A 60,948-nucleotide genomic window follows, 5' to 3' on the forward strand; every position below is an offset into this window, starting at 1 on the left:
GTATGTTACAATCCCAAATCAGGACAAACGTCCCTGGCCTTTATATGGTGCCTTCACTTGTGCCACATAAGCAGCACACCAACCTCAAAACGTCAAGCTTCTCTTTTCCTTTCCCTAAACTGCTGGGAGAGGCTTCCCTGAGCAGCCCAGCGGCAGAGACCCCCATCGCAGCACGGACTCCAGGCACTCCTTGGTGCTCAGCCCCAAGCACAGGGTCACCACAGAGATTCATTTCCACAGTAACAATTGCACAGACTCTATATATTTATAGCCTCCCACAAATGTCCTGAAGAGGAAAAGATAACAGAAAAGCACCAACCAGAAAAGCAAACAGAGAGAAGAGCAGCGCTGTGTCCGTGTGGTTCCACTTGTTGCTCAGATGCCTTTTATTTTTGGTGCCTGTCCCAGCAGTTTCCAAGAAATCTCCCCCTATCCTGTTTCTATGGGGAGGTATAGTGTTACACTCCAACCCTTCAGGCACAAACATTTGAGGACAGAGTCAGGCCATGAGGTCAAGCCTGTATTTATAATACGAGACATGAGCAGGGCCAGGTCACTGGAGCAGGCTGCACTTTCCTAAAAAACTAAAAGATCCTCCAAGGGTCCCTGGGATGATCAGGAATTACCAGTACAGTCCTGCGGGGTTGGGTCTTGCTGGTCTGCACCACGGAGAAGATGCGGGGAGATGCATCACGTCGCTGCCAGGAGGCTCAGGGGAGGCTGTATCGGTCTCTACAACTATCTGAAAGGAGGTTGCAGAGAGGTGGGACTTGACCTGTTCTGTCAAGTAACAGGTGATAGAACTAGAGGAAACGGCTTCAAGTTGCGCTAACGGAAGTTTAGATTGGATATTAGGAAGAATTTCTTTACTGAAAGGGCCATCAGGCATTGGAACACATTATCCAGGGCAGTGGTGCATTCCCCATCCCTGGAGGTAGATACAGTGCTTAGGGACATGGTTTACTGGTGGACTTGTCAGTGTTAGGTTAATGATTGGACTCGATGATTTTACAGTTCATTTCCAATCTAGGAGATTCTGTGATTCTGCTGCCACCGGTGACACTTCACCCCTTCCCTGAGCAAGCCAGTGCCTCTCAGCAGGGCTCAACAGGGGATAGGCAAAACTGCCCAGCACCAAATTCAGGTCAAATCTTGAGTCTCTGCTGCTTCATCTGTTTTGAATTTTAGTGGAAATACCCTAATTCTACTACACTGGTAAAAGCGCGTCAGATAACATTCATCATTGTTACTTCTACAGGATCAAAACATAGGTACCTTTTGCCAATTTAGATTTTTTCCTTATATTAAAAGTCATATGGCTTATCCATTTCTCCTTGGCAATAAGATCCAAATCAAACAGAGGAAGACATTAGCAACACATAGCTGGAGCAAACTTACTCGGGAGCATTCCTTTGGGCAAAGCTTCACCTGAGCGCCTTTTTTTTTTTTAATAAACACGTCTTAGAGACATTTTAATGCGTGGAAAAAACCCACCTCCCAGCCTCTTAGGTTCCACTGGTCCTGTTCACTTCTCACATGGAGCCATAATCCTTTCCAGTGGTAACTCGTCGGGATGTCACAAACAAAGGATTATACCTTCAGGTGAGGCAGAGCTTCTTATGAGCTTACTGCTTAGCTATTATAGATCCTGTTCTCATGCAGAAATTACACACACATACGGATGTGTGCATTATTTAAGATGAAGCAGCAAGACTGCAGATGGATGGATCTCCCAGCTCAGGAAAGCAGGAATACTAATTATTGTTCTTCCTGTGTAGCCATCCAATGCTGGGGTGGGGAAAATGATGTATGGGGCATTATTTGGTCTTTCAGGTATGCTTTTAAAACCAGACTATTCATCAGGGGAGCAAAAGTTATTATCAAGATGTGTTTCTTATAGTCAAGTGACCAATGCTGGATTTGGGTTGATGTTGTCAACCCCACAGTCGGGTTATTCCATTTGGGTATTTCTGACCTTGTGCTAAAATTTCAAGAAGAAAGTGCACTTACATTTTTAATGCTCATTCTGCTGACATACCACCTTTCCCTGTGGGAGAAACAGTGCTTGAGGAGGGAAGAGTGAGAAAGAAGATAAGTAATTCCTCTCAGTTGAATAAACTCATTGATTTCATGTGCACAAGATTGAGAAAAAAAAAAAAAAGGAAGTCATCAGTGTATGGTGTTTATTATTTCAGTGTAGGGCAAAATGTCATTTCTAAAAATAATATTGACCTACCATGGGAAGCCACATAATTTTTACCAAGATAATTGATAAATCAGACCTCTATCTAATGTTTCTCTTCATAGAAAATTACATTCTTGGAGAAGAACACATTGCAGAGAAAATCAAAGTGAGCACTGAAGAGCTGACAGCCTTCGCTGGAGGAAGAGGTTGCTTTTCATGGATAATGCAACGTTTCACCAGTGGTAAGCTGATTTGGACCATATGACAGTCAAAGTAATGACATCTATGGAGCTTAATCTACTCTACAACCCGAACAGTTGCAAGAAGACTGCCCTTTAACTGCACTTATCATCAAAACATGTAATATATTTTAAAAACACAAACTTGGAGGAAGTCTCCCATGATCATGTGTTATCCATCACTTCTCCTCCGGGAGAAGAAGGATCTGCTGCTCTGACACCAGATGAAGCCATTCTTGGGACCTGTTTTCTAGCATCGCCTGGGCAGAGAGCCCGCTGCGACAGCAAGCACTTGGAGTGGCCGGTCCGCAACCGCTTCCGACAGCCTCGGTCATGGCTCCCATCTTCCATTTCCTCTTCTCCAAAAGGGAAGCCAGACAGATGTTTAAGCAGCTTTGGAAAAAAAAAAAAAAATCTTGTAAAGAATTTAAAAGGAGGAGGAGACAGTATGAGAGCGTATGTGTGTCTCCAGGTTTTGGCCCGTCTCCAGCTGGCTGACGGCGTGGCGCTGGGTTTCTTCTTTGTTTCCAAGCTGCAAAATAAGCATAAAAACAAAAACCTAAGTAAGGTATTAATGGCTTGCTTAATTTCACTTTTTCCATATATTCCGGTACTTGTGTGGCTCCAGAGATGTTTCACCGTGCAACTATGAATGAAGGGGGGGAGGGGGGAATGGCCCACCAGGCAGTCTCCAACTGTGGGAAAGAAGAGCTGGTGTGAGTTCACTGACGGTAAATAACACTCTGCTGTTTTACACCTATGTCTTGCAAAAAATAAAAAAAAAGGAGACGTTTCAGTTCAGAGAGAATTAAGTGCTCCCTGAAATTTTCCCTGAGTGCCTGAGAGCATTATAAAATGCAAACAAGCATTTCCAGGAATACCTAAGAAGATGGGTACACGCTGCCTTGGATTCCCAAGGAAACTCCTGTTCCTTCACGGCGCTGGATGCCAGTGGCAGAAGAGCTGGATTTGTACTGTTACTGCTGACCTCGAGACGGTCATCCTGAAGGCCAGGCTTGCCTTTTAGGATCTCTTTTCTTAATAAAGTAAGTCCCGAGAAAGGCAGCGGGGAATAATTTTTGGTTTGCTTCATTGCTTAGCTGAATTCTGGTTAGTATTTTAAAAAATCAACCCTGAATGACTCAAAATCAATCTTGCTATTCATATCTTCATAAGCCAGCACAAATATTGCATCTTACCCTTTACCTGTCACTTTGTAAATTCCCTGTAAATTTACATAAATTAAATTTAGTTGAGGTCTTAGCTCTGTATCCAGCAGAATACATACAAGCATGCACACACCCTTTCCATATCTGCGTTGCAAAATGCACACACCATTTTAAGTGACACAAGGAGCCACTAACACGATTATGGTAGACACTAGAGACATACATTTTAATGACACTTTTATTTCTTCCGCTTGCAAATGATCACTTCTCATGGCGCTTTCCTCAAACGTTACTCATTTTCTGTCACCAAGCTGCAAGAAATCATCTGTCTTCTTTCAGAAGTCAGCAAAGAAAGATAGACAATCTAAGTCCTGACTCTGGTCCTTCTACAGAGAGGGGCCGGGTTAAGGAAGTGAGGTTTGACATAGTCTGACATAAAGTCCAGCTGTACTTTATGCCCTGCTGGCTTTATTGGTCACGAAATGTCCATGCAAAGCCAAAGGACCCTCCTAAACACTTTATTTGCTTTGCTGTGAGTTCCTTATTCTGCAGAAGACCAAATTAAGAGCAGCACCAGATGAACTACCCAGTCTTTCCCAAGACATACCACTAGCGTTTTCGGCCTCAGAGTCCACAAGAGCAGCATGATATCCTTGCCTTTTAATTAGCTTAAGCCAGAGGGAGCAAAGATCTGAGCTTTTGGGCTGTACCGGAGAGAACAAGAGCTGAAGAGCTGCAGCAGGGCTGCTGCCACCCGCCACAACCCCCCCCTCGCCATCAAGTCCCCATCAGTGTGAAAATGAATGTGTTTACTTCCCATCAGTGGGTGAAATCAAAGTCCTCTTGAAATTTCTGTCAACAATTACTCGATCGCCCTATTTCTGTGCAGGTCTGATGATTGCGGTGGAGCGTCTCTGTCAGGGGCCGGGCGGGAAGCTGGAAGGCATCAACCTATTGCTTAAAAACAGAACGCGACAGCTAGGGGAAGCAGCATGCATTTTGCAGAGCTTTTTTATTCACGTGCTAAAATTGTTTGGTATTAAACAAGCTAGGCTAATAGAAGTGGCAAATTAAATGCTGGGTCAAGCCTGCCTTGGCCTGCTTGCTGCAGCTGTTAATCTGATTTTTGAAGCCACCAGCTTGCTGGGCAGTATGAACACAGTTTGCTGAATGCTCTCATGGCTGGTGGTGCAATGTAAGCACAACACTTGGAATACAATCCACCAGTGTCCCCACGCCAGATCCCATAACCTACTTCCTAGGCCTGCTGCCAGTGTTGTGCTATGAGTCACGAAGAGAAACAAACACAAGGAATGTCAAATTAAATAGGACGCAACGCTTTCACAGCATTTAAAAGCGGAGCAATTGTGCTGCAGCGTGCAAACCTCCCTGGACTCGTCTTGGACCGCTTCTCGTCTTGGTAATAAGAAACATCCCTTTAATTAGTTCCACCTAATGAAATTCATAAGCCAGGGAGTGGGAGTTTTGCTCCTGGGTAGAAACTGAAAACTTCTCTCCACTCGATCTACACATTTTCTGCAGCAGTCATTAGCAAATTTTATCAAATCTCTGTGTTACACAGTAACAACTATTGTTTGCCCAGAACACAAGTCCATTTATGAGCTGCAATACGACACATCTTGGAAACCCTAGACTGAAAGGCACTTCTAAAAAAAAAAAAAAACCAAAACGATTAGGACTGGCAAGAAAAAGTAGTTTCAAATTGTCAAGAATAAACAATAGAGAAACTTCTACCTGATCTTTCCGGCTGCTGAGATCAGAGAGGTTCCTTTACCTTTCTGGGTTTGGGCAAAATAATTTATGAAATTTATTCCATCTTTCTTTACAGTTAAGGGGCATCCATTACCTCTCCAGCTGAAGCTCTGGGTGCTTCATGTTCTTTGCATCAGGGACAAGTGAAGTAATTCTAAGAAGTCTCAAGATGTGCATTTGCTCCTATGGAAATATTGACCCACGAGGGTCTGTTTAAATCCATTTTGGTTATGTGCGTCTCAAGACAAAGTGATATCCATGGCAACAAACAATTTCGCTGCAGAAGAGAGAGCACATCTAGAAAGAGCGTGTAATCGCTCTGTTTATCAATGACTAAAAGCCGGAAAGCACAAAGTTTGAGCTCTCAGGCACAACACCAGCGCTCTGCAGAATACCAGACCCTTTTATCGGGACACTTTTGCAAAAGTCCATCATAGAGAACAGCGAGGGAAATCACAGCCTTGCCCGCTGTTTTCATTTCCCAACTCTTTTGCAAAGAGACATGGCTCACTGTGAGATTGCGGTTGCCCTTTGAGAAAGTAACAGAAGAGGGTGAGAAGGAGCAAGCTGATTCTCAGCTACATTTGGAGACACCAAAAGCACAAATGACCACTAAGACAAATCGTTAGGATGGTCAGGATTTGGGTACGAGTGGTTTTCAGCACCTACTGGGGCCCCTCGGTGCATTTGCATGGTTTCCTCAAACTGGCTGCTGACCGATACGTTCATCCTGTTATTCCACATCGGGTCCCATAATTACAGAGCCTGATTTACAGGGTTGGTTATAGCTGCTATTACGGGAAGCTACAACGCTGGATGCAGCTGCGGTGCTGATGGGGGAAGGAGGGAGGAAGATCGCACGCGGCAGCTCTTGCACGAACACTTGCCACACTGGGCAATGTTAACACAGGGAAAGGAGGAGGAGGCCACAGTCCCCCTAGGGTCTTCCCAAGGCTCCTTCCCACTTATAAATCCGTCTTTGATTTGGGCTGTGAGGTGTAATTTTCTAATTTAGCACTCAGGGATGAGTTTCTCAGAGCTTTCAGCAATAGCTCAAACCAGATCTGCTCTCAGGACCTGCTAGAGAAAGGTATTGGTACAGAGTACATCTTGCTGTGGTCCCACTAGAGCTAAAGGACTGCTTTACAGGTTCAGTTCATTTTAATCCAGCAGTGTCTTACCCTGACCTGAATCCCATTCCCCTCCAAACCCGGCTGCCCGCTAGCATTTGCTCTGCTCTCCAACCTATGTGCTCCAGTCTCCACTCTGTTGAAATAAAAAGCTCCCACCAGCATTGCTCAAGGCCTCCAAGACAATTTCCTGAACTGTTGGGATCCTTCTACCTGTAAACCAGACCCAGCACTCACTTTTAGCCTTGAAGATCTGCGGAAGGTGGGTACGGGGTTGCCAGCCAGACACTGCTGCAGAGGGACACAAGACAGACCCAAGGCTAAATCTGTAAAGCAGTGTTTTGGTGCCATAACCTGCCTAAGCGCTACACAGCCACTTACAAATGATGTGATTTATTACAAATTACGTCAACACCACTCCATCAGACCTTCTTGCTTCCAGTGGTGCTGACAGAGCATTCATCAGCTTCGTTTCTGAGAACCCATAAATGCAAGAGCTACAAGGTCGTCACCCTCGCAGGCAAAAGAAGGGACCCTTGTTTTGAAAGCCAAAGCAGCTCTATTGGGAATTTGAGGTCAAGGTCCTCAAAGGGGCATATACTCTCCCCTAAAGATGTATCCAGGGTGAACACACCTCCCACAGAAAAGACAAAGTGCGAGATGTTCACTTTGTCAAGGAGAAAGATCAGGGTAATGGTTTCTTTCAGGGGATTGGCTTCTTATACTGGGGCTTCTTGTCCCAAAGGGGAACAGGTCCTACTTATGGAGGCCAAAGCTTACCCATTGAGGAGAGCGAATTATCTGAAGATTAATACTGAGTTTAGCTTCTCTAGTTGAGATCAGGAGGTGTTTCCGGACATGGTTTTAGGGATTAGACTCACCTGAGGGAAAACAACAGAGGCACTGCCTCGTCTCCCCATGTAAGTGCCCACTTCCCGTATCCACCTCACCCCACCACCATCCATCTGAGAAACCCCACCTCCGTTACTGCAGGGGTTTCCATTTCAGCTGCAATAGAGGGTGGCCTCTCGCTCTGCAGCAGCAGTGATATATTACCCATCCGAGTACCAACCAGGGTCCTCGCATCAGCTTATCTGCCAAGGTCTACTCCCATGACCCTTCGTCCCCGTTAGCCTGCTGAATTTGTGCTCCTTTTCTGACGTATTGCTACATGAAGCTGAAGGCAATGCTGAAGTTTTTCCTGGTGGTGCAGTTAAAACCATTAAAAAAAAAAAAAAAGCAAAAAAGCCCATGAGCAAAACTGTCTCTCTTTAGCAAGATCAGGTGGGATGCAACCTTGCTCTCTCGTTTGGAACACGGCAAACATCAGTTGATCAAAATTACTTCAGGTATAGCATTTTTAATACAAATTTGAAAGAGCTGTAAGAAAACAGTAGTGCAGTCTCAGGGGGGGATGCTGGCCTGAATTTAAAAAGACCTTCAAGTGATTGGAGCTCAACTACACAGATCAGAATGAAAATCTCTACTTCAGTGATTCTCAGTGAAAAGACACAATGCCAAACCGGGTTTTTTTTATGGTTAACCCTTTTGATGCTTACTGCTGGAGTTATGGATTTAGATGCATATTTAGATACTGTCATCGGCTGCTGTTATAAACAGCATCTACTTGAGTCCAGAAAACGATGGCTGGTTGCCCATCTGCCTCTTGGGTCTTTTCTCCCAAGAAATTGCAGGTCATCACCTTCTCATTTGCTTGTCTTTAATAGGGCAATGCATTTTCAAAACCATTTATCAGAGCTGGGCTGGCTACGGAGACTGAACTCTCTGGCTCTCCTCCCTTCCCTCCTCTCCCACATCATTCCCCATAATGCCTCCCTTAATGGTGGCCAAGATCCTGCTGAAGCAGACCAAATTTCAGGCTACTCAGCAATCCCAGCTCCCAGGGGAGCACGAGACGCGGGCTGGAGAAGCCTTTTCTGTCATTACTCCCTGGAGCCTTTAACAGCCAAGAAGTGGTTTTGCCGGATCTCGGCTCCTCTCGGGTTACATCCCCACCACCCATGACCCTGAGCAGAAATCCCAGGCTTATAAAATTAAATGGGCCATTCCCACGGGCCACCCTGGGGTTCCATGCTTGGATGGGATCAGGGGAAAGAGTAGAGGCACGTCTGCTCCCGGAGTAGCGCAGGATAAGCCGAGTACAAATGCAGGCTCCGAGACTCCCTGGCCCCAGTTTTCTCATAGCTGCAAGTCAAAGCGGACATGGATGTAGCACAGTAACCTATTGAACCAGATCTCATTAGCTAACTACAGAGAAGCCTCTCAAATCATTAAAAAATAAGCTGAATATAGGCACGCATCACAAAACCAGTGATTCCAAAGCTCCGAGCCCAATTCATCAGGGAGCAGAATATCGTAACACACGGGATGTTCTTCAGATGATGCAACTGCAGCTTTAGTGAGCCGGAAAGCTTTAACCAGATCTCCCCAGAACCACAGGGAGGAATGCCGTGCCTCTGCTCCGCTGCCAAAAAACCCAGCCTCCTGCACGCCTGGTTATTTTCCACGCTCAGACACGCGCAAGCTCACACGGCAGCTCAGGGATGTGCTACCTCTTTCCAGCCTCCTGCAGCTCACTCCTGCTTTCAAGGCTCAATTGCTAGCCAAAAGGACAGCACAGGTACCTTGAGACCAGGGATGTCGGTTGCAATCAGCCCTGAGCAGGACTGGCAGCCAGGGACAGCTTTTAAACAGCCAACATCCTTCACCGGGACAACCTCCTGGTCCAACCCTGTAAAGCCACTGCCATCGCTGCTGCATCTGGCTCACACCTGGGCAGTAAGGACACCTGACTAACAGTGCTGGGTGTCAAGTGCCAAGAAAACATCTTTTAATTGAGAGACGGGTGTTGCACAGTGGTCTGAGCACAAGGCTTGGTGGCAGGAGCTATGGACCTCCCCACCTACGGTCTTCAGGTTTTACCAGGCTCTCATGGAGGGAGGATGGATGAAGCAGACCAATGAGAGGCCCTACCAGATATAAGACAGGACCTTCACAGTGGTCCCATGAGGTTAAATTAGTTTGTGTGAAGAGTTTGGAATCACAAGTTATCTTCTGGTTCAAACCTCCAACATTATATGAAACACAGTCCTTTGATAAGGGCTGAATTACTCCAACAAACTTCAAAGCCATCAAAGAATTTGTGCTCAGTGTCGTTTGTGTGCAGCGCTTTGAGTGAGTTTTCTCTGCTTTTCCTCACCACCGCGCAACAGTCAATTAAAAAGCGTTGCTCTCTTTGTAGCCTTCGCTGCAGTAAGAGGTTTATTGTCCTATTTATCACCGTTGAATTGCCTCGGGCTGAATTATTTATAGCGCTGGGAGAAGATGAATTAAGTGGTAAATTCAAAGTGGGTCAGAGGGATGTTGCCTTGGCCTTGCGACCCAGACGTGTCAGTGGGCTGATGTCTTGGCCTCCTCAGCTTAATGGGATGAAGCATCATCGTCCGCACTCGCACCGAAACTTCGAACTGCCTGTGCCCAGCCAGTGCTCCCTTCCCCTTGGGCCAGAGGCAGGTACTGGTACCCGGTGTTACCCTCCACTGGGGACTGGTTCCCACCTTTTCATAGGTGCATACTCTGGTTTTTCAATTAAGGAAGTCATTGCAGCACCCTCAGGAAGCAGCTCCACTATGGAGCAGCATTTCTATCACGTGGCACGGCACACCAGTATGTCACGCTGATGGTGGCACACCGCAGGACGAGCCAAAGCGCCCCAAAAACTCAGAAAGTGGCCCACCAGCCTGAGATATTTTGTTTTTAGCACAGGAACAAAGCAGCTACTTAAGCATGAGGTTTTTAAAAGGAAATCCTGCGTGTATTTCCGTCCCTAAATCCCAACTGAATCTCGTAATCCTCCACCGAGAACAGCCTGTGCTCCACACCACCTCTAACTTCGACGACAACGACAATGATTCGGTTGTTTCCAAAAAGAAGAGAATCACTTTTCACATTACTGCTTCTCTTACGCCATGCCTGACTGCGTAGCAGAGGCTCCAGCAAGATTTTTGTGCCGGGGGCTCCCCAGATACTTTCCACACCAGAAGGTGGGGAGCCCTCCCACAAGCAAAGGGGATGGGGTACCTGCCTGGCATGGCCCCGGAACCACCAACATGGGGTTATTAATCCCATAAATATTGGAGATTTACATTATTTTACAGATATCTATGTTCAACTATAATGTCCAAGCATTTTTTAAATCCACTTCAAAAATAAATACATATATGAAATGAAACGCTGCTCCCTCCACATCATCTTTGTTCCTTGGAAAGCACCAGGCATGTTGATTCTGGTCGTCCTGGGGCTTTCTCAGGGGGTGTCACAGGAGCTCAGTTACCAGTTATGAGCTCCCATGCATGGATGGAAGCCACGTGCTAACAGACATCAAGTTTTCAGAAAGGGTCATCTGAACCTGAGACGGAAAACATACCTCTGGCCATGAAACCAAAGAACAATAAAAAAAATCTTTTCCCTGTGTTATTGATGTTTTCTCTCCGTGGTGCAAGGGCAGACAAATTTCATTATCTCTTGTGAGAAAATCCATATCAACAGTATCACCTAATAGCGCAAAAGATAAGACAGGCACCAAAATTCAGAGTGAACTGGCTTTAACAGAAAGGTTGGGAAACGGCCTCCACTTTTGGAAAGCTGCAATAATATTTTGTCCCTGTATGATGCAATCACCTCCCCTCCAACATTGCCTAGTGCAATACTGACATCTTGCCCTCGAAAGTCAAAATCTCCCGGCTAAGAGACCAAATGAAAATAAAGAGAAGGGTTTAGATTTAAGTACAGCAGGATGAAGAGTTTGAGCAACAGCCAACTTGCTGAGAAAGGTGGTTTAAGTAATCCCACTGCTATTTTCAAATTCAGGTTGAATTTATTTAATAGCTCCAGCAAACGAGAGAGGGTGGACCAGACTCCCCAACCCAGGCAGAGGAGGAAGAGGAGGAAGCAGACAGCTTTAATTAGCAGGCGAGTCAGCAAAAGCCTTTGCTCAGGAGGGGATCATCCCGAGGATGCGAACCCCCACATCTCCCTGCCCAGGAATACTCCAAGCATCACTTTGCCTCCCTCCAGCATCCGCTGGCTTTTTTCTTTTCTTTTTTTTTTTTTTTTTTTTTTTTTTTTTAATTTCATTTTGCAGAGGTCCAGCTTCCCAGGTGACAGCTGCAGCCCCTCAGCAGAGCAGCCTGGTTCCTTCTCCACCAGCAGAGAAGCACTTTGGGCCATGTGGAGGCACGGGAAGGCAGGAGATAGGGCTGGCCAGTCCCGCACAGCCCAAGGGAACAGCTCGGAGCACCCTTCTCCTGGGAACCTGGGCATGGGGGTCAGCATCTCCCACACCGAGGAGGAGCTGCTCTGGCTTCCCTGTTTCTGTTAAAAACTGAACAGAAACAAAAATGCTTTTGTCCCAAGTGAAAATAAAGGTTTTGCCAATCTAAAACCGATGTTCCCAAAATGTTACACTCTGGTCAGACATCAGAAGGAAATCTCTGAAATTATTACACACTGGCATACTTTGGGATGTTTCAGGCCATCTCTGGAACTGGAAAAAAAAAAAAAAAAGTCCTGCTTGCCCAGATCCATCCATAAGTCAGTCCACTGGGAAATCTAGTTATTTCGCCCCAGCCGTTCTTCCGAGGAAGCAGAGTTTAAAAGTCACCCTGCTCTGAACAGAAGCCTACTGGTCACGAGAGCAGCAGATCAGCACAGACAAATACTGATGGTGGCAATTTTCTTTCAGCCTCCCCAAGGGCAAGGTTCCGCTTCCACTATTCATCCAGATCACCCTGTGTTTAGAAAGTGAAGTGGTAAGACTGGAGTGGGGGGAAGCAGGTTTAACGTACTCGGTACCTGGCTTGCTGTGACGAACAGAAAACAAATTTGCTGTTTTCCTCCACCTTCATGTTGCATTTGTTCCAATTTCTTCTCGTTTTCTGCAACAAGTACCCAGGTTGGTGCCTTCACAATGATGTTAGTTAACCTCAAGGAAGATGTTCAGCTGAAATCCATATCTGATTTCCCCTCATCCAAAACAACCACTGCTCCTGTGACCATTTCGGGGTTTCCATGTGTCCGATATCGCTCAACGCAAGCTTTATTTTACAGAGCTGGTATTGTTTTTATACAAAGCCCATGCCCATACAGAGTCTATACAGCTTCCTTTATGGATGCAGTAAAAAGATGGAAAAATTATACCACGCAAAGAAAGCTGTCTTACCAAACAAGAACTGCTGCCTGAAGGGTATATTTAGAAATTAGAGGACAATTTAGGAAAACAGTCACACAACATATGCCAGAAGAGTAATGAAAACTAGGGAGAGTGGGAGTTTCTTTCAGGTACTGAGCACTCCCAGACTGCATCAGTCCATACCCAGGCTGACACAACTCTTTTGCACCTCACCAAGTAACAGCAAAACCCAACACTTACGGAGCATTTTTCATTCATCAGTTTTGAATCGCATGGCAAGGAGAGTTAAAGTGGTACCTTTAGCATCCCTCTCCGCGAACTGATGCAGGGGGCTGAGGTCCGAGGTTGCACACAGGCAGACACTAGGGATAACTGCAGGCCACGGAGTCCTGTCCGTTGTCATGGATGCTGAGCTTGGACCCCGGGTGTACCTTCTCTTCAACCCTTGAAGCAGCCTGTCAGCCTTGTACAGGCAGGGTGGCCCATGCGGTTTGCCTGCTCTGTCATTTCAGTCCGGGCAGAGCTTCCAAGGCAGGTATCTTGCACCAAAAAGTAATTTCGAGCAGCGCATCCACTGCAGCTCATGGGCTCCCAGCGCTGCTGAGGCTGGTGGACACCCCTGGACATCACCCAGCCCAACCCCTCGCTCACAACAGGCTGCTCATGGCTGCACCCTGTCGGGTTTTGAATATCTCCAAGGATGAAGATACCACAACCTCACTGCGCAACCTGCGGCAGTGTTTGACCCCCCACTCACAGTATAAAGGTTTCTTCCTACATTTAAAATAAATTTCCTTTACTTTGGTTAGTGTCCCTTGCCTCGCATCCCGTCCCTGGGCACCACTGAGAATAGCCTGGCTCCGCCTTCTTTACTTCCCCCATCAGGTATCTACCCACACGGGTAAGATCCCCCTGAGCCCTGAGCCTTCTCTTCTCCAAGCTCTCTCAGCCTCTCCCCATACCAGATGCTCCAGTACCTTTATCTTTGTGGCCCTCCACTGGACTTGCTCCAGTATGTCCATGTCTGCCCTGTACTGGAGAGCGCAACACTGACACACTGCTCCAGATGCATCTCACTAGTGCTGAAAAGAAAGGACCACCTCCCTCAACCAATCACAACCCTTTGACCCTGGTACTTGAGCTAGTGTTTAATTGACTTCACCACCCACGTACCTAGCCCAAAATGCACCGAGGATTTTATGGGAGATAGTGTCAAAGGTTTTGCTAAAACTACATCTTAAGCAACTTCTTAAGCAAGTAATCTCCCTGGTTGACCATCCAAGTGATGAAGCATTTCTCCTTCATAAACCCAAGCTGACTAAACCCAAACACCTTCTTGTCCTTACTATACCTGGAAATGGTTTCCAGGCTCATCTGCTCCACCACCTTCCCTGGGGTCAAGGTGAAGCTGCTTTTTACTTTCCTTCCAGTCCTCAGGAGCTTTGTCCAATTGTCTAGTGCTTTTAAAGATAACTCAAAAGTGGCCTCACAATGATATCAGTCCATAGTATACCAGAATGTCACATTTAGATAGCTTGGGAAATGCCATATTCCAGCCCAGACTTCTGCCTTTGACAGAATGATCTCCCCAAAGAGTTTCTCTTTGTTCCTCGACACTTTCTAAACATGTAAAAACTGCGAGGACTGTATGACTGTTATTCCTAAGTAACGACCACACTGCACGACTTGGATTAGCGGTTCCAGGAACAAGGGGAAGCAGAAGGACATCCCATCGTAAAGAGCTGATGCAGAAGATCAGAGCACTGACCGCAGGGACAGCATCTCCCTTCGGAGCAGGACTGATCAAACCACCCCATCTCCTGTGCTTTCAACACAAGGATTGCAACATCAACATCTAAAATTAATTGCAAAAACCCTCACTGACCAAGTAGTCATACCAGTTAGAAACATACACCACTTGTTTCCCTTACCATTGTCTCAAGAGCAGCTGTGCTGTAGTATAAGTGACTTTGTTCACAGCAAAGCTGAGATTGCCTAAACTGCACCATCACAACTGAGTGAAGTCTGATTTATTATTTTTTCCCCTCTCAACTGTTCTAGCTCAGTAGGTGAGATGGATTTAAAACAAACAAAAAACCACCAAAGCCCAAGGGTACTGAATTTAAACTAGCCACCCACAATTACATTTTCAGCAGCTAAGTTATAAAAGAAGAAAGATAAAAATAAAATTTCACAAGTGTGAAAGTTGTCACTGAAATATTTTTATCTAAAGTGAGTCACAAAGTAGGATTTTTTTTCCCCTAATAACATTGCAAAAAAAAAAAAATTAAAAAAAAAAAAAAACAAACCACAAAACCCAACACAAAACTACCACCCCACACCAAAACAATGGGAAAGTTAAAAGCTACACAAAGTTTAATCAAGACACTGGCTCCTGCAGCATGTCAGAATCAACTGGTTCTTACTATACAGACACAGAGAGACATCTTATGAGAAAGGGGTAAATAAACCCTCCCCTTCTTGCCCCGGAACAAGAAAGTTAAAGGGATTGGAGAAGCCGACAGGCGTTTGACAGTACCAGAAAAGGTCATTATGGTGGTTTTCTTATCCAAAGGCTGATCCAAAGTACTAAAAAAGCCCATTCTTGAATAGCAGGAAGGGGTACACGAAGTCTGAACATGGCCTGGAAGAACAGGAAAAGAAAAGTGTGGGAGAGGAAAGGACCAAGACCTTCTACTCATTGACCAAGACTGCAATTCAGGGTTGAACATCACCGCAGCGCATAATCTCCACGTCTGCTATATGAGTTGGCAGAAATGGTTCACTATGGGAACAATAGGAATTCTGCATGTATGCCACACTGGCCTTGTACAGATCTCCCCCAAAAGAAACCCACTCCTTCCCACATACATGAAATAGACTTTAAAATCATTTTCTTCTGACAAAACTTTTGGTTTTGTGTGAAAGTTTAATAGTCTTAAGTCCATAATGACAACAGTATAAAGAATCCAGATTAAAGTTTTTTGTTGGCATTGCTTTTGGTTTTTTTTTTTTTTTTTTTTTTTTTTTTTTTTTTTAAACACAAGGTCAGAGCATACAGTCAAAGAAAGTTCTGCCATCAACTCGATAGGGACAGAAGCATGTTAAGGGTTGATTAAAGTGCATTTTAATAGCAATCTTAAGACATCCATTTCTTTTTCTGCAGCTGTTACCCATGCTTTCAACAGCACTGGTACCACTCCACTCCAAAACCAGGTTCTGCCCAAGTGCCATATCTCCACGGCTTAGAATCCTTTGCTGGTATTTTCATCGCAGTAAAACTGCGAGAGCCATAAGCAAGTCAGTGAGATTGAGATGGCTCGTGAGACCATCATGGGAAGAATGAATCATCTGCCTTGGAAATATAAATGTTTATGATCACTGTTTCTATTCTGCACATACATTCTTGAGACACGCAACATTTAGAAGGGTGTTGATATTTATATAATTCCATAAATTTAGACAGTGCATTGCAAACACAATATGCAGTTGTAGCTATAAATAGCAGAGCAGTGGGACAGAATTTTCAACTATTTCTTGTTTTCTATGCACCAGAAATGAGACTTATGGCACAAGTTAAGGAACTAGAGGAAAGAAAATACAGCTGTCAGGCAACAAAAAAAAACCCAAAACATGTGAGTCTCTGTATTTTAGATGGTGGAATGGAAGGCTAGACTTCTACCAAAGAATGAAAAAATAAAGTCAGTCCCTGAGATTTAATGCCAATATTTAACCATGACTAAAAGACAAAGAGCAGAGAAATATTCTGGAGTTTTCGATAACAGATTCTTTTCATGGCATGTTTTCAGCGCCAGTGTGACAAACTAATACCTGCCCTTGACAAGAAGGATTCTGATAAACAAATGCAGGATGTAATCAAAACACTGAACTTGTTTCTAAACCTTGGCTGATGCTTTTTTAGGGCTCACAACACTATGGATGTACACGCAAATCTATGAAAAAAAAAATAAAAAAAAAAAATAATCACTGGGTGCTATAGGAGCATCAGAACGGTGTACCAAGGAAGACATTCTTCCAGAAGGCCAACTAATAAATTCTCAATGCATATTAAAATGGGACAAACCAGTAACCCTTGGTAAGCTTTCTAAACTTTGATAATATTCTTAATACTAAGAGTTTGCTTCAAGAGTTAGATTTGTCAGACAATGACTATAACAGCAGTTAAGGCCTAAGGCTTAATATTGGGTACCTGAGGTCAACCAGCAACTTAATACTGATGCAAGCAGTCTGCAGTTACTGTATCTTTATTTATTTGTTTAAAAAAAAGCGGCTTCTTGCATCAGTCTGCACCCTCATTTCCATTCCTCTGCTCAACTAACAAATTAGTTCTGAAAGGAGGGGATTTGTGGTGTAAGCAGTACTTTTAGAGCCAGGTCAGTTATATCTTCCATTTCATTTTTTCATTTTATGCTGGATATATTACGTTTATATTGGATATATTCTATCAAATAAGAGCTAGGGAAAAAATATGCACTGAATTACCATTTCAAAAGTACACTGAAATAATTCCGGACACTCGGATACACACCAAACCATGATTTCACACGAGAAAATGCACCCTACCACAACACTACTTGGCTCTGCTCATGGACTGACACACATTTCGTAATAAGGTAAAACATTCAGAGCTCTGAATCTCAAAAGTGGGGATCTGCACCTGCTCTAGGGAAGGTCACACTCTGTGCCACCGCAGCCTTTCTGCCATGGGGAAATGCAATTAACACACAGACGCTGTTTTCACAAAGAAATGGCCACCTCGGGCAGAACAGATCAGAAAAGTGGTTTTAACAGCTCTCAGTATGTACTTTAATGATTATTCTGTTACACTGATGCCTTTCAAAAAGCATCAGTCAGGTAGAAAACGTGAACCTTTGCTTTACTGTCCACAACAGACGTCCTCTACAGTGCTTCTTCACACTGAATTGATGGGGTTTCCCATGTGTCCTCATCTGCCAAGTGATCCATCTGTGAAGTCTGATCCACAGGTGCTTTCTCACCCGGGGCTATTAATAATGCATCATCTTCTCCTCCCGCTAACTGAAGGTTCGAGCTACAAGAACAATTAGATTCATCGACTTTGTCCGTCAAAGACTCTGCTGTAGTTGCAGAGGACTGTTCAGTCTCCGTTTCAGCTTGTGGTTCCATTTTAAAATGAAGTCCAAACACGTTATTTTGGATGAGGTATCGAACGCACTGCAAAATCACATTCCTTTCGTGTCGGATATCCTGGGCCAGTAACTGGAAAGAAAGAAAGAAGAGAAAGGTGAGGCACATTTCCCTCTATTGCTCTGTGGCTGATACAACCCTAGCAAGACGTACGGCTCTACTCAGTAACTTTTAACATCTCCAAATTTAAATAGTTGGCTCTCTCATAGGAGCCCTGGACACACGGAGCAGGAGACTGCCTTACCAGACAGCACAGCAAAGCCATGTATTCCCTTATTGGGTGCTTTCCCACCAACTGACTGGGGCTTTGGCAGAGCCAGCAAGCGTGTTTGACGGCACTACCGCACAGCTTGCTGGGCTGGGCGACCTAAGGGTCTGCTGTCCCCTCCCTCACACCAGCTCACGCTGATCAGACCCCTTCCTGCATCAGTTCAACTCACCAGCCATGAGAAAATGAACCTGACAATTAGCAGCAAGTAGCAGGGCGTTCTGGGTTTTTTTTTGCGGGAAGGTGTGGTGTCAAAAACTGACCATGGTCAGCAAAAAGCCTAGCATAGCAGAGAGGATGAGGTGGGACCAGGCATCCAGAGGAGGGAGCTGCCCTTCTGGGCAGTAGCAGACTGCCAGAGCAGTGCAGGTTGGTGGTCAAACATCACTTCTAGTGATAGAGGCTCATAATGGCCACAGTTCACTATGGTACTGGACAAGGGGGTAATGGATTCAAGCTGGAACACAAGAGGTTCCACTTAAATTTGAGAAGAAACTTCTTCTCAGTGAGGGTGACAGAGCACTGGAACAGGCTGCCCAGGGAGGTTGTGGAGTCTCCTTCTCTGGAGATATTCAAAACTCGCCTGGACGCCTTCCTGTGCAACCTCATCTAGGTGTTCCTGCTCCGACAGGGGGATTGGACTAGATGATCTTTTGAGGTCCCTTCCAATCCCTAGCATACTGTGATACTGGCACGTGGCTACCACTGAAAAGGCTGAAAAATACTCATGTGCCCAACATGCACATGTTTAAGCACCACTCAATTAGCACCATTAATGCACTAAGGCAGGTACAACAAGCTGAGAAATCTGATGGTACTGTTTGGATTAAGTTGTCAGTCAGAGTTCGCTCAGGTAGTAGAATGGAGGTCTATGGTGGTCATGGAATATACCTAAAAAACAGGATTTTTCCCCCCCAGTTATCTGACTGTAGACCCAGATGACGATGTTTTTATATCACGGACTATAATTAACACCTGAAACAAAGAACACGTTCCAGGCCACATATTCCAGTACATCAGGATAGGAAGTCTACTAGCATCTTTTACACTTTCTAGGTTACACTGTATCTGCAATTTAATATCCCATGCATTTTTTATTATAAAACTCCTATGAGTAAAAGACATTTATAAACACAAGTAAAAGGGCACATTTCATCAGGTACCAGACTATGGATTTAAATAACAATAACTGGTTTGGGGTATAATCCACCAACCTAAGTCTAATAGCTTAATCAAAGTGTTAGAGGCCTCCTTCATCTCTTTTAATCTTACTAAAGTTCATTTTGGTATTGGGGGAGGAGGGGGAGGAGTGGGGAGGAAATCAGCCAGAAGGCTGAAGGACCTTTTGTCATTGTGTCAGCTGAACCAGTACTCTGAACAAACAACAAGTTTAAAGCAAGTGGCTAAATCTGTAACTACCTAATCATTTGCAGGAGAACTGTACTACACATCCTAGCTAAATTTGGCTTGCAATGTCACAGAGAAGCATTTTTTGTTGTTGTTGTTACAAGTTTCAACAGTGGTTTAACCAGCCACATTAAAGTGTGCGCATGTTTCTATTTAGACTAGTTACTAAGAGGTGTTACAAGCAGCTGACACCTAAAATGAGCCTTCAGAAGTCTCCCATCTGAACTAAGAGATGCACATTGGGGCAGAGAAAGGACAGCATAGTGATGTTCTCTTTGCTGGACTGTGAGAAACTGCTGAATTCCAAAGAGGCCAAATAAAGGCACCGATGGGATGCACCGAAGACTGTACCTTTGTATTATATTTTTTTAATGCAGGGATGGGTATCAGTGGAGCGATGCTACATAAGCTTTTTATTTTGTCAGCATACAGAATGGCAAAACACACATTTTTGTTTGCGTGGCTACAATAAATACGTTTCAATACTGCCCAAGCTCACTGCCAAATGACTTCAAATAGACATCTGCAGCTATTCTCCTACCTCCACTTTTATTTTTTTCAAAGCATCATTTCACTGATACAACATCCTTTTCTTAGCAATCCCACTTCCTTCCTTTTTGGATAAATTCTCAGCAGTGACTCACTAAAATTTCAACTTTTCTTCCTCAAGGTTTTTATACACTGACCGTTTCTGACCGCGGCAGCCTACCTGCGAATCTCAGGCACTCCTCTGCGATTCACAGCCACAGTATACATCCTTTAACAACAGTTTTGAGCAACATTAAATGGCAAAAAACCCAAAACATCAAAATGCATTTTTTTTTTAAGAAAATAGTCTATACTGGAAAGCTACAATTTAGGTTTCCAATATTCTGCCAGCTTCTCTCAGCATGTGGGACTTCATATGACTTTTTTCCAGAGTCCTCGCTGCTTTGATCACCAACAACTTTGAAGAGCAAGAGATAAAGACGACTGCACGCTCAGGGAGCTACACAAAGGTCAAACATTTCCTTTTCAGTCACTAGGAGTTTTAATTCTTGGCAGCAACAGTAGTATGTGCTAAGAGGACTATCAAGGAATTTCTCCCACATCTGAAGCTTGAGATGTGCCTTATCAGGTATCTCTTGCCTAAACATCCTGTGCTGTTTCACAGCCCTTATGTCAGTGGAACCGTGCTTTCTCCTGTGCTCTGCCCACAGCAAGTCTTCCTTTGACGAGGGAGCTTTATGCTGGCTATTTGCAGAATCACAACGGTAGTCTACCTATCTGATACTGCTTTTGAGTACTAAATGCTGTAAAAGCTTCAAAATTTTGCTTATACTAAAGAAAGCCACCAAGCTTCCAAATAGGATGCTTTGCACTGTTACTGAGAACAGAACCAGAACACCTCAGACTCACCCCTACAAACCTCTTTTTAGCCTTCTGAGACACCAACCTGCTCTTCAAGAAGTCACCAACACCCTTATCAACAGGATCTCTGACTGCATCTGAAAAAATTGTGAGCCTCTATATCAGGGGAAAAGCAGCTGAATAGCAAAACCAGGAGAAAAGGAAGGAAGTTCAGAATAAGGCTGATAGGATCACACACAAACAAAACCAACTGGATATACCACAGGAAGGGGAGAGGGAGAAATGAATAAAGGTTTTGTCCTTTGTACAGCTCATTTGAGGCACGTGACCGAGTTGTCGTCTCTTGCTCACCAAAGTCGGTCATTACCTGAACGCACAGGAGTATTTCTATTTGTCTATTTCATCATCTACACCTTCTCCGAGTGAAACGCTCCCTTCGCTATTTTTAAGACAGGACCTTTGCTAACAGACTGCTTTAACCTCCCACAGGGAAGAGGAGAACTGCTCGCAAATAGTTCTCTTATACAGGATGCATTATTTTAGCACTAAGACTGTTACCATTTCCAGCAGAGTTGGACGGCGCTTCGGAACGAGAGGTAATGTTTTCTTGCCCCAGTTATTAGGCCCTCTGGGGCGACGTGCATTTGAATTGGAGCTTCTTAACGTCGTGCCTGCATATTCTGGACATTTTTGATTTGGGTTTTGACTCGAAGGAACATAAGTAGTTTGAGGCGTATCTCTGAGCGCAGCCTCCTTTTTCTCCGCTTTTGTTGCAGTCTTGACAGGGATTTCTTAAAGAAAAAGAACAGACTTTCATCTCAAACTTAAAAGCCTCTTTAACATGCTTATATCCTCATGCACTGGCAGTTCGTTAGTACTATTCTTGCTCACATAACCTGATGTGAAGATGTTCAAGGTTTACTTGGAGGAAGGCAGGTTTTTGTTTGGTTTGGGGTTTCTTGTAAAATACAAAGAATAATCTTTAAACATTCACAGAAAGGAAAACAAGATATTTAAATTCTGCAATATAAAAAAAAAAAATAGAAGTAGTAAGAGTTCACCAAGATTTTCAAACCTCTGCCTTGTGAAGCAGAAGCAATGTACTTTCTAAGTGATAACAATATAGCTTGCTGCAAATTTGGCTGCTGAGAAAATTGTGATACAATTAGGGCAGAGGATGCCCAAGTTCAATTCCCTGCCTGCTAGATGCTCTCTGTAATTTTGTGTAGGACTTCTATAGTAACTATCTGCAAAAACAGCAGCAGTTCTCTACTATACACTGATGCATACACTCAGAGAAGCACAAAATCCAAATACTACAGAGTTCAAGTCTTATTGCAACACACAGAAGCCTTCTATGGAAAAAGCCCTTAAGGACACGGAAATTAGTTCACAGGGTGAGCATAACAGCTTTTTTTGGCACTATTCAAACATGATTTGAAGCGATACTGAAAACAGGCTACTTTTTCTTCCCCCAACTAAGGGAAAAAAGGCTTGGGAAATTTGATGACACACACCCTAAACCAAAGACATTTTATGGCTCCCCTTCAACCCAGGACATGCTGCTGAGAAAAGGCAAGCAAAGAAGGGAGGGAAGAAACCACTCAATCTTTCAGGAAACACTGTTTAAGGCTTTCTAAAGTACGCTGTAGAGCTAGGGAGGCAGGGGGGAGGCATTAGATGCGGGACAGGCCAAGTGGTCAAAGCCATCCCCGTGCACTGGCTGTCTGCAGAAGTGCTGTGTTTTGTCCAGGTGCTTCTCTGAGACCGGGAGGTATCACCATACTGGGAAAAAGTAATGGCTCACCCAGTAACCCGTTAGTGCTCAAAAACGGGAGGAGGGAGGAATGGGGAAACAAGAGGAACAGAATAATGGCATATCCTTTTACTCCTCCCAGGCTGTCTTTATGCATGGCTTACACCAGTACCAGCATGCACTGTCACTGAAAGCAAACTGGAAAGGATCCGTACACAGACTGAAGAAACATCCCTGTGCATAACCTGTTACAAGCTTGTCTCTTTACTTGTACAAGCCTGAAAATCAACAGGTACAAGACAGCTCAGAACCATAACACTGGTAGACAGGCCAGAAATCAAAAGGCATTTCCATGGCCAAGTGTTTTGGAGATACAGCCACTGAACTGGTGTTACATTAACACCTTTGGTAAATATTAGCCACAGCTTACGTGTTGTATTTTCTTCTGCAACTCCTTTGATTTCTCTTAAGAGTTTTTTTTCTCAAGAAATTCTAAGTACTATGTAGGTTCTGCCTGGCACTGGTAATCTGCAGCTTTCTGCAATTGGGGATTCAGCCATAAAGAGCTACTACTGGGCTACTGCACTTATACATGCTGCATTTATAAATAAATGGGACCTGAACAATCGGATGGGAGCTGGCAAAGGACGTAATACAGAAGAGGTGAGGTCCCCCAACCTTCCCAAAGAAGGGTCATTTGTGATCAGTTCTTATCATTGCTTGCAGTCCACACCAGCATAGTGACGTAGGGTAGAAGGGGGGCAGAGAAGGGCAGAGGACACACTCCTACGCACCATCAGGCTCGCTGTCAGAAGCACTGCCGTAGTTGGCCGCCAACGAACTCAAGGCAGAGGTGACCTGCTTGGGAACAACAGCCATTTCCTGTCTCCCATCTTCGGCTACGGCTTCTTCCTTGTCGGATTCTGCAGGGAGAAAAAAGTCAAGAGGGATTTTTCCCAGTACTCCTGCGTGCCAACAGCCAGCCTGGCTGCTAAATCCCCATCTCACCACCATGCAAGACCGATGTCGAGCGGCATTGCTCAACACCATGGACTGATAAAAAAGCTCCATACTTGTCTACAGACATTCAGTGGCAAAGTCATCTCACCACTGGTTTACAGTCCTGCCAGCAAAGCTACAGAAGCAATAAAAAAAATAAATTTCCTGAACAAGAGCTTGGGCTTTCTGGTTCTTTCTTCACATACCAAACGTAATTATAGGTTTTATTATCAAGTGTAGGTAAAGAGAGAGACAGGATTTTATAATATGTTTTGAAGTCTTGCTGGATATAGTCCTGTGGAGGCGGGGGGTGGAGGAGAAGGATTCAAAAGCCAGTCAGGGGAAAAAGAAAAAAAAAAAAAGGGGGGGGGGGGGGAGAGGGGGGAAAGAGGGAGAATTAGGCTCACTCAAAGCGAGAATTTAAGAACAAAGCAATTTTTAGATAGTAAAAAAGTTCATAAGGGGACATTGAGAACCAAAGCCACAAATTAGATGATCAGTTGTCAGCAGTACTTCAGACCATTTGATACTTAACACCCCCCCCCCCCCACCCCCGAGCACTACAGACATACAAGTATTACAGTCTCAAACTACCCCAAAAAGAATACTGGGAAGATAGGAGGCAAGTGTACCAAAAATGCTGAAATTTAGGATACTAGGTAAACAGAGCTCTACCAGAAAAAGATTCCTAAAAATAAACATGTAGAATTCCGATGGCTTTATTTTGAAACAAAGGATTTATATGCACTAAAAATCTTTAAAAGACTCTCAGGTAAACCATGCTAGAGAGTTAGCAGAAAAACTAGGAAATGCTTTTCAGTAATACACCCGCACACAAATTTCATATATACATATATATACATACAGACACACATAACACTACTAGAAATATTTTGAGAAACTATCCTGTTGAGACTACTAAAAAAAGACTGGTTGCAATCTTGTTTTCACAAAGAAAGAGCTGTGCTGTCTCCCATCCCCTGCCTAAGCCTGCCCTACAGGACAGCTGCCTCACACTTAAGATTTTACTGAAATAAACACTTTTGAGATCTTTATTTTAAATCACAAATATTTCCCTATTCTCCCCTAACATTTCATTCATGATCGGCAATTTGATTCATTGGAGTTCATGCAGTTTGGTAAAGCAACTTTTAGATAAATACACAGGTATCTATCTAAACTGCTTACCTGCCTCTTTTTACTTTGAGCTCTTTTTGAGAAAGAGTAGATTCTCACTGATTTAGTAATCATGCCAATTCGCAATGACATTGGAAGTTCATGGTAAATGCAGTGCGTTTTTCTAATAGATAATACAGAGCACCTGCATATACTTAGGCAATTATAAAAATATCATTTACTTCAAGTTGTTTTGATTCATGGCTGCTTTTTTCTATCTTATCCAAAATGTTGAGTGCATACTGAGGTTGGGTGCCTTTGCTTTTTATTTTCTTTAATTTAAATTTTAAAGTATCTCTTTTAATTTGCTTTTTAGCAAATTAGGGAAACATTTACTGGAATACATTTTTTTCTTCATGAGTATCCCGTTCAGAAGAAGCGTTATGCACTACTGAGTAAAACTGACTGACTGTTTCTGGTCAGTGGATCCCTCAAAATTTTACACCTGATAGGCTCATCATCTTACCTCATTTCTGCTCGTAAATCAAGTTCTGTTTTCTCATCTCCAGCTCAATTTCTTAGCTTTGAAGGAATTAGCCACAATCAGAACTTAAGTGAACGCATTATGTAAAAAATACATTCTCTCTAGAGAAAGGGCTGTTGCTGTTGAAAAGGTTTAAATATTTCACAAAATGTACCTATACAGTAAAATCACAGACTTCAGTTGTATGTTTTTTTTTTTTTAAATTCTACTTAGTTATATTGTATTTGTTATTGTTATATTTCTCAATAGTGTAAAAAACTGCAACTGGCTTTAATAATGTGTAATAAGCAAGCACCACACTCCTTTTCTACCTGTTACAACAGAAGTTACTAGCTGTACTTTGGTATAATTAGACTTTTTATCATTAAGTAATACACAGATGCTGTGGGGAAATACAGTTATATTTAAGCATACTTAAGTTTCCCAATATGCAGAGATTAGTGGAATAAACAAATTGCATAGGGATGCTGTGTTCTTGTTCCCACTAATTGAAGATTATGTTTTCAAGAGGAAAAAACTCAGTATCAGACATCTTTCCAGGGGATGCCTTCTAGACTTGTTGTTAAAAATAGCTAGCGTATAAGCCAGCTTACTTGCCATATTCTAAGAGTACTGCATCACTGCTGACTATATTATAAATAGTTATATCTGGAGAGTTGATATTGCTGCCAGCACGGGGAAACAAGACACACTACAAAAAAAAATAAAAAGCTACGCAGCAATACTTCAGAGAACACACGCATGGAGATTATCAAGACTAAATTAGATAATACAGCAAAAACCAGAATTAAAAGAAAAGTGCTGAACATTTTAAGTAATTCACTTAACTCATACAAGGAAATCCATGTTTTCACATTCTAAATACTGTTACTTTCAAAACCACAAAGGGATATTTAATAGTCTTTAAAAATAATTTGATTGTTAGAGTGCTTTATTCTTCTTCTGGCTTTATAGCGATCTTATTTTACACACTAGTTTAGCAACATAAGTCCTTTAGACTATTGTACAGTATTTACGTCAGAAATAATACTGCACACAAATTTTATGGCAGCACTTCCAAAATCCTGACAAGCAAGCAAAAAGTTCAGCATCTAACTTGCACCAAGTCACATGCTATTTCTTTTCCTCTCCTTCCTAAAGTTACTATGGCATCACTTCCCTATGGCCCAAACCACTCCCTTTGCTGACTCTTCCAGCTAAGTGTTTTGGACAAAAAAAGCCTTCCTAATCAGAAGTTTACAGGTAAAATAAGATTATTATGGTAAAGTACTTGTTAAAACAAAGATAGAATTGAGGTGCTCCATTAAAAGCCCAGAAACCCTCTTTGGTTTGTTAGCTAAATATTGATTTAAAGCTAGTAATGTATTTTAAAACATAAAAAGCTAAGATAAATAAGTATCCAGCTGGTTATTTTTCAAATCCAAGACACACCTACACCCTGTCTCCCAACATCTTGTCCCCTTCAGATTAAGCATTTTTGATGATACAAAATAAAATTTAATTCTTCCTAATTCTCACAGAAAAATCAGGAAAACATAAGAGTAGTCTGACAGATTTTCCCCTATGTGTTTATAATAAGATCAAATTGACTTGCAAGCAAATTTATGTAGACATGCTTAATGCTAGTAGTATCTTAAAGATTCTTGTGTCAGCCTTTCCAAATCAGAATTTTAATTCCTCTTCAATGACTTTGTATTTCAGCTTCTTTCCAGACTGTATCTTAGCCAAATCTACTACCTTTAGCTCCTCCTACCAGGACATGTAGACATGAATTCAAGTCAGACATATGCACATATCTCAAAGACCTCTAGAATACAGAGACAGTTTCCTCCATGACAGGTCAAGCCTACTAGGGCAGAAGCTCCCCAAAAAGCAAGATTTACCCTACTTCCTTTAGATAAAGCACTGACCTGCTCCTTCACAATAATCACACTGGGAATTTTCTTAGACCATGTCCTGAATCAGGATATTTCTCTACGGAAATTTCCATTTAAAAGGAAGTTCTAAGTGCAAGTTTTAGGTGCAGGGATGTTGGACTACCTTCAAGCTTCTATGACCCTGTTGGCCCTGGCACTATTCTAGCCACAATACATTAATTCTGGGCTTTTTTTGTTAGCAACAATGAGAAGATAAATATGACAACATAGTCAATACTGTAAGGCCTTGCATCAATGCATCCAACTAAGAGAGAGTTTTCCCATTTTAAACATGCACAGTTAGCCCTCTTTCAATCAAGGACAGAGTTTACACAGTTTTTGGAAATCCCCAGCTCTCCCCAGAAGTTGCTAGTAATGCAAGAGGTCAGTAATCACTTCAGCAGTACTTTGTAAAATAAAAGTTCTCCAAGTTCCTTCATCTTACCAACATCACCGTTTGCCAGAACGCTGAGAGGATCCATGTCCTTCACATGCGGCTGAGCTGCCAAGGCACACTGTTTTTCATGTTCCTTTTCACACACGTCGTTTTCTGGTCCATTGGCTTCATTTTGAGTTCTCTGTACACTACAATTGCCACCATTTTTCTTAAATTTCTTCCAGAATGGGCGCCTTTGTCTTCTCCTCTGTCTTCCTTGCTGCCCAAAGCTCTCTTCATTTTCTGGAGGTTTCCACATCCCCTTCATTTTGCTGGGGAACAGAAACGCAAAGCTCATACAAACACCACTACCAGAATAAAATCAATTGATGTAACCAAACACCTCAGGCCCCCATTTAAGGTTCAGCAACACAGCACGATGCCAGGACTTACTCCAGTTCAGCTAATAAGTGGTGACAGACCAGACAGGCAGTCACAGCTCCTCTCACTGGCAAGGCAATGTGACAAACCTAGAACCTAAATGAAGAGTTTGAAGTTCATGACTTCTCTTTTAACAAGGCAAAGGGAAACAGACTAGGCAAGTTCCTTGCTCAGTGTGAGGACATGTTGTTTTCATTTCACATTATGCAGTCAACAAATATTCCTTTCACTTAAGCAATTAAGTCATTCAAAACAGGGGGAAAGTGGAATTAAAAGGGAAGCATCTACTATAAGAATACTCCCACTGCTGAAGTCTCCTTTTTCCATCAGTCGAAATGACTTCCTACTCCTGCCTCTAACTAACATGCCATTCATTTTTTTCCACTCTGATAGAAAAGGAATAAAAGAACCTTCTATCAGACAATGGATTTTTAAAAAACTGAAACAGAATAACAAGTCCTAAAATATGGGAAGAGCACAGCATGCTGGTTCCACTTATCTTCCACGGTTCCTACAGGTTATCCTATAAACACAAAACATGTTTATAGGAAGGTACCTGGAGAGCTTAATAAACTCTCAAAGTCTATAGATACAGGAATAGGTGCGACCCAGACAGAAAAGCAAATATAGAAGGGACAACCTAAGCTTTGTGAAAATATTTATTTTCAAGCAACAGAAGCTTAATTCAGCAAAACAAGACTGCAACTTATCATCAGCACATTACAACCACAAAAGACATACAAGATCTACCATTCCGAATGAGCCTCATGGTTCGTTCTGCTCAGTAGTCTCTCCCTCAGCCTCACCTACAGCATGGCAGAGGTCCTGTTATCCTTAGTCAACCGTATAATACCATACTTGGGCAAAAGCTTTTTCCTGAAACTTCTCCCTGGGTCTAGAGTCATGCATCTGCAAGCAGAGTCTCATAAGTGTATTTCTAACCTGGCGCCTTGTCATTGATAAGCAGCCAGTGGAACATGCGAGGAAAAAAGAGCATAAAAGCAGGGTGAATGGTCACCTTTCTCCTTGCCTACTTTTCCATGGTGTACCACTTAGAGACACTCTCTGACTAGAGATGCTCCCAAGACACTGCTGGTTGTGTGTCTCATGCTGTGGGATGCTCTGTGAATGTCTGGCACCCCTTGAAATCTTGCAACAAGGTGTTAACATTTTGTGAAAAAGGATTTCTTTTGGTTTGTCTTCATTCTGATTTCTGAAATGGTCATTTGGTACCCCCACCCTTCTCGAGTTACCAGAAACAGCGTTTAACTGCATTCTATTCACCTCTTCCCACCTATGCAATTTTTCTAGACCTCCGTCATACAGCCCCGCCAAGCAACCACTTCTTTGCTTGTACAGAAACGTGCCCATTACCAATGTTCCTCTCTTCCATAACCTTTCCAACCTAATTAAGTTCTTCTTGAGAGGAGAACAGGGCCTGCCATAGCATTCAAAATGGCTTTACGTTGCAACAAAACATATTCCATTTCATTCTTCAGGCACTTCACCTCAGCGTCTAACACTGATTGCTCAGCCTTGATAATGTCATCCACCATAGTGCTCCTGTGGCACAAGAGGCAAACCACCACCATCCTGTGCATCAGTCTCTTATCCACAAAAGGAGGCTAATATTAGCTCCCATAATTCTATTCCATCGTTTCTGAATTTGTACAACCAGGCTCTAAATTCAGGATGCTGTTGCATAACTTAGAAGATACTGAGCAAATATAGGCTCAATTAGAGGCATTGTCCTTGACCAAGGGTTAAAAACAACATTCCGATTTCCCTGGGGCCTCAAACACCCAGAAAGAAACCCCAAGGTCACAAACACATCCCAACAAACACCAGCCTGGCATCTGCCTTCCCTTCGTGAAAGATATACTACTCTTCACTTCCCATTCAGAGGGGATAAAGAGCCATGCGCTATTAATCGGCTGCTGCTAGACACCAGGCAGACTACCAAAGTGGTCCTTCTGCATCTCTAATCTCACACGTGGGGATGCTGAGAATTAGCAGTTGTAAAGCACTTCAGAGAACCACAAATGGAAAGCGCTGTAGAAGTGTTAAGTATCTAATCCTTCCTAAATCTTACTTAGGTATTTGCTTTAATAGTAGAGGCTGCAGAGAACAAGCTGCATTCTATTTTTGCCTCATGCATCTGTAAGTTTGCCAGATAGGCAACGATTCCAGAATCTTTACTGCTGGTATACAAAGCAGAAACAACAGCTTTTTTTTGGACAGTTCATGAAGTCTATAGTGCTAGCAGCTCCGGGAAGGGAGGGGGGGAAAGAAGAGATTACTAAAAATCAACCAGAGTTAAAGGTGACTGAGTGAAAGCAAACAACCTGTAACTTTGAAGGCTTTTTGTCCAAACAATTTTCCACATATAACGTTACTAACAACTGTAATAATACGGAATTGCTGATGGACATTTAAGACTACATAACGCATCCAACTCACAGCCACAAGAGTTACCAAATAAAACTGTAGACACCAAACAGTTTGTTACTGTGACAAGCAAAGTTTGTATTTGCACATAAAAATCTTCAAACATAATATCCCATATGTTTGCAGCTTTAATCTTAAAGCCTAGGTTTAGTTCCTTAGGTCCAAAGCACTTCTGCAATTTTATATCCTTTGAAGGAAGTTTTACTTCAGTCTGCCCTTCCAAAGTCAGAAAGGCAACCAGTTGGAGGGGGTGGGTAAGCGCTGGGTCTTCTGAACACACTGCACCAAGGTTATCTGCACTGTCACCATTGATCAAATTATACTAGCCTGACACAAACCCTATTCTGCACTAGTTCCACTGGTCTACCATGGTGCAAGTTTTAGTTTGTTTGGTGCCAACCACTATTAAAAACCAAAAACAAACAAATGCCCCCCCCAAAAAACCCAAACCAAGCAAGCTCCAACTTCACGTCCATGCAGCAGCAAATGGTGCTTAGCAAGAGCCCCTTAGAACCGAGTCTGCTCCTGCCTTCCAGCTCAGTTTTGAGCTTAAACAAGTGATATTCTTAGAAGCATGGATCATTATAACATTTTTTTTTTTAAAAAGTCTTTCCACAGGCCCTAAAGTAGAGCTAATGAAGTTACCCAGTTCCACATAACACTGACAGTGAGGGGATAAAAGAACAAAGATAAAAGAACAAAGACCATACTGGAAAGTAATCCACAATTTAAGGGAGAGAACAGATAAAAATCCAAGAGGAGTAAGAATTAGGCTCAGAACAAAGGTGACAGATAGATAAAAATGGAGGGTAGAAGAAGGACGTAGCACGACTTAAGCTATGAAAATAAAGTTAAATCTTCCTCCCCTCTTCACTTGATTATTGATTTATCATCTGAAAGGAGAGAATAAGAAGCCAAATCCACTTCTAAAATCTCTCTTGGCCATTTTCAGGCATTAAAGGATTAGACCACGTGGATTCATTATGTTGCATGACTTCCGCCCCCATTATTTCTTTTTCAGAGACCAAGGTTACACTGATCTAATGAATGGCCACTAGAAGGTGGTTTCCTCAAACAGGCCAGAGTGCAGAATTCAGCAAGAACATCAGATTTCTAATACAATTATTGTTTAATTTAACTGAAGTGGACTATGAAGCACTGTAAACAAAAGAACATTACCACTGCAGTTTGTCAAATGACCTGTCCTCTGTTAAAAGGCAGCTAGATCATGTGTACAGTAGAAACAGTAAGTGCTGGGAGACTACACTAAGACAGAGTACTTCTGAACTCATTAGGAGGAAAGTAACAAGCTCATTTCAAAATGCTTACCCAAACTGTTGGGTAGTCAGCACTTCTCCCCTTTCTTCCTTCTGCATCTGCATTGACTTCTTCCGTTCAATGTTGGCCAACGTAGGAAAATTTCTAGAAGGAAAAAAAAAAATTCACTGGCTCTTAAATGATTCACTGTAATTTGTCAATTCCCCCTTTACCAAACCAGCATCCTCTATAAACATAATAGATTTTTTTATAGCATTTCATCGAAGTTTAACAGACTGTTTCCTTCTTAAAAAGGAACTGGTGAGGAAAAGAAACCTGAGTGCATTTATGCTTACTCACTCAGATGGAAAAAAACACACAAAACAACCAAACAACAACAACAACAAAAAAACCCAAGCCCCACTACCAAATCGGTGTAATTAGATTTACCAAACCTACAAACGAGCTACAAACAGTTCAGTTACACTTATGGACCCTCTGCCTGCCCCTACACATAACAGCACGATTTAGTCCTGCAATTTTATTTTTATGGTGCTTCAACTGGAGTATTTGAATGATCTTAGAAGGTACAACGTGCCTTTAGCAAACCAACTGCTGAGTTCTTGTAATACCAAAGAACAGCTTCTGGGTGCAAAAGATTCCTTTAATGTGACAGAGAACAGCATACAAGTTTCCTCTCAAGCAATATTCAGTATTGTGCTTGTACACTGACCTCTAGCTCACCAAAATTACTGCCCCTCTTTAATTCCAGCTTCAAGAAAAACTGCTAAGTCATGCAGACCAAAACAATTCTACTGTTATAACTATCTTCTAAACCCTCCCTCCCTTCCATTCCCCACCTCCCTCCCCATCCCTCCCGATGGACGAACGTGCTGGTTCTAACATGCAAAGCCTGCTGCAAATTACCGTCAAAGCCCCAAAATGGCTACGCTAGTTGCTCTGTAAACATTAGTTAGCTAAATCCCTGTGCTTTGAGATAAAGGCAGTAAGTGAGAAACACACGCGCACCCCCACCAGCTTCTGGATAGAAACACAAAGTGTAAATATTTGATAAGTCTATTAAAATGGAGTAATGAGAAACTTCGAACAGCTACTTACTATATATAGCTATCAAAAAGGACATGTATCTTCCTTTAAATATTTAATCTTATCACATGCATCTTCCCTGTTTTACAACACGAATGTTAAGTGTCACATTGATGCAAGACAGCTTCAACCACATACCAAGAGAAAAAGATGAGAAGCATTTCCTACGAGACACACCTAAACACGTTACAGAACTTGTCTCCTTTAAGAGGATCTGAACACGAGCTGTCAACTTCTATTTTCATTGGATTTCTCCCAGAAATCGGCCATACGGCTCAAGCGAGCCTAGGGATGTGCTACGCTCTTCCCTGTTAGCTACATTTGTTCATCCATGTTATAACACTTCCAGCACACATCAAGCGTGCAATGAATTATTTAGTCTCATGAGCTTCGCATTGAGAAAGACCCCTGTGCTTGGCACCTCTTCACAGCTTTAGGATAAGGTGGTTTTCTTCACACGAGTAAGGCTCACAGGAGGAAAGAGAGCTATAAAATAAGTAGTTATGCTCAAAAGAGCCCCAAGCTTGTCTTAGACTTTTTTTTTTAAAAAAGACATAAGGGAAGACCCTTAATCCTGGAGCAAAGGAGTCTTCAAAGTGCTCCTGTAGTTATGTTAAGGACATATTCAGACACGCTCTCACAACATTGAGACGTGACTGCCTCCCACTTTCATTCCTACGATTTACCACTCCCTCTACCGAGCCACTGTAATGGACTCCACAAATGCTTTCAGTTCGATTCATTGCCAAGACAGACAGATTTCTCCCAAACCGCCCTTCCAGTTGACACAGGCAGTAGCTAACAGCTAAAGAGAGCTCAAGTCGTAAGTCTGAGCACGCCTGCAAAAGCACATCTGAAGGTACCTCTAGCGACTGTGTTTATTTTCTCCAGCTTTTCTAAAATGTTAAATAGCATTTTACTCTCTGCCTGCACAAGGTAAAGAAAACGTACTTATTTTGACAGCACACATGCAGTGCTTCATTTCATTCACAATGAGCACCCGCTAAATTATTCTTCCATCTAAGGACTTGGTGGGCAGCAAGCTCTAGACCTTCAAGTCTGCAGATCACCAGCCTCAGTACAAGGTGGACTGGGTTAAGTCCTGCCCAGGTGCTCTGCTGTGAGATGACAAGGCTGGGCTAAGCCCACCAGTAGGTCCTGGTAGGACCTGGCCAAGTCAACCCCAGTTGTCCCTGCAAAGAGCAACTGGACCAAAGAGGCGTGGACCAAAATCATCCACCCATTCAAATGTATCAGCCCCTGTGCAACTCCACAAGTCATCAGGTGCCACAGCACAAGAAAGTCTCTGCACCTCCTAGCATCACCTAGAGGCATGGAGGCAGCAAAATTCAGCTGAACCTTAAGTGAAGGCAGACACCTACAATGGAAACATTATGGTCTTGAGGTACAACTTTATGGCACTTTGCAAGCTTCACTATGTAAGGTCAGCCACAAAGTTCTCAAGAGAGGTCAAAAAAAAAAAAAAATGAGAGGATTTTTTTTTTTTTTGATACACAGAATTCTTATTCAGGAAGGCTAAATTTAGGAAGGCTGCTCCTGAACAGAGTCATGACAACACAGAAAGAAGAGCCTATACTGAATCTCTCCACATAAAAAGCCATGTGTTGAAATCTGATGAGTTGACCTGGTTCCGACTCCTTCTCAGAAGACATGCCCTCCTCCTCCCCTAACCAAATGAGGTTCTTAACGTGACCTACACACACCACTGAAGCAGAAGTAGTAGCCTAGCGCTTGCGTCCTGCAAACAACTCGTTAGAGCTTGAATACAGCCAGCTTCATCAGTCACCACAGAAGTTTTACGAACCTAAGCAACTCATTGTAAGAGAGGGAGTTAAACCAGGATGTGATGGTCTGGCACAGCAGATTTCAAGAAGGAGCCAGTACTGCCCAAGAAAGCAGCCCCATTTCATAGCAGCTGCAGTTTCCAACTATAGGCACTTCTATAATTTATACTGAAAAACTTCCAGTTTGGATTATCAGAATAACACCAGAAAACTGGTTTTCAAGCCAAGATGACTATATAACATATACACCAACGCAGTGATAGGCAGGTAAAAGATACCGTAAGCTTCCAGAGACAGGAAATGGTGACACTGAGCATCGTCACTAACATGTATGCCTTAGTGAATAGACTTTTTTTTTTCCCCCAATAAATGAGTGCACTAACCGGAGTCATACATGTTTTACAGGCCACTGTACTCTATCCTGCTCACATAAACATCAGAGTAAACTAGCTCTTAGCAAGCAGTGGAAAGCCAGAGCTTTGCCAGTATCTAACAGAAAAGAGACCTGTTTCTATAGCACAATGTGAGCTGAGAGCTATACAAGTTTACCACCTTTATAGGAACAGCACTGTCATCAAATTGCCTCAATAATTTCTTGAGCTGGTCTTGACTGCATACTCACAACCAACAGCAAAGGGGACACAGACAGCCCAGAGGGAATAAAGATGGCCCAACAGAGAGCTGATAAAAATCTCAGTTTAAGACTCCCAGGCACTTTATCGAGCATTGCAACTCTAGTGTGATTTTACCATATGTTAGCTGAGGCAGTTTTATTGCTAATTGGTCCCTGCAGTTCAGAGTAAACTTTACTGTATTGGTGTTTACCTTGATCTACCAACACATTCCTTCTACTTTGCTTCATCTTCTCTACTTTTACCAGGCACTAAGAAATAATTTTCCTTATTACATATTTAACTATTATGACTGCAACACCAGGGAGGATTCCAAGATACTCCAGAATTATCATTATTCAACTAGACAACCATAAATTAAAGTGGTGTGCGTGACAGTACTGGCCTTATTCATTACGTGCATGCTCAGCCTATGAGATGTATTGAATGGAAATACAGCCATCAATCCCTAACTGAACAAAACTCCCCCCAATAGATTACAGACAGGAGGGGAGGAGGGGGAGAACTTTCAAGCAACACACAAGATCAAGAAAATCCTCCAATGTTATATTAGGACCTAAGCAAAAGTTTAACTATTCACTTTTAACACCAGAGCAGCTGTGCCACGTTCTTTCTAATAACCTTGGCTCAAGAACAGTTGGTTAGAAACAGATGGGCTAGCAGGACCTAGATCTCACTTGGGAAGAAGGGAAGACAACAATACCTCATTCAGACACATTAAGGAAACGTGCTGTAGATAATTCCCTTTAAGCATGTGAAACCAGCACATTTCTTCAACACTTGGAAGGACAGGACAAATCAAAACAAGAAAAGTAATTGTAATCACCAAAGTTTATGTCACATCTCACAACCGTCTGTCTGCAAAACATAGGAAAACCCTGAGATCCCATGGAACTTCACCTCTATTGCTGTTCGCTTAATAAGATTGCCTGGCTCAGCAGGTTCAATGGACCAAAAATCATTATAGAATCTTTTAGGTAAGCAGAAGGCTGAAGCAATGAACAGAATGAAGCAATGAACAGAATCAGCCATGAAATCGGCATTCCGACACAGCATACTTCATCCAGAGGTACTCACTCCTTACCAGCTCTCCCCCTTCTCTTCCCTCCATGTGAGACTTACTTTAAACACAAGGTCTTTCTAAAAGATTTTGAGCAGGATATACAACTGAGCAACACAGCAGCTAATTAAGAAGAAAAATCTCAACTCTGTAAGTAATTGTTTGTAACGGCTGAAAGAACAAACACGACAGGAATGTTAGAGATGCAGCATGGAAACACACGTGTTAAATCACTGCAACCTAATTAAAAACAAGCTACTAATGACCTAAAAAGATTCATTCTTAGCTCTGACTGGAGCTTCTAGAAAGAAAAAGGCTTTTTCCTGTCACCATAAACCAAAACTGTCTAATAGCTCAGACTCCCTCTGGTGTCCTTTTTTTTCTGTACAATGCAATGTTTATTGTGAGTCAACAACAGACCTTCAGCACTAAACTGATTATTTCCTGGCGACTCAATTAATGCTTCACAAAAGTTTCAGATGGGTTTCTTTTTTTCTCCCTTTTTAAAAATTAAATTACAATTAAATTAATTAAAAATATATATGTTAATACGGCTTCCTTGCTGTATAAAGAGTAACAAAAGCCACCCAGGTAGTCATTCTACACCCATCCATTACAGCTAAACAAGATGCCCACAGAAGGACTGAAGCACCAAAATAAGCCACAGCACTACTCCATCTAGTGGCCGCTTAGAAGGTCCTAATCCAATATCACCCGTTTTGGTTGGTGGTCTTGTCTACAAGACTTTATTTCCACTGATTTTACTACGCTGCAGTGAACAAAGGCTTTCAGCAATCTTGTACCACAACCAAATTATATTCATTTGTAAAAAAAAAAAAAAAAAAAAAAAAAGAGCAACAGTATCGACCACAAGATTCTCTAGAAACTCAGCAAAAACAGTCTCAGGCAGAGTATCATCCTTACAATTAACTGCAGATAAATGTTGCTTTGATTTGCAGCACCCACTTCCCAAGCGAACACTATCTAAAACATGACTGTACACTCAATTCCTGGTTCCCCTAATGTTCCAGTATACAGTAGAGCACGTACTGACACACAAACCTGAAACATCATTTCAACACTTAAACCTTAGCATCATCCACAGATAGGAACTTTCCCAAACCACCTCCCAAAACAGAAAAGTGTATGAAACGTTGAAAATGAGTAGCAAAGACTCCGCACACAAGTACTGATGTTTTTCCTTGGAGCTACTGTCAGAAAATTAAGCGTAGGCCACCAGACAGACAAATCTAAGGACATTTGAGTTTTGCTAACCCTGCTAATACTTCATATTGCAAGTAATAAAGACATGGTAAGTATCACTATTGGGAAAAACAGGACAGCAATGTGTAGACTGAAAGCAAATAAAAAACAAGCCTTCAAGTATCTTTTGAATAAAAGGAAACCTTGGAACCAAAACTAATCCAGCACCAAACTTGTACTTGCACAGATCACAAATAATTTTTGTCTTGTTAACTATGGCATTTTAAACATGGGAAAAGAAATTTCTGTTTCTGTAACAAGAGCTGTTTTTAACAAAAGAGGAACCTACAGATTATCTTCATTTGTAATAAATTAACAGCAAGTGCAACAGTGGACTGCTGTGATGTGCTGACATCATGATAAGATTTCCCCTTTGCCTTTCTAAAATTTGCAAAGAAAGCTGAAACCATGCCCAAATTAAAGTTAAAACTTGCAGGGGGGATGAACATACATGGGGAGAAATTTTGCTTCTCAAAACAGCAAAAAGTGATTGGAGGCAATAAAAAAAATAATCCTACCATACATTCCACTTATTTGTCTTTTTTACAAAGCCACTGCGTAAAAACTTCTCAAGGGAAGTCAGGTTCAAAGCAAGAATGCATTATTATTGCTTTCCAACATAAACGCAAGCTGTATTCACCAGTAAGACTTTGTAAGACAGCTTTTAAAACTTAAAAAAAAAAAAAAAACCAAACCAAACAGGTGATTAATATACTGCCCTAGCTCATCACCAGTGATCTCGAAATTAAATTTGTATCGCCTCCCACTCTGCATATAGGACTCTTGCTCGCAGAAACAAAACCCGTCTGCTGATCACTCACAAGACTATATTCTAAGTCAAGAACATAAGTGAGGAAAGCCTACAGTATCTTTCACTTGCTGGAAAAGGGTAGATTTTAATCTGTTCAACTCAGAGAGAAAAAAAAAAATCAGTGGGATAATGTCTATGGAAGTACAGTGTGAATTTTTAAACACTTCAATGCTGGTCAACAGAAGAAAAGTTTACCACCTCATATCACAGAATTAGAAATAATGAGAGATGTTACTTACATGGGAACTTTACCTTGCACCCTAGGTACAATGAGAGTTGGACTACCTGAGACAGCATCATTCATGGATTCCATTCTCTTTCAGTAGGAAAGTGTCAAGCAATGCAGAAAGTTCTTAAAAATTAGGAAAACTCCCTGTCGGGGTCTACTGGGACAACTTAAGCTGTGGAAATTTGCACACAGCAGGATGTATTACAATTACAGTCAGTATAATAGAACCAGATTTCTTAGCTATTAAAAAAACTCCAAACACACACACATTTCTGACCTAAAATGTCTCAGCTATCAGGCTAAAAGGAATGAGTTGTTCAGCTAAACTGGAGTACCAAATCAAACATCAACTGAGAAGGAAGCAGCTTCCCAGACATCTTGCCCCCTATTACAATCATCCAAATTATAACAGTCTCGGCAGCTCACGCCCTCCTGCCTCAGGCATTCTGACACAGACCACTTCTGCAGGAGTTTTGTGGAGTCAAAGGAACAGCAGCAGCAAGCACGAGCTGCTACTGCCTTTCAACTGTCATCTAACGATCACACAGGGAAAATACAGTAAAACAAATTTATAGGTCATAAGTCTTACTTACTTTTTTCTTTCTTCTCTCCATCTAGCGATCTCTTCTGGACTATCTAATTTTATTCTTTTGGCACCAGGTGCATGTGCCTAAGGAAAAAGTATTTCATGGCTGTTTAAAAGGGGAAGGAAAAAAAAACACACAAGAAAAAAAAAGCATAATTCTGCAGCTACAGTAGTCTCATACTGTTTTCATGTCCAAAAGTGGTGAGACTGCACACAGTGGTTACAAAATTAAACCATTAAAAAAAACAAACAACAACATAGTATTCAACATATTTTCATCCACAACACTGTTTTACAACAGATTCCACTCAGAGGTGATATGGTTTTCCTTCCAGAAGGATGAAAGCAAGCCTCTGAAGAATGAGGAAAAAGACTATAGTAAAGATCACATAGACTCATATTTTGGGCCAGGGGGATACCTACGTTCTTCCAGTGTATCTGAACTATCTTCTCATGTGCGCTGAAATCACAACCTTCTTCTGTGCACTGCAAAATAACGGGGTGAACTTAAGACACACCAAGTTACACAAATTATAAACAAGCATCCGAGCATGCTTCAAACTAAGTGCCAGATGCCTGTATGGTTAGTTATACAGAACTTTTAAGCTAACCAGTTTCAAAACAAATATGATTGTAAAAACAGTAAGAAAGGATAATGTACTTTTAAATGTCATCAGATTTTAGAATAAACAGTGAAGCCAATGTATCTGAAAACTGGAAATAACATGAAATAAACTTAGAGAAAGATTTGCAAGACTCGCCAATTCAAAATTTTGATACTTCCTTGCAATAAAGGAGTAGATTTTTAATATAGGGTTTCCGCATAATCTTTTCACACAATAATTCTACATCCCATACTGATGTCCGTGAATTAATTCCTACCACTGAGTGACTTAGCAATGCTTCACAAGAAAGACATTAAAATGACTTCAGCAATAAAACCAAAAATACAACTGAGACCTCCCCTACACACAGCATTCAGAAAAAATCCCCTACTAACACTCTTTGTAGCTCTGGAATCTCTTTGCTAAGTCTTGCATCCAAAGAGCGACTACAACTAACTACTTATCAGGCACAAAGTGTAAATAAAACAAGCCAAACTCATCAACCTGTTTATGTTGTGAAATATGTTCATCATATGTCTCCTGATTTTTATAGCCACGGTCACAGGTATCACAATAATGAGAGAAAACAGGCTCTTTTTTCTTTTTGGTCTGCAAAAAAAAAAAAAAAAAAAAAAAAAAAACACAACAAGAAATCATCTGGAGATTGCAGTTACAAGATTAGAAGGTATTCCAATTTTTAATTACGTATGAAACACTTTCATGACTATTTTTGTTAATAAAGCCCTCAATTAAAACATGTTTCAGAAGTTTCAAAGATAAGCTAACATAGAAAGTGAAGTTCAAATCACTCATCTTCCAAATAAAGCACCCTGCACTCAGCTCTTTCCACTACCACCTTTTCATCAATTATAATTTCTGCAAACATACCAGGCTGGCACAGATTTATCAAGGGCTGGGAGGAAAGCTATGCTACATCCCTGAGTCTCCTCCCTATCAAGTCAGGCCATGCTTGTTCTCACATGACAAATCAGAGCTCAGAGGGAAGCAGAGATCCCTCCTTCTCCCACTGCACACATCAGGGTGATCTGGCTGTCTCGTCCTGATAATATAACAGAGCACTGATATAATTTAGGCATTTGCGCATCACCATAGTAATGGCTTTTCTAAAGTAAATCTGTGTTAGAATTTGGTTGAAATGTATCTTTCTTTCAAAAGGCTCAAGATTTGCAGACTGATTGTCATACGCTTGCGCTCTTGTAAGGGCAGGCACATTAGACAACAGTAGTACCACAGGGCAAGTCCCACATGACTGCCACCATCATAGAATGACAGAATGGTTCTGGTTGGAATGGACCTTCAAAGATCATCCAGTTCCAACCCCCCTGCCATGGGCAGGAATATCTTTCACCAGATCAGGTTGTTCAAAGCCCCATCCAACCTGACCTTGAACACCTCCAATGATAGGGCATCCACAACTTCTCTGGACACAACTGTTCCAGTGTCTCACCACATTCATTGTAAAAGGTTTCTACCTTACATCCAATCTAAAGCTACCCTCTTTTGGTTTAAAACCATTGCTCCTTGTCCTGTTGCTACAGGACCTACTAAAAAGTCTGTGCTCATCTTTCTTATAAGCCCCCTTTAAATACTGAAAGGTCACACACAATCAGGTCTTCCCAGAGCCTTCCCTTCTCCAGGTTGAACAACCCCCAACTCTCTCAGCCTGTCTTCATAGGAGAGGTGTTCCAGTGCTCTGACCATTTTCATGGCCCTCCTTTGGACCCACTACAACAGGTCAACATCTTTCTTGCGCAGGGGACCCCAGTCCATACCTTTGGCTTTTTATTTTCCCCTGGAAAACGTTTACTAAACCCAGGTGCTTGGTCGCCTTGCCATTTCTGGGAGAAATTGCCATTTCCACCTTCAAAAAAGGAAAAAAAAGGAAAAAAAAAAAATAAAAAAAATCCAGTTATACATACAGCTGGTAAAACACACCCCCTGCTACCTCGGTGTGCCCGCTGTGCTGGGAAAAGGCCTGGGGGAGAGTCAAGCCAGGGCTGCACAACCAGCACGGACAGCAGGACATATGCTTGGAAGGAGGGGGGAGTCTTCCGCCCCCAAGGGTTAGGGACAACCCCAGAGTTCCTATCAGCGAGGGATGGGAAGGAGTCCACGGGCCCGAGAAACAACTTCCCCCCTATACCCCTCACCAGCACGAGGGCCCTGCGGTCGCTCTCTGTACGCCGGCGGGTACCAGGCAGCGGGGGGCGCGTAACCATCAGGCGGCAGGTAGCTGTTGGCGGGCGGGTAGCTGTTGGCGTGCGGTGAGTAACTCTCGGCGGGCGGGTAGGTGTAGATGGGCGGCGGGTAACTCTCGGTGTGCGGCGGGTAGCTCTCGGGCTGCGAACAGCTCTCGGTGGGCTGGTAGCTCTCAGCAGGCTGGGAATTGCCGTCAGCAGGTAGGGAGCTCTCAGCGGGCTGCGAGGAGCCGTCGGCGGGCGGGCACCTCTTGGCGGGCTGCGAGCTCTCAGCGGGCTGCGTGGAGCCGTCGGCGGGCGGGCAGCTGTCGGGCTGCGAGGAGGCCTCGGCGGGCGGGCAGCCGTCGGGAGGAGGGTAGCGCCCGGGGGGCGGGTAGGGCCCGGGGGGAGCCCAAAAGCCCGGCTCCCAGGGGGATGGAGGACAAAAAAAAGGTGGGGGGAGCCCGGGCGGGGGGAGGCCCGGCAGGGGGGGCGGCGGCGGGTACCAGGCGAAGGGGTTCATATCAGACCCGAAGCAGGCTCCGTGATGTGCTCCCACCACCACGTGGGGTCACCCCAGCGGCCGCCACAAAACACGTCACTTCCGGAACTTAGCCGCTCACTGGAGGGGGGAGGAGGGGCGGAATTAAACCTTTCTGACGAAGGGCGGGAGGTTGCGTAATCCGACAGCGCCGGAAGTGCGCCGGCGGGGAGGGGAAGCGGAGTGGGACTGGGGGAGAGAAGAGCGCCCCGAGCCGAGCGCGAGTCTCTCGGCGCGCATGCGCGCCCGCCGCGCCGGTTTCCCACCAACCCGCCATGGCCCGCGAGCTCATCGGTCCCGCGTTGCCCCCCGGCTTCCCGCGCTGCGCCGAGGCGGACTCGGATGAGGACTTAAGCCAGGGTGAGGCGTGAGGGGGCTCGACGGCTCCGTGGCCGCCCGCCGCCTCAGGCGGTCTCCCCCGCTCCGGGCCCGGCGGCCAGGCGAGGCCTCGGCGGCGGCTCCCCGTTCCACCGCGGAACGGGCGTGGCGGGCCCCCCTTCTCCGGGGGGTGGTGGGGTGTCCCCCCGTGTGTCCCCCGTGCCAGGCGGCGGGGGGTGAGCGCGGCCCGGCGGGAATCTTCTCTGGTGTGTTGGGGTGCGGGAAGGGGTGTGTGGTGGTGGAGGGGTCACCCGGCAGACAGCGTTTCACGGCCGGGACTGCGACGCCTCGGTGGAGCTATAACCTTCGCAGGTGGTTTTTATAGTGACTTTCTCAGGAATAAAAAAAAGAAAAAATTCTCATCTTAGAATCTACGGTTCTAAAACGGTCTAAAACTTGTTTTTAAAAAGGTACTGCATTGGTTTGGTTGTTATCTGCCTGCTCAAGTCCCATATGCACTTTTAGGCCTGTGTTCTTTAATAGCTCTGAGTGTGAAGTTAGTGGGCAGGAAAAAAAAAAAAAAAAAGGTGGCGGTGAGGTCTTTGCAGCAATACTCTCCTTTGTCAAACCAAAACACTCTATGAATATCGTTTTCCAGTCAGCTTTCCTCGGGATGCAGAACTGACCTGTAGTCGGTGAGGCTGTGGTGCTCACCTCACCTGCCAGGGCCTCCAATGTTGAGAAGGGGGATCTCTCTGAGACCAGCTGACTGCCAGGCTGGCTCTTCTGCAGTGGAGCTCAGTTTCCTCCACTTCAACTCTTACATGTTCTGTGTCAATAATAGCGGTTTGAGCATTAGTACTCCTTGTCTTTAATCCAGGTTCAGATCATTAGTATATATATTCGATTTCTGGCAGTGTTTCAGTAATCACTCGGTTATTCCAAACAAAGCAGCTCCGATGAAGGTGGTTTGCTGTGCTCGTCTGCTCATCTCGTTTCTTAATCCAGAAGAGGGAGCAATAGGAAGAGAGAGCAGAGCTGCTGCCTTAGCTGACACCATGGCAACATCAAACTCTGGGTCCGTAGCTTCGCTTTGTACTGAAGTCCTGACTTCACGCTTGTTTGAGCTAATGCAGCCTTTCCTCTTCATCTTTATATTGATGGCTTATTTGCTTTCTTTCCGTCAACATGCAAATACATGTTGCAAGTATCTATATTGTGTATAAATCCACTGAACAAAATAAGTTAAACTTATCATTAGGCCATGGTTTTGTGATACCAACTGTTTTGGCAGTATCTAGTCTAAGTTATTCAGCTGAGTTTGTCCACGTTTTGTCCCAGTGTACATCAGTTCTATAGTAGTACAGTTACACTGGCATATCTGCTTGGGGATTTCTGTGTGAAGTGGATGAAGGAATGTATTTGCCTTTAAAACAAAACGAAATAAAAAAAAAAAAACACAACACCAAACCCCAACTATTAGGGGATTGTTTATTTGTTTTTATAACTTTTATAAACTTTTGCTAACTTACAACAGCTTGGCACAACCATGTGTACCTGCTCAACACATGAGGCATACTGCTGCAGTGCAGAGGAGAAAGAGAGAGCAAGTACTTTGGTGTAACACACTTTGTTGTACAGAAGTACAGCTCCAGCTGGAGCCCTGCACCTGGAGGTTCTGAGTGGCAAAACTGGGGGAGGGGAGGGGACCGGGACGACTGCCACAAGCGTCTTCTGCTCTCTAGCGCTTGCTGGGTCTTGAGACAGAACGGGCCTAGAAATTGTTCTGTAACTATTTCTTTGTGTATTCTAGCTATTTTAAGAGCTACTTCACCTTTTCAAGCTGAACAGCTTTTCCAATATGCTTTCTTTCCTTGTGGTCTCACTGATATTTGAGCTGCTCTTTGCTTTTCTTTAAGACCACTTGCATTTTTATTCTACTTTCATAGTTTCCACCTCCCAACAGCAACAAAATAGGACTTTGAGCAGCCATTCTGAGAATTCTATCAAAAGTTTCATTCAGAACTATAATATAAGATTATAGGATAGACTATTTTAATTGCAAGGGATCTACAACAATCATCTAGTCCAACTGCCTGAGCAATTAAGGGTTGACCAAATGTTAAAGCATGCTGTTAAGGGCATTGTCCAAATGCCTCTTAAACACTGACAGGCCTGGAGCATCGACCACCTCTCAAGGAAGCCTGTTCCAGTGTTTGACCACCCTCTCAGTAAAGAAACACTTCCTCATGTCCAGTCAAAACCTCTGCTGGTGCAGCTTTGAATGATTCCCACACGTTCTGTCACTGGATCCCAGAGAGAAGAGTTCAGCACCTCCCTCTCCACTTCCCCTCCTGAGGAAGCTGCAGAGAGCGATGAGGTCGCCCCTCGGCCTCCTTTTCTCCAAACCAGACAGGCCCAAAGTCAGCTGCTCCTCACAGGACATTCCTTCCAGCCCTTTCACCAGCTTTGTTGGTCTCCTCTGGATGCATTCAAGGACCTACATATCCTTCTTAAATTGTGGGGCCCAGAGCTGCACGCAGTATTCAAGCTGAGGCCACACCAACGCTGAGTACAGCGGGATAATTGCCTCTTTTGATGGGCTGATTATGCTGTGTTTGATGCACCCCACAATGTGGTTTGCCCTCTTGGCTGCCAGATAAGCATTTGTCTTCTGTCTGCAGTATGACATTGCCATGCTAGGTGTAGTGAACAAAACAAATGTCTGTTGATCTATTCTTAAATTTGCATTTCTTTCATCTTTATATGGATAACATAGAATCACAGAATGGTTTGGGTTGGAAAGGGCCTTTGAAGATCATCTAGTTCCAATTCCTGACATAACAGCTCTGTTAAATGGTTATAACTTAGCATGCAAATTCTTGCCTTTTTTTTTTTTTTTTAATGAAGGAAAACCGAAGATGTAGTAATTGTAGCTTGTGTAATCACACTCGTGTTAACATGTGGTGTTTCACATTGTGAGACATGAGCAGAATGAAAAGCTAGGTTGTTCATTTCCTTGTGCACCCCTGCCTCAGAAGATAAGGGAGTAACTAAGGTAAAGTGCCTGTTGCTGCTCTGCCTATAGGTCAGCACAGGGGGAGCTGAAATGGACTTTGCCAGGAGATACCAATGTCCATTGGCGCCAGAGAACTGATGCCACTCAAACCTTGTGACCCTTAATCAGGACCAGGATGGGAGCAAACAGTAGTTGGACAGACTCAAAAGCTCATCCCTGGTAAATCCTTTGCCTTTCCTTCTTCAGCTTGTCACTGTCCAACCCATGGGACACACTCACCTCCCAATTCTTCATCTCATGATGATTCTTCAAAGCTGGCCAAAGTGTTCTCCTGCTGGAAGAATCATAATTCCTCTGGCCCATTCGTCCCTCCCTCTGTGCTGTCCTTGTAAGGGCAGGAGAGAAATGCTAGGAAATGGCTAAAAATAACCAGAGATGCAGAAGTGGGTTTTGCCTATTTTTAGCATTGAGGCCACATTTGTTAAGGTACAGATGCATTGATGTGATATGTCTGAGTTGATCTATCACCATTGCTGAAGGTGAAAGGCCCTACTCCTGTCCGTCCTTGAAAGGTTCCCAGGGGGGAACCCTGTCTGTCCTTGAGAGGTTCTTTCAGGGGACCGCTGGGTTTTGCAGTGTTATTTTTATGCCTCTTAAGTTCCCTCATCCAGTTTATTGCATAGCCCACGCAAACAGTTGTGCTGGCATGATGGGAGAGGAATTGGGATAGAAAGCACGTATGTTAGCCCTGATGCTGGACAATGTGTCAGTGAGACCAGTCTCCTTCCTTAAATAGTTTGGGTTTACATCTTCTTTCCATCTCATAAAGCTGCTCCCAATTTTTTTCTTCCTCTGCAATATCAGACTCATCAGAGTGCAGCTCAGTTTGCTCCTTTCACTCTAAGTCTTTTCTCTTACCTGTCCCCATTCAGACCAAATGAAGCTCTGCTTTCATGATATCAGGGCATCAGGTGGCTGGAGAAAGCTGTTGTGCGGGTTTTGTCTGTTTTTTAAGTGCTTTTTATCCAGTGGTGTTTCTCGTACCAAAATCGGAGGCTTCTTGATAGCAGTCTTTATTCCTATTTTATCATTCATTTGTTGGTTCCTTCTCACCTTGAACTTACTTTACCTTCATAGGCTGGGGCGTTGTGGTTTTTTTCCTTCTTATTGCTGAAATGGATTTCTATGTCCTAGTCAAAGTCTCTCCCATTAAAACAGAAAACAAAAAAAGTGGCAGATATGTCTGGATGCTTTGTAACTAGTAGACTGTCCTTGTTCGCTGTCTTGTACTAAAGACGAGTAAAAGCTTTATGAAGCTCACTCGAAGGACTCAATTTCTGCCTAGCCTTTGTCAGCTAACAATGGAACCATAATCTGTATCAGGTTTAATTTTGCACTATCAAAAAGTCGTAGTTTTTTAACTGGAGATGTAATATCCTGGTACCCTTCATTTATATGGTTTTATTGCACCTCATCTTTTCATCTAACCCTTGACTATTCATAAAGCTAACAATGTCTTTTGCCCATCAGAACATCTTTCTGTCCCGTCAGTCTTGGACTCAATGCTTGAAATATTAAAAGGAGGAATGGTGTCTGTATTTCAGGATGCAAAATCATCAGTAGGATCAAATCTCCATTATATCGCATGGCTATTCGTGCTGTGTGTGTAAAGTGGTGCTGGCCATGCATGCGCTGCCCTGGATCTTGGGACCATTGCTGGTCTTTGCTTACTCCAGATGGCTTTGTCTTGATTGAGCCTGTGGGGGTATCCATGTTAAGTGTCTCGTTTGAGGGGCATTTGCTGTTAGGATCAGTGGCTAAGCTACTTTTGGACACAGTTTACATGGTATTATATCCAAATAAGTGTATAAAGAACTGTGCCTGTTGGTGGGGACAGTGCCAGAAACAGCTCAGGCCTGTTAGCAGTGTTAGCATCTGAATTTTTTCCTTTGCTGGGATATTCCCCCCCTCTTCATTACTCCAGAAGGTGAAGGGTTGACTGGAGCATGAGAGCTCCATCCACTGCCCCAGCCTTCTGACAGCAATGATTCTTTGAAGTCTGAATGCCTAAATCATCCCTTTTTCAGCAGAATACTGACATCTGTGCCTGCTGTTCACGCTTAGCTGAACTGGGAATAGCCTTAATCGTTGAACCATTCCTAAAGCAAGCTGGCAATTAAATTCCATTAATCTATGGTCTCCCATTCTCTGTATGTTCAAATGATGTGATTCTTCATTAGTAGGCTTCAAATGCTGTGTAAAGGTGGAAGTTTCTTTTAAATATACCAGTTTATACCATATGTATTATAAATCAGTTGTTAGATAAGAGGGCTTTCTAGTCGTGTTCCAGAAGACACTTAAGTAGTAATGCGTTAATAATGTGCTAATTTAATTTGGGGCCGGGCGGGGGGGAGGAGTGTTCATTGAAATACAGTGCTGAAAAAAGTAACTTCAAGAAGTTTGTTTAGATATCTTCTCTAAATGCCAGACAGAGCAATAATTGAGTACACTTAATTCCAGGTACATATGTGTTTGGGGGATACCAAGATAGATCATACTCATTTGCAATGTTTAATAAGTATCCCACGTAACTCTGGACGTTCAGTTGCAGGACCAGCACTGCCTCCAGGCTACAAAAGCAGCTGTAGCTCAGAAACTTCTGACAGTGATGATGACTCGGAATCTCTTCCTCTATCCAGAGACGCAAACAGAGATTCTGAAGAGGAGACAGAAGGAGAACCAGCACCCAAGTAAGTATGTTCTTAGGTTATTTGTATATTTCTGTTTTATTGCAAATGAAATGTGTCTGCATAAATTATGACAAAGGGACAGTATTATATCAATAAAAAGGTAAACACTGTACCTGTGTAAAACTTGATGGCATGTTCTGCATGTTCATTGCAGTCAAGAATTTTCAGCTGACCTGTTTGACACCCTGTGGTGAAATTAAGTTATTTAGGGCAATTGGATCTCTGTACATACGTGTTTTTAGTTTTGCAAGTAAAGTAATAAAGTCCTTAATGTTTTACTTGTTTATACTAAGAACAGACACCGCTTGTCATGTATGTAAGTGTTTGGTCCTTGAGTTTTGCCCTGTTTCTGGTGTACTGCCTCTCATTGAGAGGTCATAAGAACCATTTATGGGCATGAATTTATGCATTCAATTAAGTCAGCTCTAATGAAAAAAATCTAATTGTTTAGTGAATAACAGGAGTCTGCACATACTCTCATTTTGTGGGGTTGATTACTCAATTGCTGCGTTAAGAACTTGTTTGTGTTTGTGCTAGGCCTTGTATAAGGGACTTGAAGAGCATTATGCCATCTTAATGAGCGTTAGAGTAATTATTGCTAACTTTTGCCTTATTCAACAGTTTTTCAGCTCAGTAGAATTGAACTGGGAAAAATACTAGTCAAAATGCAGACAGTATAAAAAAAATGCAGAAAGAAGTGTGCTGAATTTAAAATTACTTTCTGACTAGAAAATGGTATTTCAACATTTTACTACTCTTCTTTCTACAGCAAAAGCATTCTTAATGTTTTTTTTAAATGTCAGAGCGTTTTTGGAGTGAAGCTTATGCTCCCAATTTTTTAATTGCCTCAAATTATGTTGGATCCTTTTGCACTGTTTCCTTGGTAACAGCAGGATATTTAGTACATAAGACTGTCTGAAATAATTTTATGTATTTTTTCCCTTTTTAAAATGTAGATAATTGCTATGCATGTCAAGGTAATTATTAAGTGAAATCTTTGTATTTCCAGAAAGCCAAAAACAATTCAGGAAGATGATGATGATGATGGCTTTTTTGGGCCTGCTCTTCCTCCTGGATTTAAAAAACAGGATGATTCTCCAGAGAGGTAATTAAAATGGAATTAGATTCAGACTCTTTTCCTTAAAACACAATTATTTTAGATAAAATATTTTGTGGGGCTATTACAGAACACTTCAGTTGTGCACTTCAGATTCAGATGATTAGAATTGCTTCCTTCACATTCTGAGAACAGGAACAGCATTCCCTTGAAACAGAACACACAGCCCTCCTAGTCCTGGTTGGAAGGCTGGAGAGAAAAAGAAAAAATGTGAATTTTCTGAGTTATATTTTGAATGTCAAATTTCTTCTATTTCTTATGATAGGTCTCAGATCAGCACAGAAAAAAACAAATTACAGGTACAAGGACTCATAGTTCTGTAGTTTATTCTGGGCTGTGAAGGCATTAGGGCAGTTAGCTTTTGTGTGGTGCAGTACAATGCATGTTATTGGAACTGTCGTTTGGTAATGCACCAAGGATTATTGTTTAGGTGTCTCCAGGTAGAAAACTAAACTGAACAGTGTAGGTTTCTAGAAAGCAAATAAGCATTATTTATAGCCTCTATCAGGAAGCTTTCCATTTACATCAGTCTGTGCACTTCCTTCTATAATTTTAAATGATAATCCATAGTAAAATTGGTACTTCCAAGGGAACAATTATTGATGAAAGGTACGAGAGAGTCCCTTGATCACTATTACCTTCCTTATAGCTATAGGAAGCTGGTAGATAAAATAAATCAATACCTGCCTGTCAGGTATGAGTTTTCACTTCTAGGAAAGTGAATCAGTTTGTTGTCAAGCTGTGTATGTAGTATACCATCTCAAAGGAAATTTCAAAGTTTAATTTTTTTTTTAGTTTGGATAAATTTTTATCGTGCTTGGCAGCAGTTAGGAAAACAAAAAATTATGTAACTAAGGTTACTTGGAAGTATCCTCTTCATCTGTTTGGTTACACTTTACTGTAATTGACAAACTTTTGTAATTGTTGGTATCATGCTTAGGGGGCTCATTTGGTGCTTTGATGGCCCCAAGAGTAATTTCTTTTCTTTTTCTTACATTTCATATACATAATGTGTTATTTTAATTATAACATTTAGGAAGCCACTAAAAATAATGTGATCTCTAGTACAGTAAATAAATGCTTATAGTTTTTAATATCAGTGGAGGTAACTTTCTTGATTTTTGACATGAATATTCTCTGGTAAAATGTTATGTCAAAGTGTACAAAAGAAGAGAGGAAGAAGAGGCAACTTGTAGTTTGAAGGTTAGAGAGATGAGCAGTAATACAGGTGGTCACCCGTCATAGAATCTTAGTCTTTTGTATGTTCACCCAACTTTTATTTCTACTTAGCAGTTTATTTCCAAAATGGTGGATAACTTGCATTTACATTCAGAGGGCAGGAGTCTGCTCTGTCTCTCTGAGTATGAGAGATTAAAGCAGTAACAGGCACTTGCCAAGTTGTTGGGTTTTTTTCGTTCTAGCTCACCATACAACTGCTCCTAGCACACTCTGAAAAAGCAGATTGAGCAGAACTGGTTTGCACCCAGCCCGATTCCCTGAATAGGTGGGAAAGGTGTGATGTGTGGGACGAGCCTTGTCTGTCTTCCACCCCCGTACACCTGGCAGTCTAGTTGTGCTGACACACTGAGGGGTGTAAGCTGCACAGGGTGTAGACACAATGCTGTTAACTGTCTCCCTGCTGCATTGCCCTTAGCATTGAGCAGATTGCCAGCTGACAATCTAGCCATGAATAATTGAAACAAATGCAGGCTGTTTGTTTCGATGTATGGGCATACTGTTTATTAGCTCTGTGTGACATATTCGTTATTTTAGAAAAGCTTTTGTTCTGTTGCATATTTTCCAGACTTGTCAAAACAACATATTCATGATTAGGAGCAGCTCATGTGGCAATTTGCAGCTTGCTAAAAATTGTTTGAATCATTCCAGCATAATATATGTATATGAACAGATTTCCTTCAACTTTGGAAAAGATATTACTGTTTATCAATGTTAGACAGAAGTGCAGCACTCATAAATATTCCCAAAGTATTCACACATCAAGGTAAAGAGAGAAGGTTTTTCTTAAAAAAAAAACAAAACAAAACAAACGTTATACATCAGAAGAATGCTGAAACGCCCATTTTGAAACATGCATTAGCAAGGACTCCAAGTCCAACAACAGGAAAGCGTTCTTTGCCATATATGGAATCCAGTATTCCTTAAACAAAAGCTTAATTCATGATAAGTTTGGGGTGCTTTTTGAGTGCATATAGATAAATACTGCAGTTGCCAACAGTAGCAAAATGTGTTTAACAGAGTTTTGTTTAGATTCACTTCACCTCTTCAGAGAGCCTTTGGACATCCAGGAAACTGTCAAGAATCACATTGACTGTGTGGTACTGAGGAAAGACCTGAGCAACAGGGTTATTCATGTAGGGGAACAAAAAAAAGCATAGAAATGGAAAGCGTGGGAGGGATAAATATGGGAATCATTTTTCTATTCCTTGGAAGATCATTTGAGCTGTGGCAGAAGCAAGGCAGAGTGTTTGAGATCTGCTCTTTTTCACAGGTTGCACGGATACAGCCCACAACATAGATGTTTTTATATATTTTAGTAGAAAGCTTTTTTTTATAGCTTGGTTTAACTGTCTCTCCATGCAAAATAAAGGTACTTGCATACTAAAATAAAATATTATTTTGGCCGTATCTGTATAGGTTTAAATTCAATCTCTTTAAATTACATTGGGAATTTAAAATATGGTCTTAACAAGAAAGCAGGCAAAATGGAACAGAGGAAAATAAAAGCTGTTTCTTTTTTGCAGCAGCTAGGTGGGAGTGGAACTTCAAATTTAACCCAGATCTCTTGCCTGGGTTTGAAACCTCACCAATGCCCTTGTCCTGGCATGAGCTCACATTTATTGTTTGTGTCTGTCAGTCTGTGGTTGGCTTTCTGGCAGGACTTTCTGCTTTTTATTCCCTTCTTCAAATCCTGACAATAATATTACTACAGCAGGGCTGTACTGATTAGATTATGCAGGATTTAGTAGACGACCATAATTAGCATAATTCAATTCATGTTGTGTTACGTTTAATCGCCCTACAGCTCAGAAACTGAAGATTGTAATAAACAAAGTATCTGTTGATACATTGTGAGGATACTGTCACTTGGATATTTCTTCAGTTAATAATTGTTTGGTTGTTAATTAGGTTTTATTAGTTTTAAAGAATATAATGGTGGATTATTAAGAGGGACTTATATACAAAAGTCTTTTCAGTACTGAAAGCACAGTTTGTAGTATGCTTTGAGCTGTTTTCACCACTGAAAAGAGATTCTCGCCTTTCTGTGTTCCTGGAGACAATTGAATTATACTGCTTGCAGAGCTGCTGTGTAAAAACAAATCAGTGAAGTTACCTGGGATCACAAAATTTTTATTCTCTCATTCCCACTCCAAGGGAAAAAAAAAATCAGAGTAGTTTACTGATTCTGTTTACTGAAGGACAGTGAAACTTTGGCGCCAGGCAAGAACGAATAAAATTGTCTTTGCTGCTAGAGAAAGAGTAGCGTATATTTGACCTCCAGCCCTTTGTTGCTCATGAATCTGGTGAAGGAAGCTAGGGAAGAAAAAAGTGTATTTCCTTGACTGCATGCTGCAGCTTTCGTGGTTTTCTTGCATCCCAGCTCTCTGCAAAGGTCCTCCTGGAAAATGGAGAAACGCTTCTTTTTCAGTTATTTCAATGGTATGCGCGTAGGGGGCACACTCAGTATGGGAGGAGAGAGAATCACACTTCTCATCAGCATTTGATTTTTATTTTTATGTTAATCTATTACATTTTTTTCCTGCAGCAACTGGTGGAAGGCTGTCATTTAATGTACAGTCTATGTTGGTTATGTTACTTCCTTTTTTTTTCCCCCCCTGTAACTGAAAACCAGGATTTTCTTCTTTTTTTTTTTTTTTTTTTTTTTTTTTCCCCCCCCCCTCAAGGCCCATTATAGGTCCTGCATTACCACCTGGATTTAGGAAACCTTCACAGGACACCGGGAATAGCAGATGTTCCATAGGACCGTCTGTTTCATCAGAATTCCATACCCAGGTTTGTGAAAGCAGAAGCCTTTTGTTTTAGTACAAGCTATCTGAAACGCTTAAACAAGTAGGAGCCTGAAAAAGTCTAGACATACTTTTTAGCATGACAGTTTAATTTTAGACCAGAAAGTGTCTGGCATGTTTTTGCCTGAGTCAAATACTGAAGCATAAGTAATCCTTAAAAAAGCAAGAGGCTGGTCCGATTTGTTGTGATATTGCTGTTAGACAGATGATGCAGTCACTGAACACAAGATCTAGGCATCCCAAACTGCAGTCACAGTAATTCTTCTTAATGTTTTTTGATTCTTTCTTTTGGTGTGACGTCCTTCACAAGTGAGTATCTTGGCAAAGTTCACATTTTTCAAGACATTAAAGAAGTAATGCAACCTGTTAGAATGAAAATATTTGCCTATAATTCAAGCTTTTACTCCTTTGCTGATGAGGGAGCAAATGATTGAGGGTTTCACGTATCTTTACCTCATTAAAAATATTCATGATGCGTTAAATAAGTTTATCCAAAAGAATGCAATCAAGAATGATGCTACAGTGTCACTAATTATTTTTATCAATAGCAAGATGGTACCTGTAACTGAGAGTAAGGCAAAGCAGGACAGTGACACTGACACAATTTTTTGGTCAAAAAAGACTGTTCTCGTCAGGTTAGGTAAAAACTCGGTAGAAGTCCTATAGTCTAATCCCTAGCCACAAAATAATGCATGTACTGCTAAAGAACATTCAGGAGTAAGACGTGTGACAAAATATAAGGAGAAGTATGGGGAAGATTCTGCTCCCTAAATGTGGGCCTCTAGTACCATTCTGAGGGATCTGAATTGTTTGCGGGAGACTGGCAGACAGGGAGTAGCACCTCAGAGAAGCTTTCATCCTTCTTGAGCGGCACCTCTTAAGCCAGGCAGGGCACCTTGAGACATCAAAAATAGTGCTGATTATCAGTGTTTAGGCAACTGATTCTCTGTCATGCTATGATAAACTAAAAATTAACTCCTTGTGAGAATTAACTTTGGTTTCCACAGTTATTCTGGTTGTTTCTAAAATACTTACATTTTTAACTCCCAGACACTATGGGACATACTAGGAAGGAATGAGGCAAAGGCTGCTCTGGAACTTCACTTTTTTGATTAGTAGTCGCGAAGTATATCATTCCCCAGCCTCCTACAGTGAGTGTTGTCATAATCCTTCATGGAGAATGATTGTCTGACATTTTTAAGATACTCATCGTCTCATAACTCCAAATAACGATTAAGCAATTTATCATAATGACAAATCTCTTGAGACAGGGATGTCAAAACTGGTCTCCTTATATATTTTACAAACAAAAAAGTCTCTTTTCTCCTAAATAGATCTTCTAGCATCAGCTTTGTTACAGCTGTTACAGAACTTAGCGCTTTTTTTCTCTTCCTAATAATACTCTTTTTTTACCTTTGAATATGATGAATATTTTTTTTGTTTATTTTGTTTCTGTATTTAATAATTTTGTATTCTAATACATTTTTAGAGGCAGCTTATTCCATGCTGACTCTTCACTTTATATTGATTTCCCCTTCAAACTTGAAGGCAGTATTTTTTAATGTTTGTTTAATTTCATCTTGTTTGAGACAGGTGGTAATGGAGTGAATTGAACTTAAGACTAATAAGAATGGAAATGAGACACGTTTCTTCAATTTAAACTCGGTGTGGAATTTGTCTTTCATCCTCAACTACTTTACGATACAATTTACTATGAAAGTCTTATGTCTTTGCATTTTTTGTTTGTTTGGACACAGAGCGAGGGAAGTGTTTTACTACCTTGGTTTCTCAAGATGGTTATTCCTCTTCCCCACCAGATCCTTCTTTAAAAAAAGAGAGAGACAGAATGTAGTCACCCCGTTCTCTAAAAGTTGAAGCAATACCACAGTGGTAGATAATTAGTGAAAGCTTGACTGTATAAATGTTTTTGAGAAAAATGACAAGAGAAATTGGTGTTACACACTCACAGTCTTAGTGTTTATAGAAGACTAGCTATTTCTCACCCTCCTCAGTCTTTCAGATCCATTTCATGCAACTGGTCCTACAGATATTAAATTTGCCGAGCCTTTTCTTGCGCCTTGTGATCCACAGCCATACGTAGCTGTGGTTTTTGCTACCTGAAGCTTGCCTTCCCCACTGTTCGTACCTTTGCTGACTCCTATGGGCAGATGGGACCAACTGGCTTGGCTAGCTTGGAGTAGCGTCATTAAAGCACTCCAGTTTCTGTAGCAAATGGCACACGTAGGAGTAAAGTGGCGTATTTCACACCCGCCACCTTCCTTAGCCCAAATCCCTCTACAGCAATGGGATGCCAGCTATGAGCAGCTTGAAGTATTAGGCTTGAACTCAGTGTAGCAAGATATCTTTCCAGCTCTCCTCCTTTTTACACTCATCCTCCATTCTCCATGCTCCCATTAGATGACTCCTCTAGTGAGGTTCTGTACTCTGTTCGTGTATTCTCCACTGGGTCACCTCTGCCTTAGGCACCTTATTTTACATAGAAGGCTCCTGATACTGTTTTTCCACTGCTTAGCGCTCTTGAGACCTTATCTTCTTTGATGGTGTCATAGCTTACTCCTAAGATGTCCGCTTGGTAACCAAAGTTTGGCGTGACAAAACCAAGCCATTCCTAACTTCTTCATCCTTCATTTGGCGCTGCTTTGCCACTCCCTTATATTCTCAAGTAATGCTCTGTGCTTCCTGAGTATGCAGCCTTGTCATCATCCTACTCCCATTGCTTTATCACCCACATCCAGGCTGTACCTAAATCTTTCCGCTTTCGTAGATATTGGGCACCTTAGTTTTGCTTCCCTTACATAGTAATGGTAAAGCCCAAAGTAACAAAGACGTATGCTCGTGCGGTTCAGATTTACCCAGGGCCACAGAGGTTACGTGACTGCATGCAGTAGCAGGGCTTTGTGTGTTGCCGCTGTGTTTACCAGTGGTTTTGCATCAGACAAGAGATGGTGCTTCTGGAAACATGGAGACTAAGTATCCGTGTTAAAAGTGTGAGAACAGGTCTGATCTGGAGTTTTAATCTAGGTTTTTGTTGTCTGACTGGCAGATGCATTGCGTTAGGTTTATATGCTCTTCTAGACAAAATTGTTCTAATCCTATGAAGCTACAGAGTTTCTTGATGGTCTTAACACTATGGTTGAGAGAAATGTTTTATTTTTGGAAGGTAACGGATAGTAGTGACGAAGAAGATAATCTTATAGGCCCAATGCCTGCAAAAGGACCAGTGGAGTCTGATGTGACTAAAGAATTTGAACGCAGAGCTCAGAGAATGAAGGAAAAACTTACTTCAGCTGACAGCGTAAGTTGAATTTCTTAATTTCTAGTATTTTGTTGCTAGACTGTTTGTGTGTTTTTCTTTGCTTGTATCCATGTGAACCCTGTTGCACTTCTGGTCGGGATGCTAAGTATTTGCAGTTGTTGAGACAAAGAAAAATCGATGATTTCTGCTGGAAGCTAAGAGATTCAGACAGCAACTTCTGATTATGCTTATTTTTACTGTCCCTCCCCCCATATTTCTTTTGTAAAGGATGAACCCAAGCAAGTTACCAGGGAATCGTGGATGACAGAGCTTCCACCTGAATTGAAAAGCTTTGGATTTGGCCCAAGAACATTCAAGAGAAGAGCTGATGACAAATCAGGCGATAGATCTATTTGGACAGATACTCCAGCTGACAGAGAGAGAAAAGCCAAGGTGAGCATTTATTCATTCATGTACACCTGCAGGCAGTATGTATGTTGTTGATATTCTGTGAAAACAAAGTAAAGATACCCTGAGCTGCTCAATGAAGGGGTTTTTTTCCAGATTTTTCTTTGTTATCAAAACATATTCATTCGGGCTTAAAGGTAAAGGCAAGGAAGTAATATTGATATTCATTTATTCCTTCTCCATTCTGCAGTAGTCAGATACTCTGTATCAGCTCACTGAATTTCCAATTACAGTGTGTCCAGTTTCTTGTTCTATCAAGCTGAGCAAAAAATATCAGGTGGCCTTTACCGTGGCCTCTACTCTTCAGATTTAATTAAAGTAAATATAGATTTCGTTGCTTTTTACTTCAGACATTCTGATTACTATAGCGTGTTATTTGCTTCTACTCATCAGGAAAGAGAAGAGGCAAAAAAGTCAACCAGTAAGGATAATGAAGAAATTGTATTATCTGGGAGAGACAAGAGACTGGTTGAGCAGGTGACTTCATACAATGTAAGTGTAATAGCAAAATACTTCCTCCCCCTGCATTTTCTTTAGTTCTTCACTCTTCTGGTTCTCATTTCTAGCGCTGCTGGTTTCCATGGTGATGCCACTACAGTCTTCCCTTTCAGTGCCCAAACCTACTGCTGTTTAAGTCATTAGAACGTTTACTACTGACTTCAACAAGAGCAGGATCGGGGTCCTCAAGCTGCTTCTGAAAACAATGTAACAGAATTGGGGTTTCGGTATATTGTCTCAATCTTAGGTGGTGTTTTCCTTAAACCATCTTCCTATCAGGACATGGTTGCTGGGAGTAGACAACCTTAACTTAAATGTTAGCTTGCTTCACTGAATTACCAACGTCCCAAGAATAAAACAGTAGTAAAGGTTTAACTTTTAGGACAAAATACGCGTTAACACAAAAGAGGCTTGATGGGCTAAGTAGATCAGTGCATTAATTACACTATGTAATTAATTGATTACATTAACTGCTCATTACAACAGCATTATTACATGAGGTTTTTCTCAATCTCTGCAGAAGCAGATAATTTTCACAGACAGATGTTGATTACTAGAAATCCGAACGTCATGTCAAATTCCATCTCACTTTTCTGTCTGCCATCCCTGTCCGCCAGAGTATATGGACTGTTGCTGGCTTTACAGCTGTTTGTTCCAGTTCTTCCTTGATTTATGGCCTGAAGTCTTATGGAAGGCAGTCTGGTCTCTTGATAGTATAATTAACTTGAGAATCACAGCCTTGGCTTATGTTACATGATTGAAGTTTATCTGGCACTTTTAATAATTTATTTGTAGTTCATTAAATCACATGTGCCTTTTAGAGGTTTGCAAATCCAGAGCTATTAGCGTACTGTATTAAATTTCTTCTGTATTGTGTGTTTCTACTGTCATTATGAATATAGTAGAATAATTTTCATGTAAAACTACGGGTTTTGCTCTGTGCCATTGCCAGAATAAAACACATATAGGCCTTTACTGTTTCTAAGGTTAATGGAGTTGTCTCAAAAAAACCTGAAGAAGGCATCTTACGAACAATGTTTCTTGTGTTGTTTTCTTGTGTTTGGTTGTTTGTTTGTTTTTTTTTAAATCACTCTTTTCTGATTTTCAGGTGGTTGATTTGGTTTTTATTCTTTTAAAGTTTTTTCCTCTCTTCTTTCCTATTTCTTTCTCCACTGACCTTTATCAAGGATACTTTCATAGAACAGGAGCTTTAATTCTTAAAATAGTTTCTTAAGAGTTAATTCTTTCAGTGCTGATGCCATATACGTGCTCTGGTGCAATTCTGTCAACCCTAGCACAGTTACACCATGAATGAGTATTGTCCATTTTCTGTTTTCCATAAGAATCATTTCTCATGTCATGTATGAATTATTACTTGTATGTGTGATGAAGCAAGTGTGTGCACAGAGAGTGAAGGAAAATGAACCTTCAGAAGAAAGATCTCATGTTCCTAAGCATGAGAAAACAGAGCTTCTCATCTTTTCCCCTTTCTGATGAGAGAATTGGTTTGGACTGGTCTTTTGGCTGGTTTGTAATGATTTGAGAGTCTGAGAAATCAACTACTTAGGGATACACAAATACACTTTACCGGAGTAAAGGATGGCCCACGTAGTCTTGTGAGAACTAATGCTGCTCACGTGTGAAATCAGCAAAAGTTTTATGTTGTATTTGGGCTGGATCATGCTCTTTAATAAACACAACTAAAGTCCTTGACTTGGCAGAACATGTGCTCTAGCTCAAACCTGTGACTTTGTCCTGTGGGCTTACAACAGATGATTCAAATACTGAAAAGTTAAGAGCACACATTAATAACCCAATAGTGCATGAGAGTGAGATCAAAAGGGTACCTAGCTTGTCCCTGCCCCTAGCAGTGACCAAAACCAGATGCTATGGGGAGATGTGTAAGAAACTGGGCCTGTACTTTGAGATATTTCTCTTGACTTGTTGTCTTCAGTTGTCTCTGCTAATAATGGCAGAGTAACTTTTATATTGCTTTTGCATTATTTTTATAATTTATCTCCACTATCTGCGGAGATTTAACGCCATTATTCATCAGTGAATTATTAGTATTTTTTTCAGTGTAGACAAGATTATACACGCTTTCTGTTCTGTGTATGCTAAATTTATCGTTCTGTTTTCCAGTTATTAAGCTGTCTTCTTTGTCTGGAATTTTTAGCTTTCCCAGTTCCAGTCTTTCCATTTGGATTTTCTGTACGTTGTTGATATTTTGTAATACTTTATTTCCTCTTCCTTCTTCCCGTTTTGCCAGGAGTCAAAGAGGTCAGAATCTCTCATGGAAATACATCAGAAAAAGCTAAAGAGCAAAGCTTCTGAAGAAAAGAACAAACCTCAAGAAAGAAGGCCATTTGACCGAGACCAGGATCTCAAAGTCAATCGATTTGACGAAGCACAAAAGAAAGCTCTCATAAGAAAATCCAGAGATCTGAATACTAAATTTGAGCACAGTAAAGGCAATATGTTTTTATAGCATAAAAGCGTGAAGCTTTTTTGAAGTAAAGTCAATTAAACTTTGAATACTTAATTTTTTAAGTATTTTTCTGTAAATATTTGTATGCAAAATAAATAGCCTGATGTTTTAACTATTTTTCCTTGTCTGTAAATACTCTGTTAGGGAGGAGCATCTGTACTAAAACTAAACTGCTAAAGGAAAGTCCTGGTATAAAAAAAAGATAATGTAAATTTGCTACTTTAAAACATTTATATATATATATATAGTTAGCATGAAAATAATTAATTAAAATAGGTATTATTTTAAGAAGCTCTATATTTGAATTTGCAATGGAGTTGGCAGTTTTCCCCTGTCTCCTGCCACGCTTAAGATATTTTTGCTGAGCCTGACCTGAAGG

The 60,948-nt window shown here is 42.0% G+C and overlaps 2 protein-coding genes across 2 annotated transcripts; one reads left to right on the forward strand and one right to left on the reverse strand.

Moving 5' to 3' along the window:
• Positions 1-17,522: 17,522 nt before the first annotated feature.
• On the reverse strand, positions 17,523-42,886 carry NUFIP1 (nuclear FMR1 interacting protein 1; the record flags this gene model as incomplete). Its single annotated transcript, XM_082495055.1, has 11 exons — positions 17,523-17,966; positions 21,478-21,710; positions 23,470-23,598; positions 27,696-27,958; positions 31,845-31,937; positions 39,273-39,349; positions 39,689-39,751; positions 40,375-40,479; positions 41,664-41,752; positions 42,042-42,492; positions 42,692-42,886. The coding sequence occupies 11 exons, from the start codon at positions 42,884-42,886 to the stop codon at positions 17,628-17,630; spliced, it is 2,037 nt and encodes a 678-aa protein (XP_082351181.1). The 3' UTR covers positions 17,523-17,627.
• GPALPP1 (GPALPP motifs containing 1) lies at positions 42,791-60,686 on the forward strand. The gene is made up of 8 exons (XM_082485119.1): positions 42,791-42,969; positions 48,552-48,696; positions 49,706-49,801; positions 53,737-53,845; positions 57,041-57,175; positions 57,404-57,568; positions 57,977-58,075; positions 60,351-60,686. Exons 1-8 carry the CDS (start codon positions 42,885-42,887, stop codon positions 60,567-60,569), a joined length of 1,053 nt encoding a protein of 350 aa, XP_082341245.1. The 5' UTR covers positions 42,791-42,884; the 3' UTR covers positions 60,570-60,686.
• Positions 60,687-60,948: the final 262 nt, after the last annotated feature.

The sequence above is a fragment of the Vanellus vanellus genome (genome assembly GCF_965231255.1).
Source record: "Vanellus vanellus genome assembly, chromosome: 1".
NCBI classification, from domain to species: domain Eukaryota; kingdom Metazoa; phylum Chordata; class Aves; order Charadriiformes; family Charadriidae; genus Vanellus; species Vanellus vanellus.

Coding starts and splice junctions, on each gene's coding strand:
- GPALPP1 (XM_082485119.1), top strand. CDS start 42,885: ATGGCCCGCGAGCTCATCGGTCCCGCGTTGCCCCCCGGCTTCCCGCGC. Junction 57,176..57,403: donor AACTTACTTCAGCTGACAGC/GTAAGTTGAATT, acceptor TCTTTTGTAAAG/GATGAACCCAAGCAAGTTAC. Junction 58,076..60,350: donor AGCAGGTGACTTCATACAAT/GTAAGTGTAATA, acceptor CCGTTTTGCCAG/GAGTCAAAGAGGTCAGAATC.